Below are 59,048 nucleotides of genomic sequence, written 5' to 3'. Positions count from 1 at the left end.
TTTAGATGACAGAATCCAAACTGCGTTATATAAGAGCGAGCTGTGCTGAATATAGCAATGCACAGCTGACAGTGAGAGGACTGGGCAGTAGGCCTGGGGCTGGGGGGACTGACTGCATGCTTCTCCTGTTCTACACACACACACACACACACACACACACACACAAACTGTGTGGAGCCATGAGCTCACTGGGCTCTGCTACAGCCGGCCCCAGATGTTGGCCAGATGTGTGATTGCATGAGGGCAGTTTAATGTTCATCCCACTTCCCCTTGCCCAGTCTAGCAGTCTCTTCGCTGACTATTGCAGTGCCTTGTTTGCTTTGTTGGCAGAGCACTAGTTAAAACAGAACTTAGAAATCTGAGATAAAACGAAACATAAAACAAACAGTGATGTTGCGTGGGAGCACAGGTTCACCTCCCACTGTCTCTGAAGCAGTCACACACTTCCAAGCTGACTTTTGTGCTAGCAAGAAGCTGCACCAATGGTTGAGCTGTTAAGCAGTGTGTAATACAGGTGCAGAATGTGCTGTTGTGTCTGAGCTTCTATTTCCGATCCTTAGTTGTCATGGGAAGAGCTCTACAAGTATAAGCTGAATTTTATTTTTCTGAGGTATAATTTTGGAACAGTCCAAGGTTTCTGATCTCACCCACTGACTGATGATGACTTGATCAATCAATGACAAACACAGAAGCCAGATCTCTTCATTTGCTGATGGGAATTCCCAGAATCCATTGCTACCCGACTGAGAAACATTGTTAAAATGTTTTACACTTATAGACAGGAGGTTTTTTTGCTGCACTGACATAACCAGTGGGAGATCACCATAAAGAAGAAACTATCAGTGTCTGCTTTTGTGTGAAGGCTTTAAGAGTAGTAAAGAGGTGATGAAGAGCAGGTCCCCTGCCTCCCCGCCACACACACCTCCAGAGGCCTGGGGGGATCAGGTAGTCACATGGCTGAAGCCAAGCCCAGGGCCAGGGATGGACGGTGGACTGCCAATGGGAGAGTGTCGTCTAGTAAGTTGAGCCATAAATGTTAACAGACAGCCTGCTGGGTAGTGGTATTTAATGGCCATAAACAGCATTAAATGGACCGGAGGTAATGAACCTGCTGGGGTGGAAACGCATTGGTAATTTATTGCGGAGTGTCAGGGGCAGAGACAGGCAGCCTCCTCCACTCGGGGAGACCTTTGACACAAGCCCCCATGCCACTGAGAGAGACTAACTTGTCCCATATGTTCCTGCTTCATCTCCAGCTCCACATATACTCTCCCCTACAAAAAAAGAAAGAAAAAGCTATACATACCTGTATATATGCAGTATATCTATCTATCTATCTATCTATCTATCTATCTATCTATCTATCTATCTATCTATATATATATATATATAAATATAACATTTTAATAGAATTTGCTGTTAAACATTTTAACATTATCTCTCTCAGTGTGCTGTGTATAACTGCAATGCTGTGTTTGTGAATTGTTTCTGCGCTGTACAGTCATGTGAGGTTGAAGGCACTGGGCATGTCGATTAACACTGGCCACAGGCACAGACCCATGCGCCATGCTCACAGGTTAAGCATGAAAACAGCCTTAGTAGAATTTATACGAACAATACTGTTGGAGGAAGATGTTTTTTTAAGAGGTGGATTCCACTTAGTTTCCAGTCAATTCATTTCTTCATCCCTACCACCCAAGTAAGACCCTCTCCAGCCTGCTACGGATGAGTTCCAGCCAGGTACGGAGGGTGTGGCTTCAAAGCCAGCAAGTTGCAGTCCGTTTGAGTCCGTTGCGTCTCCAGTCTGTAATGATACTGTCTCTCAGTGAGTGCGCAAGGTTGCTGTTGGGACTGAATTGCGCGGCAAAGGATAAGTGCATGCTTTCATTGCCACGCCGAGATAGGTTAGCAAACATCTGTCAAGTAGATGAGATAATTCATATCTCCCCAAGCCTAAATATAATAATGACGCCTTCACTTGTAGACAGCCTGATTAGAAAAGACTGTGTGTGTGTACATGCGTGTGTGTGTGACCTGATTTCACTCTTCACCACCCCTCAAGCCAGCCACAAAACAATACAACATATATGTGTATATATAACGCCTTTACACTCAATTCCTTTACCGAAACGAGAAAGCCAACTCATTGAGGTAGGCCTCTGAGTAGGGATTTATAAAAAAATATATATGCAGGCTCTCTGTTGAGGTTTAGGTGGTGTTCCATCAACAGAGATGCTGTGAACGAGTGGTCAATATCTTTGCACCCTTTGTTCATGGCCAGTCTAAATTGAGGCTCAAACCCAGAAATATTCTTTGTCGTTTCCTATATACCTTTTCACTTTCTTTAAATCTTCTAGGTCAAGTCAATGTACTGTGTCAGAGGACAGACCCTTTTAGTGTGCGCTGCCGTAACTGTCAGGTGATACTCTTCCAGAACTTAACTAATGGAAGCAGCCACTGGATCTGCCATCAAGGCATTAGCTTCTAGTTTCAATTTGCCTGTTAGCTGAAAGCTGCATTAATGAACAGTACATGCGGACCACTCTGTTCTAATTAAACAGCTGCATGTACTATTATTGAAGGGGGCTTTTTGGCCAGTGATAGCTAACAATTAGCATTTAATGAGAATAGCACTGAAAAGGCCAAATTGAAGTATACACACACAGACATAAAAATAATGTTTGTTATTTATTGAATGTCGCTAATTGGTGTTAATTCAAATTAACCAAGCCTTTTGGAAGACATAGTTCGCTTTTAATTACAAGTTAATTGCAGCCGGTTCAGGACCCAAAGCGAGCCTCTTTTCATTTAAGCTCCCCGGACTGATCCGTTGCCTGTTCAGAAATAAATCCAGAAAAAGGAAACATTTTCTTTAATAAATCAAAGGACAACATTTTTTCACTCAATATATTCTAGATGTCTTCCAGTGCCTATCCATTGAACGTTGCATTTGGCTCACTGAACATCGTAGCTGGTTTTAGTCAAATCACTTCTTCGCTGCTGATGCTCCACACGTTTGTCTTGCGTCCATTTTTCATAATTAAGAGGAAGGGAAGTGGGGCCATGTTTTATTTCTTGCAAGCTTGACCTTGGGTGCCCCAGTGAGTGGCTGACCCAGTGTGTGCAGCCTACTGACTGAACAGTGGCATTCAAACAGTGAAACTTGTCTCCCTCGCCATCACATCCCCCCGCCCCACACACACAGACACAGACCCTCCACCAGCCCTCTGTCACAGAGCCACTTCCCCGCTCTGCTGTTTATTGTGGTCTGCTGTTGCCTAGCGATGGCGCTGATGTCACGGTGCGGGGCTGCAGTGGCAGAGAGGGCGGAGATGGAGGGGGGGTGGGCAGGTCTGCCGGCCAGAGCAGAAGGTAAACACACTGACACTGGAGAGAAAGACCAGACGTGCCGCCTGCCGTCCCCCGCCTGGAACATGACACACACAGGTGTCTCACCCCCTAGGAAACAGACAAGTTTGCCAGTTTAAAGAACTCAAAACGTACCTCTGTGGGGACCTTGACAGGAGCTGCATTTATAATTTCATCCCTAATAGAATTTAACAAAACAGGGAATTGAACACCTACCTGTTCTGTAGCTACTGTTTTAATTCTGTTGCTTGGTACTCAAGCTGATACTCTTTTGAAACAGATAATGACTTTCTTCCGGAAGGCAAACGGAGTCAATTATTTCCTGCTACAAATAGGTTAACTGACCATGGCTCTGCTTCAGGTTTCCCATCATGCTGCTGGTGAAGGTTTTTCAGACTCACAGCACACTGTGACCTGCTCAGCTGTGTATGACCTTTCCAACAAAGAGAGATCAGCCCCATTGACCACAACAGTGCAGCAAAGTACTGCCACTACCACATTATACCAATAATAATACTAAATATTAGTGGCCATTGACACTAATTTAAAGCTGGTTAAACTATGCATCTTCAAATTCAATGATCTCATGAAAAATATAGATATAGTGATGCTGAAAATAAATGAAATAATTAAATTAAATAAATATTTAAAAACATATATTGATGCCTAGCTTTGGCAGGGGATAGGGAATGTAAGCTGAAAAACATTTTCTTGCCAGACAGATAAGCCAATAATGGTAAATTCACTGACAGGATCAGACAAGTGTCTACAGACAACATCCAGACACTGTCTGCACAAACAGCAGTGTTTCTGATCAGCTCTATGCTGTCCCCTGGTGGGCATGAAAACACAAGTCGTGTGGGTAAAGGTGGCAGGAAAGCTGCACTAGTGAAAGTAGTTAGTTGAGCATTATTCGGTTATATCCAGTGTTGAAGTCATACATACACAGAATGTACACACTCCCTTGGGTGGCATAGGACTGTGAAATCACTTAATTTTAGCTGCACCGTAGTTACTCAATGTTACTTTTTCTGATTACAGCCTCCAAATGCCTCGAAATAAACCTAAATTATTTTTTATTTTCTGTGGGAGATCCCCCAGACTCCCATAGCAATAGGGAGATTCCATCTCACGCTCCCTCCCCATGCTTGACAGGCTCAGCTAAGTATTGGACCCACATTTTTTCACTATGTCTTGTTTACTACAAGGTTCACAAGAGGTATTTTCATTGTATATCAACTAAGTTAATGTATAAGAGAGTAACTTCAGAAAGATGTTAATATCCACAGTATCAGGAGGCCCTGCCTTGAAATGAAAGTAATACTCTCAGAAGAATTACCATATTATCCCCTTTAGATACATTGTTAGCATTTATGCCTGACAGAATTGGTTTACACAATTTTATGCATAATGGCGGAAGGGATTAATGGAAGCGTTGAATCTCTGCCCCGATGAACAGTGTCGGGCCTCTCGATCAGACCCACAGCAGCGGCGACACGATGACAAGAGAGACATGTTTAACTGACAGTGGCACGCTCCATCAGGATGAAATAATTGTCGTGTTCGTCTCTGCGCAGGCTGTGATCGTTGCGCTAGTTTACAAATTGGCTGTTTTGAAGGAATCTCAGGCCATCTGGCTCTCCTCGCATGGTAATTCGCTTATGAAGTTAGGGGCTAATCAAACTTTCAGGGCACGCAGCAGCTGGCAGCTGAAGGTGACACGGTCGTCGGAGACTCTCCTCTGCCCTGTGGGGATCTGCTTCTCTTCAGAGAGGGGCTGGTCATGTCTGCCACCTCTCTCTCTCTCTCTCTCTCTCTTTACTGCTTTCTTAACCCAATATTATAACTGACTATTTGGCCATATCTCTCTCTCAAAATATGATTGTTTCGTCACACAGCAGGTATGCCGTTCCTCCCAGGAACAGGCTTTCCTTGAACTCTTTGCAGCCTTGTACTGCAGTGTTCGAGAAGAGCTGGGCCTTATTGGCTACAGCAAAGCAGGACCAGAGAGAAACATCTTGTGTTATTATCTCAACAGATGCATTTCTCTAGAGCCCACCATGTCTGACCTGAAAACCAGGCTCCAAAGTGTTGCTTCTGTTTTATCGTGTCATTTGTCCGCTCGTCACAGTGCCCCCCCCACCCTCAAATACCCCCCCCCCCACTCATCTGAGCACACACTCACCCACCTGCTGCTGCACACTGTCTTCTCCACACTCCTACTCACCCCAACTGGTTGCTAGGAAACTAGACTTTCGGAGAGGGAGCGGGAGAGAGGGGGAGTGCAGTGGGCTTGCACTAATATTTATTTATTTATTTATCGATTTACTTATTTACCAATTCAATGCAAGTCTTCTCGAACGGATTTGCACTGGTCTTCCTTATATATCTGAACTATACAAGTTACGTTGGCAGCTCCCCGTGCTGACGTTCTGCTGCCCCTGTTCATCATCCAACGGAGCTGGGGGTCACCGGGGATCCTGAAGGCCTTACGTTCTCAGTATTACTGTGAAAGCTCAGGTGTAAATCCTCCTGTGGCAACACTTTGAGGGAATGCTTCTTAGTTTTAGACAGGGTTTGCCTGGTGGTGAAGCAGTAAGACGATATCTGCCTCAGGCGTCACAATTCAGGAGTCAGTCTGTCAATCGGTCTGCTCCTGGATGACGGCTGCTTCATCAAGGTTCCCACCGAGGGGAGTCACCAGCCTTAGCCAGATGGGTTGGTGAGTATACGGCACCAGATGAGGAATGTGCATTCTCAACCCTGTGAGGCAACAGACCTCATACATTCCTTAGTACCTTTCCCAAATTAATTTGAACAAAACAGGCAACAAACAGGATGTTATAACTTGAAATACCCGTAATTCCTCAAGAGGTAAAGCTTCCTGTATGTTTAGACCCAACATATATTGAGGGATCCAATCCAGAAGACTATACTTTTCTTCTATATATAGATTTCTATAGTCTACCAATAAATTACAGACTGTTGGTCATTTTTCCTCCTCTCACATTGTACTATTAATCACAGTCCTTTACCAGCCTTCATGTTTTTCATTGTTAATTGAATGTACATTTATTTGGGGAAAGGGACAAACTGAATTGCAATACACTATTGTTGTAAATATGTTTTACAATGGCAAGAAAAGACAGATAAAGGAAATTAAAAAATAACTGGACAGATCCCCCCCCCCACACACACACACACCTTACTACATTCTAACTACATCCATTCACTAGTTACCCTCTACTCTGCTGCTTTTATATCAGAATATATAAATTTTCATAATGTACCAGCCAAAACGTGGAGTGGGACCAAAACCAGGGAAGGTATGAAATTAAACTTTTTTTTCAAGTTTACACAATTCCATATACATATATAGTGGAAATTATTTAAATAATAAAAACAAAAACATTTAAATATAGAAAGTAAATTTAAAAAATGAAAAAACACATGGGCATGCACTTATCCACGAGGTTTGCGAGTGTTTCTGGGAGCTGTAGTTTTGACAGGCACTGCGGAGGGGCGGCGAGAGGGAGCCAGAAGGTGGCGCTGCCTTAGCGAATCGAAGCACTGGGTTCAGGCAGCAGCGGAGAAGGAGGCGGGGAAAGAAGGAGAGAAAGGCCGAGTCTGAGAGCCACATTCCCAGTCAATACAGTCGAGTTCGATGCCTTTAAGGTTCATTCATGGACTTTAAATAAACACACACGGGTATACGTTTGTACACGGATGTATTTCCGTCCCGAGCGGGTCATGTTGTCCTCGGAAAGGTAATGAGCCGCAGAGCCCTCGGGTCTCGGCTGAGCAGCGCCCACAACCTGCAGCGAAACTGGAACGATTGGCAGCCCAGGTTGGTATCGCGCCACGGGTCCGTCGCGCTAGGATAGAGCGGGGCTTTCCCGGGCCTACTCCGTTCCCCCCACATTTTGTGAAATAAGCAGTTATCCCCCAAAGTCGTAACCAACGGCGGGACGAGAAGCGTCTCCTGGTTAAATCGGTGTGTAAAATCGGCAGAGAGGGAAATAAAACTATCGGTTGCTGCCCTGGTACAGAAAAACGCTTGTAATGCTGGCGTTTAGAGGAAGCTGTTCAAGCTTTTGATCAAAATAGGAATAAATCATCAGGCTGCGTATTTGTAGGAGGTTTCTCGGACAGGGGACAGGCTGTGTTTTAAGACCTCGATGCCTGCCCGTGTCTTTCTGTCGTGGCATTTCTCAGGCAGTCCCACATCCCGCGTGTTTAAATGCATTGGGGTTTGTTTTGTTGAGCACAGCAGACGTGCATTTTTTTTTGGTCGGGCTGTACAGCAGTGATCCGTGTCTGTAGCCGACTTGTTCAGCAGTAGCCACCTTATTTGATTTAAATGCAATGCTATCAGCAGCGATTTAGCCCATTTGAAGCGGCAAACGCACTACAGCGCAAGTCACGGTTGTTGGGCACCCCACCAAACCTTTTTGTGTGTGTGCGCTTTAGATGTAGCCAGCCAGCCCTCGTATTGGAAACGAAGGCGGATATTTGACATCCCTGGCTATACGTACGATTGTGTTGTTACACCACATTTGTCCTGTGCAGTTTTATATTGTGAAATCCTTTGGGGTTTGTACTTTTTCCAAGTCCAAGACTGGCATTGTGTAGTGTGGGCTTTTGTATGCTTTATTTGAAGTTATGTGCGAAGCCACAGGACTGATTGGGATTTCTCTCCTGCAGTCCCGACGTCTTATATAATAATAATTACACATATTTGTCTCCTGGAGAAATCAACAGTGCAATGCTTAGATCAACGTATATCTTCCATGTCGTTAAATAACAAAGACATGGATATTACGTATGCATGCTTTTTTTAATTAATACCGAGCATCTATTAAAATTTAAAAAGGGTTTTTGTAATGCTATGCAGCGACGACTTGTGCAGGAAAGGTTGCTGTGGTTATTAGAAATGCACCCATGCTGCAAATCTTTAATAAAGCTGTTCTTCTGTTGAGAAATGTCTCCTTTAGTTGATATTGCTTTACTTGTGCTTGATGAAAAAGTTTACTTCTTGCACGAAAACAGCCCGAGCTATTAAGAGGCCTTAGTTATGGAACTGTGTGTATGTATATGTATATGTATATATATATATATATATATATATATATATATATAATTCTAGGATTTGAATGCAAACTTGTGCACAGAAGATATTTGAACGGAGTACCAGACAACGTACAGGCAAAACTGTAAAATCTGTTAAACTACAGGTGAATGTCTCCATTTCTAAGAGGAGCTGGTTCATAAAAGTTGAATGGATGATAATTGATGACTGATAGTGAGCTGTTTTGTTGCCTTTGACTCCTTGTAAGAGCCCAGGAACACAATTAAATCAGGTATGATGAGCACAGTACAGCCATCATTACAGAAACACCAGTGAAGGTGTTGAATTGCCTGCTGTGCTGAGGGAGATCTCAGGAGTGTTACGGTGGCATTTTGAAAACCTGGCTTTGAGGTAGTTAAGGCCAAGGATCCAAATGTGAATGTGTAGAAGGGTCTTATGTCACGCATTTGTCCTAATTGCAAAATCAGATATAGGAGGTGGGTTTAAAAATGGGTAATTGATGGTCTAATATAATGAATGCATGTTGCAGATTTGAAAGTACAGCTCTTCTCATGTCTAAGGATTAAAACTATCATTTATCTTAAAAATACAATCTGATTTGATTAAGGATTCATTGACTTAAAATGTGTTTAATGTTTCAAATTGCACCTTTTTGAGGAGATATCCTGGCTCTTATTATCCTGGCTGCTACCAAGACTTTTGTCTGCGGTTACCTGCACCTTGTATTCAAATACATACGGGAGATAGAAATCACTGTACTTTCCATCCCTGTCTTGGGTTTATTATAGTCCTCTATATTACAGCAGTTCTAGCACAGTTCTTCTTAAACAGTACATTCTGGTGAGTGTTGGGCGTTTTCCTCCTCTCCATTGAGTGTGGACTAGAAGCAGGATATCGGTAGGGGTGACAGAAGCCACCCTGTCATAAGACTGCTGTGGGTAGTGATGAAATGACAGAACGAAACTGAAGTGCAGTCCTCTGGTTTCGCTCACACTGTGACAATGTTGAATGACTTTATAAGGGGGGGATTCCTTGGTGCAAGGAGGAGGGAGCCCCCATCGCCTCTGGCACCAGCTCTGGCTCTGGCACTGACCGGCTCTGTGTTGTGCATTTCAGAGGCGACAGTGCGTCAGCTAGCCAAGACGGTGTGATCTGCAGTGCCTCCAGAGACCACGGCCCTGTGGTGCCCTTTGACCTGCTGCCCTCCGACCCACCTGGCACCCCTCCACAGCGCAATGAAGCCTTCTCAGCCTCCGATGGACTTGCAGAAGGAGGTGAGTGCTCCCTAACTAAAAATACAGTACCTGATTAGTGTAGGATTATACCTGTTGTGCAGGCAGTCAGACCTGTTTTGTTTATCTGTTTTTTTTAATCTTCTTTTGTAGTTACTAGAATTGTATAATTCGTTGTTGTAGTACAATACTTCAGTGATTTGTGTCTCTGTTTAAATCCAAAATTGTTCATGCTGCACTTTTGTGTTTATGCAGTAGAAATGTGTCTAGGCTTTTGCTTTCAGACTGTGCTTTACTGCTTTCTATCTCAAGAGTGAGAAATGTACCTTATAGTTTGAGCCCTGTGTTTTGCCATATCAATTATGTACTACTTTTAGTATATGGGTCTTGTATATGTTTACTGTAAGCAAGAAAACATTTCAAAGTTATATCAAATTCCCCAGCCTAGCTTTTCTGTATACGTTTTTTAATTGAAGTGTTCTGTAAGATTTGTTGTAGCCGGAATTAAAATGAAATCCACAGCAGTTTGGTCTAATGCAATATCTGAAGTCAGTGAAAGTGTCACTGCAGGTTGGTAATTAGTGGTGTACTTTCTGAATAACGTCCCTCATGGTTGCAGAGGTGTTCTGAAGAGAGTTGAGACTGTGTGAGATTGACTTTATCATACTTGTACTGCTGTAAGTCCCCATTGACGTGGTAGATTGCTTTTCAAATTTAACACCGAGGCATTTCGCACAGTCTGTGCCTGCTGTCAATTAATGCTGTGATGATTTAAAATGTGCCAGTTCTACTCCAATGTGACTAAGAAGGTGCTACAATCATTTCAATTCGTATTGTATTTTTTCAAACATCCAAACAAGACTTCTGTTTCAGCAATAGTAGGGACTTCACAGCAGCATCAGTATAGTTATACCACCAGTAAATATCAATGGCTGTCCCTTAAACAAATATAAATAAATTTGATGGGAACATTAATCCGGTCTTTAATACTCGGTCCTGTTTATGTATATGCTTTAAAGCACGTGCAGTTTGTGCACATTTTCAGCATAATTGCAGAACCTGTTTTAGCAATAAATGTTTCTGTTTTGTGGCTGTAATAGTTAATTCACTAGAATAGTGCTCCCTTAATTAACTGCCATGAATTATGCAAGGCTGTTGCTAGGAAGCCCTCCACTCAGGCTAGAATAATCCCGAAAAGAAGCGGCAGGCTGCAACAAAATAAAAACAATTAAAAATAGCTATTTATTTTAAGGGATAATTGAGTGTTTGTGTGCATTTGCATGCATGAGTGCCTGTATCATCACAGCAAGCAGTTCCGTGTGCATCCTTTTAGCCAGCGAGAAATAGGACATGAAATAAGAAATTCCTCTGTCTCGATTGGAGGGGAACCCAGCATCAAGGGAATTTCTCTAGCACAAGAAAAGGCATTTGTGAAGACTGACTTTTGGTGCTGACTGCAGGGTTCTCCTATATTTAATGGAGTTCGGAAGGAGAGGGATGTCAGCTTGCTGTGCCCCATTGACCCTTGTTGTAGTCCAGGCCTGCAGTCTCTAAACTGATGCACATCTCGAAGGAGGTGTGTGTGTGTTTTGTGCCAGGCTGCTGAGTTGAAGAGCAATGTGATTTTACCACATGAAAATTAACTGCAGGTTGTACATGATAATAAAACATAACAAATAGAAATTGTAATCATAAATAACGACTATTGTTTGCTTATTTTGTATTTCATGAATCTTAAAAAGGAAAGACGGAAGAGAGAACCTCTTTTAATTTTTTTTTTTTTGGTGTGTTCTTACATTCACCTTTACCAATTACAGAAAGAGGGAAGGCATTAGTATCAGTCCTGGTACCTGTGGGCTACAGTTTTTCCCCCCACCATTGTGCCATTTCTTTGAATGTGTTTCTGCCATGGCACGTTGCTGATGCAGGGTTTGTTTCCGGGGAATGGCAGTCCTAATGGCAGTCTCTCCTGTTCTTGGCAGGTGGGTATGAAGTTGATGGAGGTCTCGATGAAAATGCTTTTGGTCGGAAGTCGCTGGGGCAAGAGCTGAGAGTCAACGATGTGACGACGGATTTAATCAGTTTTCAGCATGGAAACCGTGCTTTAACCACAAAGGACATGAGGAAATCACAGGGTGGGTGCCCGTTTGTCCAGTATTAGATCTAGGTAGCTCGTTATAGTTGGTAATTGTGACAAAAAAAAAAAGTATGCTCAGGATAGTTATATTTATGTTAATCTGTAATAAACTACCCTTAATTTCTGTCTGGTAAGCAAGAACTGCTAGGAAAAAATCTATCCGCTGTACCTGCAACAAAACACCTGGTCTATCGATGACATGGATTTTTTCTTTTTAAACGCTGTGTAATGTATTCTACATTTTTTATTTTTTCTGTCCACAGACCGATCGTTGCCTTACTCTGATGAGTCTCGGCTGGCCAACCTTCTGCGGAGGGTGTCCCGAGAAGACGATAGGGACCGCAGACTGGCCACCATGAAGCAGCTGAAAGAACTTGTTCAGCACTCTGAAAACAAAGTGGTGAGTCTGGAAGTTTGGACCGCAGAAATATGAACGCCTGAGTTTTCAGTTATTACTTTCCTGCAGGTTTGCATGTGTGCTGCAATTTCTTTTGTGATCCTTCTGTCAGGTGAATCTCACTATGCCAGTTACACCTAGGGTTTAACAAGTCAATAGAAGTGTTCTCATTGGACCTTAAAGTAGTGTTTAATTGTCTATTAAAGATGTAAGTATGGATCAAATCTCTAAAAGGGGTAACTTGTAAATACTGAGAAATGACAAACCTTTTTCAGTCTTATTCAGAACACTTGTTCCAATGCTGCCCTGCATGCACTGAATTTGCATTTGAATTTTATGATGTTTTAAGTGGAATATTAGCATGTATGTAAGCTCTGATTAGGTGAGCAGTAATTAGCTCAGTGAGGCTTTTTGAGTATCTGTGCGATGCAAGATTTTTGTTTGACCAAGATATGTTCGTAATTAGATGTTTTATCATATTTGTTTTGTCTCCGTAGGTCCTTGTGAAGCAGTTGGATAGTATCCTGACTGCTCTAAATGATGTTTTAAATGAAAGGTATGTTCAAGAGTAAACCAATGGCAGGAATCTTTCTATGTGAAGCCGGTTGGCAGAAGAGCAGCGGCAGTAGTGTTTGGTGTGAAATACATGTTGCTTCTCAAGCCCCGAGTTGGTGTGTTAAAGGGGGTCCCCCTTGTCTTCTGCTTCCTGCAGCAGTAAGCTTCTCCAGGAGCTGAGGCAGGAGGCAGCTTTTTGCCTTGGCTTGCTCTGCGCCTCCCTCAGCTATGAGGCAGAGAGGATCTTTAAGTGGATGTTTGTGAAGTTCAGCTCGTCCACCAAGGATGAAGTGAAGCTGCTGTACCTGGTGGCTGCTTACAAGGCTCTGGAGATGGTTGGAGAGAAGAAGGCATTTTCCCCAGTGATGCAGGTAAACGCATGGAATCCCTACTATTAATGAGTTCTCTGCCTTGTCTATATTAATATCTGTCCAAGACAAACTCCTGTATTTTTGCACCTCGATCCACAGCCCACCGAGTCAGAGTTGGGGGACTGATGTGTAAAATGTTATCCCATTAAAATCCAGAAAAGTGATGGTGGCGTCTAAGTGTCAGTTATTTTTCAACAGCTGGTCATGAGCAACTTGCAGTCAATCCTGGAGAACCTGGACACCCCCGAACTGCTTTGTCACAGTGTGAAGTGCATCCTGCTGGTTGCACGCTGCTACCCCCACATCTTCAGCACCAACTTCAGAGTAAGCTGCCACATCACGATTCTGGCTCTTTATTTATTTATTTATTTATTTATTTATTTAGATGTTAAATAAGCGTGCCTGCTTGCAAACCGCTTACTGATTCTCCTTGTAGGACACTGTGGATATCTTGGTGGGGTGGCACATCGATCACACACAGAAGCCATCACTGACTCTGCAAGTGTCTGGTAAGGGGAGAGAGAGAAATCCTTTTCAGTGCTAAGAGACGTGTGCTGGTGAAAATGTATTGACTTTGTACGTCTGTCTTGTTGGGAACTGTAGGCTGGCTGCAGAGCCTGGAGCAGTTCTGGGTGGCAGATCTCACGTTCTCCACTACCTTGCTTGGGCAGTTTCTTGAAGACATGGAGGCCTACGCGGAGGTAATATCGCCAGCGTTTACATTCCACTGTCCCTAGTCTCCTGTTGTGTTGTAATCCCTCAGATATGAGGGTCTGTGGTTTTTTAGCTGTGTAGAGGAATCTGAAAGCAGCGGCATGGCATGTATGGTGGACTTTTACGGGCACAACACTAATGCATCCCGTTAGTTAGCCAAGGTAGAGCCCACGATTTAATTTTGAGCTAGTTATTTTTGTCATGATTGCTGATCTGTTTTTGCGTGTCTGTAGGACCTGAGCCATGTGGCGTCGGGAGAGTCTGTGGACGAGGACATCCCCCCGCCCTCGGTGTCGCTGCCGAAGCTGGCCGCCCTTCTGCGTGTTTTCAGCACGGTGGTGCGCAGCATTGGGGAGAGGTTCAGCCCCATCCGCGGTCCCCCCATCACAGAGGTGTATGTGACCGATGTAAGCAGGATTTTTCTTCATTTTCTTTATTCAGTTAACTTTTCATTACATCTGTACTTTTCATGACACACTTGTTATTGTGTGTAAGATGACAAGTTAGAGCAGCAATATCTCCACAGTAAGGTGTATAAGAACCGTACTGCTATTTTAGTTGTGTAATCTACTTTAAGATGTTTACAGTTGCAGGCAGATCTCAGCTGTTTACATGCTGTTCTAGGTGCTCAACCGGGTGTTGGCCTGCGTCACCACAGCCAAGCAGGTGTTCTTCTCAGAGGTGGTCCTGACTGCGGCCAATGAGTGCGTGTGTGTGTTGCTGGTGAGCATGGACTCGTGTGCAAACCAGCTGACGGAAGCAGTGATCGCATACGGTTTCAACCAGCTGGAGAGCTGCCAGGCCTGCGGACCCGAGTACTGCATCGCCGTGCTCAACCTGCTGACACTGGTAAGAGTGGGGACGCCGAGATGGGACCTCCGATAGCTGGAATGGGAGTCTGACCACAGAGGCCAAGTGAAGGTCTGCGGCAGAGACGCGTTGTCTGCTGAGGACTGAATATCTGTTATCCATTCATGTTACCTAGAACCTGCAAGGGGCACTTTCTCAGCCACTGGTTATCATAGACTGATTCAGAGCTAGCTATTGCCTCAAATTTAGTTTGTTACAGAAAGAATTCTTTACTTTAACTTTGTTATTAGTGTTAAGGTGTAAATTATGGTGTGTATAATCTATATTGTTTTGTTTGTTTGTTTTTTGTTCCAAATTAAAACCAAAAACGCCCCTGTGGTTTGTCTTGCAGATTGTTGATCAGATTAACACCAAACTGCCTGCGTCATTCGTAGAGAGGCTGCTGGCACCAGAGTCCCAGCTGTTAGAGCTGCGCTTCCACCGGGAGAGAGAGGTACGCGCCACTGTCATAACAAGCCGCCCCCCGACACCGAAAGTGTCATGTTGATGAGTGTTCACTTCCGACAGATCAGTCTTCCTAAGCAGCAGTACCCTGCACTGAAATAAGCCCTCATTTTGAAATGTGCTGTTTCTCGGACAGGTGATCTCGGCAGCACACGGCGTGTACCAGGCGGTCCTGAGCCTGAAGAACATCCCCATCCTGGAGGCCGCCTACAAACTGGTGCTGGGGGAGATGGTGTGCGCCCTGAACAGCCTGCTCCAGCCCCTCGGCCTGCCCCCCACCTGCCCCCACATTCAGCACAGCGTCTTCGCCCTCACAAAGCTGAAGCCCGAGAGGGCCGAGTTCATCCTCATCTTCAACCTGAGCGCGCTCACCACCATCGGCAACACCAAGAATTCCCTCATCGGGGTGAGGCCCTGTCTGGCTCTTCATGACACTGATTATATTTATAAAATGGGATGCTTCTTTTAATTCACTGTGGATGATGGGATTTTAAAGGCTCTCAAAATTCATGAGAAGGCGATTAAATAATGTCCAGCTAAGAGAACCTTGGCTTATCTCCGCCAATTCAAGTTTACTGCAAAATGAGTTAGAATTGATTGAGCTGAATCATTTGCTGTCACTGGGGTTTTTCATCGAATTGCTGCAGATCAGAAACCGTGTTTTTATTGGCTGAAATCGCAGGGTATCGCTGGTTATTTTTGGATGGCTTTTTAATTCTTGTCTGTCTTTGTCAGATGTGGGCCCTGTCCCCCACTGTGTTCGCACTGCTCAGTCAGAACCTGATTGAGGTGCACGCCGAGCTGGCCGTGCATCACCCGGCTGTTCAGTACGCTGTGCTCTACACCCTCTACTCACACTGCACCAGGTAAGGGGCACGGCTACCAACTGGGTCTGTCTGGCCAGGTTTAATATCCCTTTTTGTATGATGTCAGGCAAACTTTTAAGTTCATCCTCTACACTACGACTGGCTCTGGGCGGTATTTTATACCGAAGTGTTCGTAGCAGGTAAATCTTTTCATTTTAGCTTGCTCTGTCAATGTGAGGGTTAGTTTCTGTCATGCTCTGTCAGTCTCTTTTCAGTGGGTAATGCAGTGGTCTGACGTATAGTTCCCCCATGCTGTTTCTGCAGACACGATCACTTCATCTCCAGCAGCCTGAGCTCATCTTCTCCCTCCCTGTTTGATGGTGCCGTCATCAGCACCGTCACTACGGCCACCAAGAAACACTTCAGCACCCTCCTCGGCCTGTTGGGGATGCTGTTGAGCAAGGAGCACCTCTACCCGGAGGCCAGGTACAGTTCCCGTTCATGGATTGCATGAATTCCTCATAACTTACATCCCAATACATTCATAATGTGTCTTAGTTGTTCTACAAGATGACACTGGCTAAAGATTGTGTTTCAACCCCCCCCACATAGGAAGCTGCTGCTGACCTGGGCTCTGGAGGTGTCTCTGGTGATGAAGAAGTCTGAGACCTACTCTCCTCTCTTTGCCCTCCCCTCGTTCCATAAGTTCTGTAAAGGCCTATTGGCAAATGGTGAGGACTGGTTATGTCTTTCATTCCAGCAAGAATAAAATGAAAAAGGAAATCGAAAAGCTTACAAATATTTCAGTTTGAGCATTACTAATTGTATAAGTATCAGAAAGTAAGGAACCTCTCGCTGTCTTTTTACAAAGCCGTAAATAGTGTTCTTCGCTAGATGGTGTTATATTACACACAGTGCTATGAACTGAAAAGGAAGTATAAAGGAATGGGTGTATTTCTTATTTCCTGCATCGGGTATAATTGATTTGGGTTTTGATCTTTTGTTTTCCAGCCCTTAATGAAGACCCTTCTGTCTGTCTTCAGACCTGCAGCAGTCTCCAAGTGCTGTCGTCATCCCTGTCTCCAGAGCTGCTGCATAGGTAACACACACACACACACACACACACACACACACAATTCAGCTTGTTTTATAGCACTTTTACATTGTTTCATCTAGATCTCGACATAACTGTGTAACCAATGCTTTTCGAGATCTCTCTCTCCCCGGTGTCATTTCGATCTTGTGCGTTCCCTGTTTGCAGGTGTGTGGGTGTGTGTCGGGTTCAGCTGGTCCACTCCACTGTGCGAGTCCGGCAGGCCTTCGGGAAGCTGCTGAAGACAATCCCTCTCGATGTTGCCCTGAGGTAAGGAACACTATACTCTCCTTCAACCTGTACTCTACTGTGTCTGCTGCAGTAGGATTGTATCGTCATGGTTAATGGTAAGAGTCTGCTACTAATGCGTGTCAGGACGTACCCTGACCTGCTTTGTGTTCCTCACTTTTCATAAGGTGTTAAAGCACAGGCCTGTTGTCTGATCCTGCTGTCGTCATTTCGCTCCAAAGCAGTTTAGTCTAGTTGGTGTATAAGTCATCCCCTATTCTCTGGGAGACAGTTTGGATAAACTATTTTAAGTTTAAAAGTTTTAAAGCTGGTATATTTATCTGAAGGTTTATTTTACATTCATGATTTAGTTCTCTTCTCGTGCACGTTTTGCTACACCATTGCTGTCTGGGCCCTTCCCCTGTCAAAAGATATTGACTGGTTGCTGTTGTTCACAGTAACCGTGGACATGCAGAGATCCAGGAGATATCACTGGCCATCCGCGGACACATGAACAAAGCCCCCAGCAACACCTTCCACCCCCAGGACTTCTCTGACCTCATCAGCTTCATCCTGTATGGGACGGTGCATCGTGGGGGGTGAGTAGGAGGTTGCAAGGCAGGACAATTTCAGGCCATTGTTATTGTCAAAGGTCCATTCATTATGTGATAATCGCACTTGCCCTAAGTTGAGCTTTGCTAAATCTATAATGGTAATACCTCTTGATTTTTATCTAGGTAGCCTAAAACAAACGTCATTGTTGCATGATTCAATAGGTAATTAAATCTTGAAATTAAATCGAGCCAGGAAGATCAACAAATAAGTTGGCACCCAGGATGAGCAAAGAGTTTTTCACCCCAAATGGCGTCCTGTTTTATTTAATGGTTCTAATCCTAGGCTGAACTGTATTTGATTTAAATGTTCCTTAAATGCATAGCAGCTGGCCTGAGTGGTCCCTTTGTGCCTGCAGGAAGGAGCCGTGGCTGGAGCGGCTGTTCCACAGTTGCCAGCGATTGGAGAAGCGCGATGTGGCGCCCGTGCCACGCACCCTGCTGAAGACTGAGGCTGTGCTGTGGCAGTGGGCTGTGTGGGAGGCGGCACAGTTCACCGTCCTGTCCAAACTGCGCACCCCGCTGGGCCGCGCACAGGACACCTTCCAGACCATCGAGGGTGAGGCCTGTAGACTCTGGGGGGGGGCGCTCATGGTTTCTGCTATATTTGTTCTGCACCTGAAATAAGGGGTGAATCCTGGATTTAACTCGTCGTGTGTTTTCTCCTCAGGGATGATCCGCAGCCTGGCCGCTCACAGCCTGAACCCAGAGCAGGAGCTGAGCCACTGGAGCGGCGGAGAGAGCGACGAGGGCCACTTCACCAACCAGCTGCGCCTGGGCCTGCTGTTGCAGTTCCTGGAGAACCTGGAGAAGCTCATGTACAACGCCTACGAAGGCTGTGCCAACGCGCTCACCGCACCGCCCAAGGTCAGTCTTCCTAGCAAAGATAAGGAGCTCTATAGCATATCTTGGAGTTTCTTGCATATTGGTTTGTCTGCTTCTTTAAATTAGATTCAGTGGGTGATGCATCACTGTTAAAACCCACCAATGAAGACCCATTCTTTAAATAGCTAGGTGTGCGCACTGGTTGTATTAAGGCACTATAGGTGACTTTCCTGTCTGAGATGTTCTTGCCTGTCTTCCACAGGGCATCCGGACATTTTTCTACACCAACCGGCAGACGTGCCAGGACTGGCTGACCCGCATCCGAATGGCATTGATGCGCGTGGGGCTGCTGTCGGGCCAGCCGGCGGTCACTGTGCGGCACGGGTTCGACCTGCTCACCGAGATGAGGAACACCAGTGCCCAGGTCAGGCGGATCATTAGTTTCTCTCTGGTTATCTATGGGGAGAACAGCCATTCACAAAACATGATCTTAGAGCACTAAATCAGTAGCATAATTGTGGTGATTTCATTTTTAGTATTAAATAATCAGTAAATTAATGCGCTGGCTATGTGGTATATCTGAGCAGAAGCAAGAAGAAAATTAACAAATCAGATATTTAAAAAGAACCCCCCAAAAAAAAGCATAAAAACATACACCTAGTCCAGCCACTGTTGTACTGTTTAGCTGGTGATTCTTACCGAGGGGCAGGCTACCCCGAGCCCTTTCCCAATGTACCCTATGGCCCCCTATGAATCGGCTGTGTGGATCGCCCATGCTCCGCTGCTTCTTTCGGCTTCAGCTCATAGACTTCTAACTCTGGTTCCCTTCAGGGCCCTGATATGGAGGTGCCCATCATGATGCTGGTGGAGGCTCTGTGTGAGCTGCGCTGCCCAGAGGCTATCCAGGGGCTGTCAGCCTGGAGCTCTGCCAACGCGGGCAAGAGTCTTGGCTGGGTCAGCTCTGTGGCGCTGCAGGCCGAGGGGAGGTGAGAGACACCCTTTCTGTAATACCGTTCATAGACTCATTATTAACGACTGGAATTGTTGTTCATTTTGTCCATACCTGCAATTAACCGTACCAGAGGCATACGGTAAACTGTGTTGCTGTTTCCTCTGCCCTGTGCCGTGCAGGTTTGAGAAAGCTGCTGTGGAGTACCAGGAGCAACTGTGCGCCATCACTGGAGTGGACTGCTCCATTAAAGGCTTCGACAGGGCCCTGCTCAAAGTAGCCAATACAAACAGTGGCAGCGCTGCCAGCCCAAAGCACACAAACTCAGGCAGTGGTTAGTACCAGATCTTTTCCAGTCTCGAGAATCTGTGTATGTAAATGGCAGCGTGAACCCTTTTGTCTTAGTTGCTGAGAAAGTTTTAATGTGTCACCTGGTTTTGTTTTCCAGGGGACAGCAGGAAGACTGTGCTGTTGAAGCCCAGCGACTGCTCTCCCGAGGTGCTCAACTTCCTGGCCAACAAGGCCTGCGAGTGCTACGTGGCTCTCTGCGACTGGGCGTCCGTGCAGGAGTGGCAGAGCAGCGTGCTGAACCTGAAGAAGACTGCTAGTGGATCGGCCATCCATCTGAAGACGGACTTCAACTATATCAGGTCAGCAGAGCTCGGACCTGTTCAAGACTAGTGTCGTTGTGAAATGTGGTCCAGTCTATCTACATTCACGACAAGCCGCTCGTCCGTCACACTGACTTGCTGTTCTCTATACCAGGGCTCTGAGCAGCTTTGAGGCCGAAGATTTCACTGAGTGTCGCGAGCAGCTGGAGCTCCTGCCCGGAGAGGACATAGGGCTGCTCAACTCCTCCTCCCGGGACAAGCTAGGTACGCCAGGATGGGTCAGCTCCCCAGCTCATACATGCATAATTAAAACCCCTAGCTCATATGTGATAAAGTGAACATGTGGAAATTTGCATAATCTTCTGCAATTTGGAAAACCCTGTGACCATTTGTCCCTCCCCCCAACAGATCTGAAGAGGCTGCTCCCGGGCGTGCTCAGTCCAGACCCCATGGAGCTGCAGAAGGCCATTGAGGTCCAGCTGCTGAGGAGTTCGGTGGGCATGGTCACAGCTGCCAACCACAATGAGCAGGACCAGAAAAGCACCCCCATCTCAGAGTGAGTATCAGCCCAGCCTGGCTTATCTGGCAGAGAATGTCGAATTTAGATTGTCTGAAAAACAGCTGAAAGAAATCGGCCTGAACAGAATGGTTTTTAATTTCAGAAACTTGGTGAAGTACCTGAAGCAGACGAGCCGTATCTCTCTGGGGCCGCTGCGTTTGTCCACCATGATGCTTTCTGGTGCTCTTCCCACAGTGAGCACCCTTCAGCTGCACTGTGCCACCTCCCTGGAAAGCACCCTCGCCAGCCAGCAGGCTTCTGAGGTACAGTGTCTGCCCTGTTTTACTATTGGCTACACACACTAAAACTACAGCTGGCATGAAACTTATGTTTTGTGTTGATCTCTGCCCCACAGGAATGCCTGATCCCTCTGTACAGCCAGGCCCTGTACTCCTGTAAGCAGCAGGATGTCCAGCCTTGGCTGCAAGCCCTCAGATACACGGTCTTCCAAAGGCAGCTTGCTGTGAAGCTCAAAGGTGGGCAAGCAATCTTTGTGTCTATGGCAAAGCTCCCAGTCTTTCTCTTTAGTATTAACACAATCAACTCTATATTTGAAGCATTCTCTAATGTCTTTCTTTCTCCCTCAGGCTCCTCTGTTCCCATCGACTCCCACCAGATGGAGCTGTGTCTGACTGCCGTGAAGTTTGCCAGGAAACAGGGCAACATCGCTCTGGCCACGAGGCTGCTGGCACAGTGCAGCGAGGCCCCCATCAGGGCTAATGCCAGTGGACAAGATCTGGTGAATATCTTCACACGCCTTTCCCTGCAGGGCACTTTGGGAGAGCAGTGGGGCCCCGAGCTGGAAATTGAGAAGGCAAAGGTGCTCTACACTGCAGGTGAGGGGCAGGGCAGTGCCAGGGGCTAGGGTTGCTTTGCATTTGTCAAAGCAACATTTGCCAATTTCTATGAAAAAACGCCTTACACCTCAGTGACATTACATCATAGGATCTGTTTTTCTTGTTTTTTTTTTTTAACTTTTTTTCCCCACTCTCCTGTCCCCTCTCCCCTCCCGCATCCAGGCCAGTCTGGCTCTGCGATGGAGATGCTCAGCTCGTGCGCGCTGTCGTACTGCCGCTCTGGCAAGTGTGAGAGAGCCGCGTGCCGCTCCGTGCTCACGCTCTGCAAGTGGCTGCTGGCCGAGTGGAAGGACCTGACAGTGCAGCTGAAGCAGGTGGTGAAGAAGCCCCCCAGCTCCCCGGGCCTGCCCCCTCTCGTCAAGAACATCGCCGCCCTACTGGAGCTGCCCGTGGAAGACCAGGGCGTGCCATGCATCAGCGCCGAGGCCACAGGTAGCGAGACCACCGGTTGCATTAATTATCCGCTGTATTGGAGTAAACAAAGGGACAACCATAATGCTTGGCATAGTCTTGTTTCTTCGTAGCATCACTGAAGTATATTTGTCTTCTCGTTGCCTGCCTATTACTAATAAAACTGTAGACGCCTTGATTCCGGTTTTCTTTCCTAAATCCTATTTTTGTTCTCCCTGACAGTGAGCGTAGGCGTCGGGGAGCCAGACTTCGTCCTAGGGCAGCTCTATCAGTTGTCTGCTGCTCAGGCTCCTGAAGTGGCCAAGGCCTGGGCCGCCCTGGCCAGCTGGGCATATAGATGGGGCAGAAAGGTGGTAGATAATGCCAGGTTGGTATCGTGTCACTTAAGGCATTTGTGCTTCAGTGTCTTGTGGCAAATGCACATAAGAAAATCTTATGTCACAGATTTGTTTTAGGGTAGTATTCCCGAGTTGTGAAAATATATTTTTTGATATTCTGAAACCCTTCATGGTTTGTCTCCTGTCCGGTTTCCTCAGTCAAGGGGAGGGAGTGCCTCTGCTGCCTGGGGAGAAGCAGGAAGTGGAGGAGTTGCTCCCAGCATGCACCTCTGAGGATGATAAGGAGACCATCTACAGCATCCTGGGCCAGGCCATGTGTCGACCAGCAGGAATCCAGGTCAGTTAAGCCGAGGAGTTGGATGGTGATTCTCTTTACGAGATGTTGACCTAAAGTTGGAGAAATGGAGTCCTAACAGTATGAAATCTGGGGGGTGCTGGTTTTGTTTCAGTGGGATTTATTTAAAACGTGTTTAATATCAGTTATTAAATGAGTTTGAAGGTTTGTCTTATTTCTGCTCTTCATCAGGGAGGTAAAACAGTGAAGTAAATGGTCTAGTGGTCTGATTTGGTGCTTCCCACGTCAAAGTGTTTGAGTATATATTTCTGGGTTTGGAAATGGCAATGTGCTGAACGTGTCTATGAATGTTTCGTGAGCAGGATGAAGACATGGCCCTGCAGAACGAGGAGGGCGATGAGGACGACATGGTGGACGTGATCTGGAGGCAGCTGCTGAGCTCATGCCCCTGGCTGTCCGAGGTGGAGGAGAGCGTGACCGAGGGGCTCATCCGGGTGTGGCGCAGGGTGGTCGACCGGATCTTCAGCCTGTACAGGGTCTCCTGTCGAGCCTACTTCACCTTCCTCAAGCTCAACGCCGGCCAGGTCAGCGCTGGTGCCCCACATTGGCTGTGTGTGTGTGTTGACATCCTGTTGTCCGAGAGCTCCGTGTTTAAGCCCACCCCTTGTTCATGCAGGTGCCGATCAACGAGGACGACCCGAAGCTGCTCCTGAACAACGACAGCAGCAAGCAGAGCAATGATGATGTGATCGTCATGGCCACTCTGCGGCTGCTCCGCCTGCTGGTCAAGCACGCTGGGGAGCTGAGAGAGGGTCTGGAGCTGGGCCTGGCCTCCACTCCGACTGCACCCTGGAGAGGTATGCCGGCACAGGGGCAGGACTCGGACGTGCTATAAATGCCCATCGTATATAAACATCTGTATATCTTTTGTTATTAGCCCTTTTATTTATTCATTCCCACAATCAAATCCTGTAAACAACAGTGGTGCTGTCTTTGTGTTTCTTCAGGTATCATCCCCCAGCTGTTCTCCAGGCTCAACCACCCGGAGGTCTATATCCGGCAGAGCATCTGCAGCCTGCTGTGTCGAGTGGCGCAGGACTCCCCCCACCTCATCCTGTACCCCGCCATCGTGGGCTCCATCTCCTTGGGAGGGGAGGCCCAGTCTGCAGGTAGGAGGCCCTGCATGCCGGGAAACAGATGTGTAGGATCAGGAGAGAGGAGCACAGCTTAGCCTTTCAGTTCAGCAAGTGTTTGTCTGGAAGGATTGTATGCATCTCATCTGTACTACAAATAATAGTAATAATAATAATTATCATCGTGCATTTATCTGTGGCTAAATGTTCCACGGTTTCCTATCTGCTAGGTAACCTTATAACCTTTTTTTTCTATAATAGTATATTCACATTATATAATTATAGCAATTTGTTTTTAAGTGGTATTGAGGTGCGTAGTGTGCATTTATGCACCATGGGAATTGTGCAGCGCTGTTTGACAGCAGGACTCGCTGGCTTTGCAGGAAACAAGTTGCCGTCTGCCCTGCCCACCTTTCTGAGCAACATCCAGGGGGAGGCGCTGTGTGGCACAGAGAGCGAGGGGGGCAGTGCTCCAGCGTCCCAAGAGAGCAACAAGGGGGAGGAGCTGGTGCTGTGCTCCAGCGAGGACCAGGCCATGATGCAGGACTGCTACAGCAAGATTGTAGACAAGTTGTCCTTGGCGAACCCCACCATGGTGCTGCAGGTACTGTGAGCTCCCTGGGGCTTGCGGGCTCGACTTTTGTACTAATTGTGTCCTAGTATTGTGTAATTGGTTTCCATACGACTTATTTTATTAGTTACTCTTAAATCCAGTAATCTTAGCTCTCATGTTATAGTCATAACTGTGGAGTGATCCTCTGTGTGTCTACCTGCCCTGCTCACGGTCTGGTTTGGCTGCAGGTCCAGATGCTGGTTGGCGAGCTGCGCAGAGTCACCCTCCTGTGGGACGAGCTGTGGCTGGGCGTCCTGCAGCAGCAGCACATGCACGTCCTGCGCAGGATCCAGCAGCTGGAAGACGAGGTCAAGAGGGTGCAGAATAACAACACGCTGAGAAAGTGAGCTACTTCACATATACATGGCAAATGGCAAAAGGGTGACATCTGTCAGTCGTAATTGTGAAGTACAAACCAAACTTTACCCAAGACTTACTAATATTAAGACTTTAAACCTCTAACTAAAGCACTCTTTAAATGATTAATTCTGAGGCGATGCCGTTTTTCAGGGAGGAGAAGATCGCGATCATGAGAGAGAAGCACTCTGCCCTGATGAGGCCGATGGTCTTCGCACTGGAGCACGTGCGCAGCATCACCACGGCCCCCGCCGAGACGCCCCACGAGACCTGGTTCCAGGACAGTTTTGGAGACGCCATTGACAACGCACTGGAGAGACTGCGCAACCCCACAAACCCAGCCAACCCTGCTAGCAGCTGGGTACCCTTCAAACAGGTCTGTACCCCAGGGATGCTGTGCACAGACAGTGTGTTTATATTGTGAACTGTCAATTTTAACTCTCCTTGAAGAAAAGGAATTCAATAGCATTTTATTTATTCAGTCCTGCTTAGGAAAGGGGGGACATACTATTAATCTCTTAGTGTAGTGGGAGGTGCATTTAAATTTATAGAGAACATACAATTTCAGTTGATCAATCGTGATCAACAAAATGGGGTTAGAGAAACAACTTGAATGCGTGTAGTGCCCATTCTAACCTTGCGGTCACGTCTCAGATCATGCTGAGTCTGCAGCAGCGGGCCCAGAAGCGCGCCAGTTACCTGCTGCGGCTAGACGAGATCAGCCCCCGCCTGGCGGCCATGGAGAGCACCGAGATCGCCCTGCCTGGGGAAGTCTCCGCCACCGACGCGGTCACCATCCAGAGTGTGGGCAACACCATCACCATCCTGCCCACCAAAACCAAGCCCAAGAAACTCTACTTCTTGGGCTCTGATGGCAGGAACTACCCTTACCTCTTTAAAGGTAAGACCGCTAATTTCGTTTTGTCACCTTCTTTGATTTGTCCCTGCTTTTTTCTAGTTTTTTTTAATTCAAATTAGAATAATTCAATACTTTTACTAAAAAGGAACCATTGACTACTCTCTCTAATTCACTATGCCATCCCCCACTCCCCCAGGCCTAGAGGATTTACACCTGGATGAGAGGATCATGCAGTTCTTGTCGATTGTCAACACCATGTTCACAAAAGTCAACCAGCAGGAGAGCCCCCATTTCCACGCCCGGCACTACTCTGTCACACCGCTGGGTACGCGCTCCGGGCTGATCCAGTGGGTGGATGGAGCCACGCCTCTCTTTGGGCTGTACAAGCGCTGGCAGCAGCGGGAGGCTGTCCTGCAGGCACAGAAGGTAAGAGAAGACTGGCTTTGTAATGCCTGTACTGCCTCAAGTGAATGGAAGTAGCACAGATCTTTACCAGCATGATTCAGTGCATTGCTAGTCCACATAGGCTTAATGTATATATGTCAAAACATATGGATCACTGTCTTTAAAAAGGGAAAATATGCTAAGGTCCAACTGTGAGGACAGAGATGCATCTTGTCCTTGGTTTTCCTAGGCTCAGGATTCGTTCCAACAGCCCCAGAATCCACCTCTGGTGCCCCGGCCGAGCGAGCTCTACTACAGCAAGATCGGCCCCGCGCTGAAGTCCGTGGGGCTCAGCCTGGACGTCTCACGCCGGGACTGGCCGCTCAGTGTGATGAGGGATGTCCTGAGGGAGCTGATGGAGGCCACACCTCCCAACCTGCTGGCCAAGGAGCTTTGGTGTTCCTGCACCACCCCCAGCGAGTGGTGGAGAGTCACTCAGGTGAAGCCCCCCGCTTGAAATGACAGAGGAAGTTCATTCTGTAGCTGAAACGCATACCTTTTCAATGCTTTGTTTGTTCTCCCCCAGCACACTTGGGAGATTTGTATTGACTCCGTAGAGTTCTGAAAGACATCTTGACGAGGAATCGTGGGATAATTTGTGTGACTTAACTTTTTCTGTGTGTCGTGCCGTCTTCCTGCCTTGCAGTCATATGCCAGGTCTACCGCAGTGATGTCCATGGTGGGATACATCATCGGGCTGGGAGACCGGCACCTGGACAACGTGCTGATCGACATGACCACAGGCGAGGTGGTACACATTGACTACAACGTGTGCTTTGAGAAAGGTAAGGGCGGGACCCCGGGCTGCAGGGGAAGCATGGTTTATACTTTGTCTCAGCCGCAGGAACACTCACACTGTGCTGTATTGCAGGGAAGAGCCTGAGGGTGCCGGAGAAGGTGCCTTTCCGCATGACGCACAACATCGAGACTGCGCTTGGAGTCACCGGAGTCGAGGGCATATTCAGACTGTCCTGTGAACAGGTGAGCCACCATGCGGTCTTATGCCAATCCAGCCTACGTGGCAGTATTTCAAAGCGTTCCAATGTTTATGAGCGACCGGTAGTAATCTGAGCACCGGTGAGGATCGCTGTGACGTGGCTTCTGCTCTCGCTTCTCAGGTGATCCAGATGATGCGTCGAGGGCGGGAGACCCTGCTGACCCTGCTGGAGGCGTTTGTGTACGACCCGCTGGTGGACTGGACGGCCGGGGGCGAGGTGGGCTTCGCCGGGGCTGTGTACGGAGGGGGAGGACAACAGGCCGAGAGCAAGCAGAGCAAGAGGGAGATGGAGAGGGACATCACCCGCAGCCTCTTCTCCTCCCGCGTGGCTGAGATCAAGGTGACCGCACACTGCTTTTGTTGATGCACAAAAATAACCTTCTATAACTTCAGCAGTCTTTCATTTTCTTAAAGTTTGAGAGAGCGTGGAAGGTTTTAAAGGCATGGTTTGTAAACGAACAATGTACTTACCGTTCTGCCTGCAGGTGAACTGGTTTAAGAACCGGGATGAGATGCTGGCAGTGCTGCCCCAGGTGGACAGCGGGGTGGAGGAGTACCTGAACCTGCAGGAGACGCTCACTGAGGTGGAGAAGCAGCAGAGCAAACTGCTGGAGGAGATCGAGTTCCTGGATGGGGCAGACAGCAGGACAGACCATCCTATCCATTCGCTGGAGCAGAGGTGCGCCATCAAACGTTGATCGCAACAAAAGTTCAAATATAAACCTGATTTCCACAAGCAGGTCAAAATTGAAAGTGTCGTCGGATGTTGTTGATGCAATGCCGGTGGTGGTCAGGGGGATGAGCTGCTCACCCTGTTCTCCCTGCCCAGGTACTCGGAGCACACCCAGCTGCAGTCTCGGGAACGCACCGTGCAGGAGGCCATCCAGGTGAAGCTGTCGGACTTTGAGCAGTGGCTGTCCCAGTACCAGGCCGCCTTCGCCAGTCTTGAAGCCACTCAGCTTGCCAGCCTCCTGCAGGAGATCAGCAGTCCTATCGACCTGGGTAAGAGACTGGCTTTAAAAACTAGGCATGACACAGGAGTGTACCCTAATCAATGTATGTGCATTTTAAAAACTGTGCATTCAGGCTGCAGATATAACCCTGTGCATGCTGTGACATCCTGTTGGCTGTCCCTCTAGGCCCGCCCAGCTACGTGCCTGCCACAGCCTTCCTGCAGAACGCGGGCCAGGCGCACCTGATCAGCCAGTGTGAGGCGCTGGAGGGGGAGGTGGGTGCTCTGTTCCAGCAGAGGCGCTCTCTGCTGCGGGGCTGCCTGGAGCACCTACATAGCTATGCCACCGTGGCCCTGATCTACCCCCGAGCGGTCTTCCACCGGCACCGTGCACATGCCTGGAAACAGTGGATGGAGGAACTCATCTGTGACATGACCGTGGAGCACTGCCAGGCTATCTATCGCAAGTATGTGTCACAGATCGGGAGGTTTCAGGAGCAGGGTTTGATAATGGTAGAATGTTTGCTTATTTTAGTTTTGAAGTATAACTGAAATCTGATGAGAAGCACAACTCCAGACACCAATAGTTGGTCAATTGTGGAAAAAGCTCTTTCAAAGTCCTGTTAAAAATCAGTATTCCAGAGTAAGTCCTCCCTTGAATAGAGTTGCCTTCTGCACTGTTAGCAGATAGCGGTTAGGAGAACGTATGAAGTCCTAGACCAGCAAGCTCATCTGAAGTGACCTCGACAGGTACGAGATGCAGTTTGCGCCCCAGCCCCCTGCGACCACCTGCCAGTTCCTGTCCAGCACGGAGATGACGCTGCAGCACAACGCTGCCAACACCAACTCGCTGCTGCTGCAGCAGGCGGAGCGGCTGAAGGCTGAGGGCGCCAGCGTGCCAGTGTGTGAGGAGCAGCTGCAGGAGATTGAGCGCTGCATCACCGTCTTCCTGCACGAGAACGGCGAGCTGGGCTCCTTCAGCCTGGCCGGGATCATCGTCTCGGCGCTCTGTAACCTCACCAGGTCAGTCTTGTCGGCCTCAACTCCCAAACCATCCTACTACGGGGCACAGCTCGGCCTGTGTTAAGAAAAGAAACCCAAGAGGGACAAGAGCTACCTTCTCTTTTCTGTTCTTGAGTTTTTATTTTTATTATAGAGTTTCAGAATCAAACACAAGTAAAGCTGCACCTGGATACACATGCTTATAGACAACCGCACTCGTGCACTGATTGAGCTGTAGCTGAATCTAGTTTCGCTCCGTGTCTCTGGCAGGCGTAACCTGGTGATGGAGGGGGCGGCGGCCAGTGCTGGGGAGCAGCTGGTGGAGCTGAAGTCCCGGGACGGCGCCTGGTTCCTGGAGGAGCTGTGCAGCATGAGTGGCAATGTGGCCTGCCTGGTCCAGCTGCTGCAGCAATGCCAGCTCCTGCCACATGACCTGGACATCCCCAGTCCCGCAGAAATGGCGCAGACCGTCTACCTGGCCAATGGAGTCTACACCTGTCTGCAGGTACACGCACAACGAACGTGCATGAGTACTTCCCAGTGTGGCGGATTTAAACTCTCTTCTTATCATCTTCTTATCTCTCTTTGTAATATTTAAACTGGCCTCCTCTCCCCACTTCATGTAGGAGCTGAACACCAATTTCCGTCAGATTATCTTCCCGGAAGCGCTGCGCTGCATGCTGAAGGGAGAAAGCACGCTGGAGGCCATGCTATCCGAGCTGGATGCCCTGATCGAGCAGTGTGCTGACGGGGTGTCCCTGCAGGGGCTGGGCGACGTGCTGCAGGCACACCTCCGCAATGCCGCCATGGGCCTGGAGGAGGAGGCCGACACCCACTATCTCGATGTCACCAGGTAACCGTGGTCTAATAGTTGGCTGATCAAGGGAGAGAGATGCAGTGTTGCAGACTGAGCTGCTGTAGAAGGTTCTGTGGGCCGGTCTAACAGCCAGTGGACACTGAGAATACATAATGGACAGCAGCGAATGTCTCTTGCAGGATGCTGAGAGCCCAGTACTCGGAGCTCATCCAGCCTCGCAGCCTGGAGGGCTCTGTGCAGGATACCCCGAAGATGAGTGCTGGACAGATGTTGCTTGTGGCCTTTGATGGCATGTTCGCTCAGCTGGAGACTGCTTTTGGACTTCTGATAGAAAAGGTAACAGGCTTGCATTGGTAACTTATGGCATCGTTCTTCTCCCATGACTCACATTCCACATCTGATGAAATGAGTGTAAAAAAAATATTTTATTTTTGAACAGTAGTTTCTTGTTATATCTTACCTCCCGCTGACCTGCTCCCCCTTTCGCCCAGCTCCACAAGATGGAGGTGCCCGCGGCGTGGCGCAAGATCGATGTGATCCGGGAGGCGCGGGCGGCGCAGGTGAACTTCTTTGACAGCATGCAGCACCGGCAGGTCCTGGAAGAGATCTTCTTCCTCAAGAGGCTGCAGACCATCCGTGATTTCTTCAGGCTCTGTTGCTCCTTTGCCCAGACTCTTTCTGGTAAGAGCCACCAGTGTACTCTGTCCACAGCCTTTTCAGAGCACCGGCTTCCATACCAGGTTCTACTATCTGTGAGGTCTACTCATTATTAGTGGCATCACTATCATCATTGATAATATGCTGTATATTTCTGATGAGTAAGAAGTTTATGCTCCACCAGGGTTTGAAGTATGAGACCGGAGTGTCGTAGGGTTTCATCCTTGCCTGTTTCCTCCATAGGGAATTGCCCCATTGCCTCTGATGAGCCAGGCCCCACCAATGGCCCTGTCCCCCTGGTCGCGGTGAAGCCAATGTACCGGGGCACCACGGTCATGAGCGAGGACCAGATGGCAAGACCCATCAAGGCCTTCACGGCAGACTTTGTGAGACAGATGCTGATGGGGCTGCCCACGCAGGTGCTGGGCCTGGCCTTGTGCAGTGCCCTGAGTGCCCTGGGAATGGACCTCATCGCGCAGGTGGAGGCCAAGGACTTCGGGGCTGAGGGCAAGGTCTCCCTGGACGACCTGTGCAAGAAGGCGGTGGAGCAGGGGGTGCAGGCCGGACGGCTGTCGCAGCTCCTCCTCAACAGAGCCACCGTGCTGGCCAGCTCCTACGACACGGCCTGGAAAAAGCTGGACCTGGTGCGACGCCTAGAGACCAGCATCGAGGCCTGCAAGGTCAGCCTGCAGAGGGCCCAGCTGCACATCGCCATGTTCCAGGTGAGCCCCCCACAGCGCCCCAGCAGGAAGATGCTGCTACTGCCAGGAAGACGGAAAGGGCTGCGATTATTACACAGTGACACTCTATTCTGCCTTTTCAACTCCAGCTCCCCCCACCCACTTTTTCAAACCACAATTTGAATTATGAGTGTTTGCTTATATAGAGGTGTATGATGCAAACCTCTACTTTTGAATGAGAGTTCATTGTTTACACTGATGTATTAAAGCAAATACCTGGCTGATCGTATAGGGTTTTAAAGCTCATCTTAAATGCAACCAGAACGTTCTTAAAAGCCAAAATATGGGTGAATTCCATTTCACTGTACTTGAATATGAGGTTCTCGACCTCTGGACTAACCCTTTGTCGTGGTCTGCAGTGGCAGCACGAGGATGTGCTGGGGACACGAAACCAGACGATGACCGTCAGCCCCCCACCGCGATCTGTCATCCTCGGCAACATGAAGAAGAAGCTGTACAAGCTGAGTCAGGATGAGGCCACCATTGCCAGTGTGCAGGTGAGTCTCGTGCCTGACCTTAATCCCAGCTGAAGCATCCTGTGGTTGAGTACCTCTACTTTAGACTTATTTCTCTTACACTATGAAGCCCTCAGCCTTTTTTTTCTATTAGCAATGAAGGCAGTGTTAACTTAAGTATTGTTAGGTCTGTTTTTAGAGTATAGAAACCCTGCAGTAATGACCAAACTCTTCTGCAGTAAGAAACCAATCTGTGCTGTTTTAACAGGAGAAGCTGGCTTCGCTAGAGGGCAGTATTGAGCAGCGTCTGAAGTGGGCGGGTGGCGCTAACCCAGCCTTGGCGCCGGTGCTGCAGGACTTTGAGGCGACGATCGGGGAGCGGCGCGCCCTGGTGATGAAGGAGGGGCAGCGCACCAGCCAGGTCACCTTCCTCTGCAGCACCATCCTGAACTTCGAGGGCCTGCGGACTCGCACCCCCGAGGCGCTGAGCATGGATGCCGCGCTGTTTGAGCTGGTGAAGCGCTGCCAGGCCACCTGCACCTATGCCGCCCAGTTCAGCAGCTCCGTCTCGCCACTCGAGCTGCACCTCCTGCACCGGCTGGTGAGTCTGATGGCCCCTGCTGATGCCAGGACGGAGAAGTCCCCAAAATGTGGACACAGGAGGTAACTAATGTCGTTTTCTTGCAGAGTCCCGGGCTGGAGCTGTCCATCAGCAGTCCTGAATGGCTGGTGTGCGCACAGAAGCACCTGACTCAGGAGATGTCGAGCCAACGGGCCATGCAGGCTGAGCGAGAGCAGCAGCTGGACAACGTCTCGGAGACCCTGCAGGGGCTGGTGGATACCATCAAGGGCATCCTGTCCAGCCACAACCGCCAGCTGGCAGACGTTAAGCACTTGCTGCGGGCCATGGCCAAGGTAAGTGTCCCACCAGATCCTTATTTAGGTCAGTTTGATTTAACGGTTGTGATTTTTGTGGGGTTGATTTGTATTGTTCCTCCTGCGCCCTCAGGATGAGGAGAATGCCATGGTGGAGGGCGAGGACGTGCCGTACGAGGGTAGCGTGCGTCAGTTCCTGTCGGAGTACAAGGCGTGGCAGGACAACATGCAGATAGTGCTGTTCACTGTGGTGCAGGCCACAGGGCAGCCCCGCAGTCAGGAGCAGGTGGAGCTGCTGCAGGAGATCCCGTCCACACTGAAGGAGCTCAAAGCACAGAGCCAGAGGTTGGTATCAATACAGAAACGTCAAATAAAAACATGAACGTAATGCATACCAGTAGGGGGTGATCTCAGAATTGATCTTGCCTTTCTTTGAAGGACCCCAGAGCATTAACATGACTAAGTAGATTGTTCCATTTCCTGTGTTTCTATTAATAAAGTGGTCTGTGTTGTATTGTTGAGCTTCCTGTTGTCCTTTGGGTTGATTTTACTTCCTATAATACTTCTGGGGGTTTTGCCAGATCCACTTCCTGTAACCTGCTGTGCATGACTTTGAGAATCATCCACCAGACATTGCTCCTCTTGCCTGAATTTTCATATTGTGACTGGATGACTCTGCTCCATGACTGAATGTACTTTCCAATCTGCAGCATCTACAATGGATTGGTGGGCTTTGCCTCCCCCCTGGTGACAGAGAGAGCAGGTGACTGCGCGAGCCCCACGTCCTCAAACTTGCAGACGAGCTTTGCTGCAGGTATGACATCGGTTTGAATAATGTTTTTTGGTCATTTGCAGTTAAAAAGTTCTGGTTTGGGTTAGTTCTGTTTTATAGTGTCTGGAGATGAGTGTGTGTCCTCACCCGGCTCTTGCCTTTGGTCTCCAGCAGTGCGATGTAGTGGGCCCAAGACCCAGCCAGACAGCATGTCTCAGAACGCTCGAAAGCCCCTGCCTCGGAACCTGGGCACCTCGGCTGACACTCCGCCCAGCTCCCTGCTGCTCAACAACAAAGGAATGGCCCCCAGCCCCAAGAGGGCGGTGCGGGACCCGAAAACAGGAAGAGGTGTGTAGCTTCCCTTTGTGCTTTAGTTCCTGGACGGTAGCTCAATAGAAAATGTTTTTTTTCATGAGTCCTTTAGCACTCAACTAAACAAATCCTCCTTTTTTAATGTTTTGATGCATCATCATTGGACACCATTTAGATATTTTTCTTTTCACAAAAATAAAGAAAGGGGGGATGAAGAGAAGCTGTATTTAACAAATAGTGTTGTTGTTTTAAGCTGTGTTTTAATATTCCTGCTGGATGTTCTGGTTGTGCTCAGCTGTCCAGGAGCGGAATTCATATGCGGTGAGTGTGTGGAAGCGGGTGAAGGCCAAGCTGGAGGGGAGAGATGTGGACCCCAACAGGAGGATGAGTGTGACTGAGCAGGTGAGACTCACTCACAGAGAGGCTCCGTAAACCAGACAGAGGCCGTGTAACTGCAAGGTCAAAGTGCCACCAAGTATCTTTTACACAGAGTGATGTCACAGATTACTAGTGCATTGGAATTGGTAATGAATTCAAAAGCCACATTGTGTCTAGTCGCATTCTGTGCATGTATTTAGAAGCTCTCTCTATACTTAAATAAGATTTAAATCGTGTAGGACCTTGTGTTGATTTAACAGCACCAACAAATGTCTAATCAAATTAAGTACTCTTCTTGATCCGGGTTAATTTGTTACAAAGCTCTGTACTCTTCTAAACAAATTTCCTTCTCTGTTTTTTATTTCTAAGTCTCTGTGGCGAGGGGATAAGTCTAGAAGCTACTGATTTGACACTGAATGATCTGGGAGTTAACTCTTTAATACTCTGAAAGGAAAGGAAGTGTGTTCATGCAGGAACTCTCCCCTTTTCAAATTCTGCTTTGTCTCGCAGGTGGATTATGTGATTAAAGAAGCGACGAACCTCGATAACCTGGCCCAGTTGTATGAAGGTTGGACAGCCTGGGTGTGAACGAGAAGTCGACAGATCTCTCTGGTCCAGCAAGGGCAGAAATCCAGCAGAATCCACTGGGTCTGGGGCGAACGAGCCGCAGAGCACCGTGGGGGGGATGGGGGGGCTAGCGATCCTCCCTGGGGCCCACACCGGATCCCCGTAGCACAGCTGCACCCGGCGATCCAGCTTACACAACGAATGGGTCTGCACCCTTCTCCTTAGGGTGTGTGTTGGGGGGGGGGTGACAGGGATGGGAGGGGGGGGAATGATAGGCAGCCCGCCTGAACTATCTCCCCTCCCCGTAATAAAACCAATCCAAAATAAAACCAATAAAATCACCTCTCCTCCTGAACTCCCAAGAACATGCAGAAAAGGTTTCACTGAGGGGACTTTATGGGAGACAGGATTGCGTGACACCCTGGGTAATTTTCCTCCCACCCTTCATGCAGAGATGGGTACCTGAACCCACCGGACCTTGTGCACGCTTCTGGGAAACATTTCAACGGAGAGGGGAGAAATGGAAAACTTATCTTAAGAGCTTTTTTTTTTAATTTTTTTTTTTTTTTTTTTTCTTGTCCTTGTGATGGTCCAGCAACAAAGCTGATTTACTGACAGGTAGAGAGGACTGAGTACAAGGAGAAAGGGAGGCTCAGTGGACTCTATTCACAGCCTGTCGGTTAAAAGCAGACCACGGGGGACGGTCAGAAACGGTCATCGGAAGATTTTTTTCTTTTCTTTTCAAACATTTTATTGCAAACGAAGAAACCCTTGTTTTAAACACCACTCTAAATAGACATGACATTTATCCTCACAAAGGGTTATTTCACATCTTATTCAACTTAGAAGTAAACATTTGCTAAAGCAGAAAAGGTATTGAAAAGAGCAAATCACGGTCATCTGCATTTGAATGTTTCAGGCACTCTGTATAATGTGCTTCTATTCCTGAAACCTGCTGTCTGTTTAGAGAAGATGTTTTCCAATTTGGTTTATGGATGAAAGAAAGGAAGGCATATGTTTTCAGACGACAGTGAAGATTTTGTCAAGACGCTTTCAGACTTAAAAAAATAATAATCATAAAGTGCAGAGACAAGTTCATGATTTCTACTACTTTTCCTTGATTTGCGTCTCTCTTGTGTATTGTAGACACTTGTTTTTCTCCCAGATTTTCCCTTTTTTTGTTTTTTTTTGAAAGCCCGTTTAAAATACTGGACATAATCCGTTTTTTTTTTTTTTTTTCTTGCCGGTGAAAAGATGTGCCATTCATGTTACACATTAATCCCCTTTAGCTTGAGTTTTTACTAATCTAGTGCCCTTCAAATTTTACATTATTTGTGGGAGAAAAAAAACATAAATAAAGTGATGTTTTGGTGACGGTGCAAATTGTTGTTTCTTAAAGATTTTATTCAGTTTTGTTTGATGCACAAATAAATCAACCGGTTTTAAAATGTCTTTTTCCCATTTCTTTTAAACATTTTTTTTTTTATCATTTGTGGAGTGGGTGTATACTTATGTATGTTCATTTGAAAATCATCTGTATGAACTTGTAGCTAAAATGTTTTTTGTTTGGTTGTTTCTCACAGCTCTATAGGCTTTAGTCTGGGTCCCTAGGCTGTTCTTCTCTATTGCATCTGTATGAAATGCAGTTAAACTACATACAGGAAGCAATGTTCCACTGCATTTGGTCAAGTCTTCCCACTTAATCGCCAGTGTCCCTCAGGCTTTTTCACTTTTATTTCTTTTTAAAAACCGAAGACTTTCTCAAGATTAACCAAATATTTACATCTCTCTGTGATTCACAATAAAAGCCAGTGTTATCCTTGTCCTTGTGATGTATAAGGTTAAACCTTGCAACGGGTAACAATTTTGGAGGATGTCTATTGCTACATGTGTCTGCATGCTGCCAGCGTGGTCTGTGCTGGAGTTTGCAGTGGGATCTCTAGCACACGGCAGACCACTGAAACCCAGCAGTGTCCTGCTGCCTGTATGGGACATCCCATTATTTGACTTCTGTATCTTCCAATTAATGCAAAAAATGAAACCTGCTTCTCAAAATAATCTTTGCATGTGTTTGTAGGAATCGCACTGGTCATTTGTGTTCAGTAATGACGGACAATTCCAAAGATGGGGACATAAAATGGAGGAATCGTTTGTTGATTTCACTATTTTTAAATTTCCGTGGGAGGTGGTACTGCCAGAAATCCATCCACACTATGAACTCCAGTGCTTTCAGGGTCAGCAGGAGGTAAATGTGAACTGTCCTTTTAGGATGAAGGAGAAAGTGCCGACAGCCAGTCTTTTCTGAGCTCCTTGGCTGGCTGTACCGACGGTGCAGAATTGCAGTCAGGCCTGTGTGTTTTCTGTACCCTTGCCAAATTATCCATTTCGCATACAACAGATGATTGTGTGGGATCGCTGCAGGCAGCTGGGGCTCCATAACATGATGTACCCTGAGTGTTACATCATTAATCAACATCACTCATCTCTGGACTAACAGGAAATATTGGAATTATACTGAAGGTGGGATGAGGATGTTAACATCTGAATTAGGCCAGTTAGGTCTCCGTTATCCATTGGCTGTCAGTACACTGCTGAGCTCTATTGTACAGCCATTGAAACGGGTGTTTGCTGTTGTACACTTCTTAATCATTCTGCTGAAATGATGTATGATGCTTCGATTTTCATGACGTGGTTTGTGCAGTGAATGTTCTTTGGATCAGATTTGTCTAAATGATCCTAATGACTGATAAACAACGCAACATTAAAAACAAAAAAAATGCCAGACACTCCCTGTTAAATATAAATTCCTTGTTGCAGGTTGTTAATATTCAAATAACTAATCCCACCCCCGCCTTCTTCTTATTGGCTGGAAGGGTGTTGTTTTTAATTGAGTTAACCAATCGCCCATCGTGTATATTTTTTTAACCATCGGTTTGCTATCTACGAGTATCGATAATATGTTTCCACTATAATGAATGACAACCGAGAATGTAATACATTGGACAATCGACAACTGCGGCATTTGATTTCGAAATATCAAATACAATAAATTATAAAACAGCTGCGGTACGCACTGTGAAACGCGGAAGCATGGGAATTGTATTTCCCCGCCGCAAGCTGCGCGCTGGATCCAAACGTAACCTCGACGGAAAAAGAACTACAAATCCCAGAGCACACCGCGGCGGAGGCGAGGACGTGCTTCCTGCAGATTGGTGTGGATCGATCACTTTGTGAGCTGCGGGAGAGGAGGGCGAGCGGAGAGGTAGTTCTCGACACGCCGTGTGAAAACCCCTCCAGAAACATTTAATCTCAAGCCCTTAACCAGGTCTGGCAATGGCTGACGTCGACAACAAAAGCTCCAATCTGCTGGTGAGTGATGACATGTTTTTTTGTGTGCAGAAATTCATGCTATATTTAGATCAGCCTTTCGTGTTGTCTTTCCAGTTCCGCACATGTATGTGGATGGCATGTCGGTTTCCAGTTAGCTTGTGTGCGTGTGTAAGTATTTGGCTTCAAAATTCCTTCAAAATCACGTTAAGGAAAATGCTTGCGACTGTACGAAACACACAAGGTCAGGAGATGTCTGGTAGCATTTGTATTTCCATTTGCGAAACCAAACCAATCCCAGACCACACAGTTGTCCAGTATAGTCCGCGATATTAAAAGCTGTTAACGTGGGTGGATAATCACTGTCGAGATGCTTGTGTCTCCTGTGCAGTAATGATGTGCTAACCTCCTTCTGCCATCTTTAAATGGATCAACCTACTTCCCAAAAAGAAAAATCAAGGAAGGCGGTGTGTCGTAGTTTATATTGTCAATCCAGGCCTCTGCATGTAAATAATCTGTATTTAATCATCTAGAAAGACGTTATCTTGCGTAGGATAGTTGCCACAACGTGTCCTATCTACGTTTTCGGTTGCAGTTTTGTATTTTCGTAATTGTCAGCTATAGTGGGGTGTTTGTTCTGCGCGCAGTGATGCATATTAAATAGCCTTGCTTTTGTGCTGAATTGAGGATTAGATGTGCTCCCTTGCTGCTGGTATCAGTGACAGACGCTCCGCTCGATGCACATTTCTGCTTTTTCGTGACATTTCCTAGTGCATGGCGATCTTCCTGTGGCTTTAGACTGACGCTTGCACAAGCCAGTGACGCATTTCCCCCAGTGCTCAACACACTGCAGTGAAGGTGCAACATTGTAGGCCTTTCCGATTATTGCCAGTGTCATTGCTGTGGAAATGGCTTAATGTTTGAACAGTGTTGCTGCTATGACACAGATATACGTGCTTGTGTCCCACTGTTCTCTATGAAACCATTGTACATGTTTACAAAAGTGCATTTTACTCCATGGTCACATAGTGGACAAATCCTGCTTTGTTTCATTCGGAATCCATTAGCTTCAACAAATGAACATAGTTCTGCTGTTGTTCACTAGGCTGATGTATTATTATAGCTCCCCGTTGGCACTTGTCTGAACAACAAAACGGTGCCCAATATTGTATTTAAAGAGCTGCCATTTAGTTGAATGTTGCGGTTCAGGCCTAGCCTTTATCGAGCCCAGAGAGTTAAGAAGGGAGAGAGGGAAATAATAATAATAAAAAAAAAAAATGCTTTTACCTGTGTCTTGCATTTTGTTGAACATACTGTGCAGGGAGTGGCTAACTGTAGATGGCTATGAATGCACTATTCACACATTCTTAAAAACTAGAAAGGCATCTTTTAGTTGGGAGTGACCCTGTCCTGACAAGCCACTGTGCTGAAGGGTTATGACACAAGCACATGTTTGTGCGCAAACCCTCTCAGGGGAAAAGGTTGAAAACCAATTAAGAGAATCTTATCCTTGCATTTAATCCACTACAGCTTGTTGCCTTTCTCCAGTCACCTTCAAACAGTGTTGTCTCCACCAACCTGTTTACACTACAATATTGAATTATTCTTTTTAATTGTATGTAAAAATGTCAAAGGTTAAGTATTTAGTGTTACTACTCCCAGTGAAGTAGGACTGAATGTTTTTTTTTTTTTTTTTTTTTTTTGGACACTGTGGTGCTGCCCTATACTTGACTTCGTTTGCAGTTCTAAATTCCCCTTCTTCAGCAGTCACTGACCCCTCTCAATAGCCACATGTGACCCATCAAGCATGTGACATCAGAAAAGCATCGTCTGGGGTAGCCCGAGTTGAATTGAGGAGAGAGGAAGCTCATGGACTGTTGTGTGAACCAGACATAATCAGTGTCATGCTTCCTGATATTGGGGAATTCTCAGTGTTAACAGGTTTTATAAAATGTCTGTCCCGTCCCCATTCACCCCCCTCCCTAAGGCAACAGAGACTGCCCAGCTGGAAGAGCAGCTGCAGGCTTGGGGAGAGGTGATCCTGGCTGGTGACCAAGTCCTACGCTGGCAGAAGCCCTGGTTCCCTGCTGCCCTCATGGGTGCCACCACCCTCCTCTTCCTGTGAGTACAGCTGATGTCACTTTCTTTCAACACAAAGTAATTTATCCAAACCTAGTTGGGTTTACTGGAAGTTCCCATTCTAAGGGTAAATGGTAAGATTCCTCACAACATTGATCAAAGACTGCCTTCCATGTGATGCTTCTCATCACCTGCTAATTCTGAAGTGAATCAGAGTAAACCCCCGCCCCCCCCCTCTAACTAAACCAACAATCCTACTGTAATAGACAAATGAGGTGCAGACAACACCAGGGTGCATTATCTGGGGGGAGCTGACGATAGACTTCATTGTGCAATAGGGCCAGGAAATCTGCTTTATCTGTTTGTGCTGATTATGCAACTTTTTATGTTATCCTTCAGAGTTCTGTGTGTGTGTTAAATAACCACACATTGCCTGTAAAGTTCTGTGACAGTTGATAATCAGATGCTGAAATCAATCTTTGTCATAGATCTGTATTAATCTGGAGCTTCAGCCAACCCACCATTTTAAACTCCAAACACTCCATTGAGTAGATTCAAGAATCCTCTGGCAAGTCGGGTCAACAGAGTGGCATGTCAGAATACAATTTGTTATAGTTGTGTGGGTCTAAATTGCAATTAAATCTGGGAAAGTCTATTAATATTTAATCAGTCATTACATTATTTCAATCCTGAGAATATGCATTGTTCAAATAGACCTTTGCCCCATATTATGTTCAGAATATTCACTCATCTGAATAAATGCGCCTTCTGAGTTCCCACGCTTTTTTTGTTGTTGTAGCTCCTCTCCAGAGTGCATCTTGGAGTGAAATTAGGGCAGGTACAGAAATGGAATTGAAGGTGACATTGAAGCCGATTCACAAGAGCAGTAAGAGTCTCTGTCACACCCAGTAGCAAGGGTGGGGCTCAATTCTGGACAAATAAGTCACACATTTTAAACCAATGGACTCATTCATGGGGAGGTGGATACCTGATGTTCTTGGATTTAAGAACCGATTGAGCGTTATCAGTTCCTGTCCCTGCTAATGATCCTTTGGGAAAGTGTATCTCTCCAGTTCTGAAAATTAGTCAAGAGGTTTTATCTGAGGGCTGTTTTCCTATAGGGTTTTGATGCACCTATCAATTAGCAGCTGTTTAGTTCCTGGAAATTACAGGTTTGACTTGATATCCAAATTAGTTCACTTAAGTAATTCAGATCTGGAGTGGAATAAAAACTAGAGGTTTCCCATTCCTTGTGTACACTTAAAAAAAAAAAAAAAAAAGGGAAGGGGCATTTTCATAATTTAAATTAGTTTGTACGATGAACCGAACCCACTGGGAGTCTGACTCTGGTTGTTCCCCTCCAGGATGATCTACTACCTGGACCCCTCTGTGCTGACCGGGGTGTCCTGCATGGTGATGGTCCTGTGTCTGGCGGACTACCTGGTGCCCACCCTCGCTCCCAGAATCTTCGGTTCCAACAAGTGGTGAGTGGCAGTGTTAGAGCTGGGTAGCACTTCATTCACGGGAGACTGTTCCTGTGAATGACATGCAATGGAGATCCTTTTGTGTGTGTCTGTTGTAGGAAGTAAACCTGTACAGGTTTGGGGTTTGACTTGCAGGAAAGAAGTTCAGGGGGTCAGTTCACAAAACATTCCCCCCTCCCCCCAAACCTGTTTCAGTTTGCTTTTTACAGAGCAGCAGAAGCAACTAAGTTACTAAATGCATATTTAAGCTTTGACCTGGAGAGGAAGGGAAAGTGCAGTTAAAGGCAGTGTGAATAGTTTAGTTAAGTGTGGTTAAGAACTGTTGGACAAAGTTATTTAATGTGTGGGACCGTCCAGCCTCTGTGGTCACGGACTCGGTTCATGTTATTTTATCCAAAGCTCTTTAACTAGGATTAACGGCCAGATTCTCCTTTGCAGTGCAGCTTTAACTAAGCTTTTTTTTTTTTTTTTTTTAAATGAGCTGCACAGTGGACAGTTGTCGTCTTTGGCCTGGACCACTCCTGCTGCCTGCTGAAAAAACGAAACGGCGGCTCAGCTGTCCCTGTGGTTTCTGCTGGGTTTCTCAGGACAGGCAGAATTGTGTTCAGTGTCTCTTGACGTTTTTCTCCTTACACATGAAAGCTTTTGATGCACTTTTGAGTGGGTTGTGGGGAAGCATTGCAGGTTTAATCAAGTACACCTTGATTCTGACCCATTGGCTGCTTTAGCTTTTGTTTATGATGAAAGAAGCCACCAGTGCATTATGTTGTGCTGAGTCTCTGTCCCACTGCATGCTGACATTTCGAGGTGGCCTTGAAAAGGGTAATCTGATCGAATGGCTGTGCTGAGTCGTTTCTCTGGTCATCTCTTTGCCTGTTCACCTTGTGAGCTTTAAATCCCAAAGGGATCATGTGACACCAGACAGTTGCTGTGCAGAGTATCCTGTGTCTGTGTCGGTCACACTCTGACTCAGCAGCTGTCGGCCCCCAGGGCCCTGGATTAATTATTCACTGGGCCTCCGTGGCTGTGTGAGTGTTTGGCAGCGGGATACGAGCTGAATCTCACTTTGTGCAGACATGGGAGTAATTTATTTTGTGTGTGTTGTTTACAGATGTTGTCACTTGATGGTTAAACAAAGGGACTGTCCAAAGTGCCTGTAAATATACTGCTGGATGAACTTAAGTGTGTTCACCAAAAACAACCATACTTTGAGTTGTTTGAAGTTCCAGTCAGCTGATGAACACATACCCTTGTCTCCTCGGGGGGGGCAGGAGGGGGATGATCTTGTTTGAGATCAGAATTTGGCCAAGGCTGGATCATTTGAGGGCATGGCCTCTAACAAAGACTAGCTATGACCATCTGTAAGAATGTTTACCCTTTATCGTAGGAGTCACAATACATTTTGATGGTCTGAATGATCAGAGTTGCAGAAGGGATTTGGCCATTCTTGTTAATGCAAGATTTAGATTCCTGCTGAGATTGACTCCTCCCAGCTGTTACTACCGATTCGTCAAAGTGTTATGGCCTGTGCTCTTGGATGGGTGTCTGTCGGTGTTGTGTGTTGGCCCTGGTCCAACGGCTCTTCATTCTCACCCTCAGGACCACTGAACAGCAGCAGCGCTTCCATGAGATCTGTGGCAACCTGGTGAAGACCCAGCGCCGTGTAGTGGGCTGGTGGAAACGCATCTTCGCTTTGAAAGAGGAGAAGCCGAAGATGGTACGTGGGGCTGGGGAATGGACAGGTGGTGGGGGAGAGGGCAGGGTGACACCAGAACACGGTGCAGTAGAGCAGCTACTGAAGAACGAGAGAACCCAGCATCTCAGCGTTTTGTAGTTGAAAGTATAACTATCTGGCTGCCGCTTCTTAACTCTGTTCAATCGAAGGGAGCTTTGCGGTTTTCTGTAGGCTAAATCACAAACTGAATATTTAATTTATCAATAAAGACATGTATTTTAACAGCTATTAATCTCAGTGAGGCGGAGACCAAAGGGCCTTACTGATGTGGCCTTCAACCATTAGACTTTAGTCTAGTTTTGCCATGAGTCACCTGTGTTAACGTGTGTGGTTGGTACGTTTGATAACTTTGACTTTCCCATCCCTTCTTAGTACTTCATGTCTGTGATCATCACTCTGGTGGTGGTGGCCTGGATTGGACAGCAGGTTCACAACCTGTTCCTGACCTACCTTATTGGTAAGTAGAGCTGGATCTGGATTTGCACTGTATTAATCTGAACCTTTTGGGGTGATCCAAGAGCCTTCATTCTTTTAACTTCCCTTTGTGGATTAAAATTGAGTTTGAAAATGTCTGGTTAACGTCTGTATTTTAAACGCTAAAGTAAGTCCAGTAATACATTTTGAGTTTAAGTTTTGCAGCTTGTCACATCTATAGGATTCCACTTTAAAAAAAAAAAACAACACTAGTTGTAGTAGATAGTGGTGTATACACAGGAAAACCAAAACTCTAGCCTTAACTTCTTGTTAGTCTTTCATATTTCACACCTCGCTCTTAACTGTTTGAAATATATATTTAAAGTGAAGATGCATCTTAAAGAAATGTGGCTTTTTTCTATGGTGCAGAAAAGGACCCACAGTTTTAATAATTTACCTAAACTGCATGTATTTGTCCAGCCAGCTACAGTATTAGAACAGGGGATTTTTTGAAATACTGTTAGTGTGCTCTAAATAACTACATTTGTGAAGAGCATTAAACTAAATTTATGCTTTCATTTGACTGGTCATTCATCAGTAACATGCTACTTTGAGGGCAGTATTTGACCTTTACATTTTCAGTTTCCTATTCTGAGGAACATAAACTGTCAGAACTATACGCAACAACAATGACAAAAGAAAAATGGAATCAAATCCTCATCCATGCAGTTTATAGTTTTGTTGTAGTGGTATTTGTGCATCTTGTGTGTGTCCCTCTGACACTGAAAACCTTATGCCGTAGCTGAGGGTGGTAGATTTCTGATTCTCTTCCGGTCTCTCTTCTCAGTGAGCTTCCTGCTGCTGCTCCCCGGGCTGAACCAGCACGGCTTCATCAGCAAGTACGCCGCCATGGCCAAGAGAGAGATCAACAAACTGCTCAAGCAGAAGGAGAAGAAGAATGAGTAAAATGAAAGCCACTGAGGAGAAAAGGGCACCCCACTTCCCTGTTCAGAACGAGGCCAATGAAATCAGCCTACAGACTCTCCTCGTCCCTCGATCACCAAGCGGATGCCTTCCTTCTGGAGAGGGCTGGGCTGGGGGTGCAGCAAGTCGATGCATCTATACACAAGCAACCCCCCCAAATGCAATGCTAAGTTATTTGTTTTGCCTGCTGTTTTCATTTGACTAATGAGCTTTTTGTTGTGTTTTTTTAAACCAACTTCTTTGTTCCCAAGATTCATCACAGTATTGAAAAATCCTCCCACCCCCACTCATATGTACATCCTCCCCTCATTATTCTGCAGCTCATTAGAGAGAGTGTCAGCCTCAATCCATTCTTGGCTGCAAACCCGACTGGAGTGGAGAAAGCCAGGCTTGTTCATAATTTATAATGATAAAACGAACGAGTCCTCATTAATAACCTAAACTTGTGCTGTAATCCTTTCTTTTAATGTGGAAACAAATAGGTTAACACACCTAGTGGATATATGATTTCCTGTACAGATCTTTGTGAGGGATATTGCTTCTGCCAAGTGGATTGTTTGATTGAAATTGATGTTTTTTTGTATGGCTGGGAATTGCAAAGCAAGCTTCCTTGCAATTGGATTTCTGCTCTATTGTTTTGTTTTCTTGTTTTTAACGTTGCACTGACATTTGTATAAGGAAACTGGACATCAATATTCGAAAGAAAAGACTGTCCTCTGGTACACTGATCCAGGGTACAAAGTGTTAAAACTTACTGCTGTATTTACCAGAACATCTGCGTTCTGCCCGATCCAGCTCCACTAGCTGACCTCGCCCGTTCTCCGGTCCAGTGCCACTGCCTGGACACTTTCCTCGCCTGTAAATACATCTGTCCTTTCTGCTTCTCTGGTGTTGTCTGTATATTTGTTGTAGGTAGGCTAATCCTTTGAGTTTGGCCTTTTTACTTCTCCCTTCATTTTACCTGTTACTTTCTGAATTATGTATTCAAGAAATAAGAACTGATAATAAATTAAAAGAAGGAATGAATGGATGGTCTGTGTTTCAGTATTCTACACACACACTATAACGTGCATTTCTATATTATAAATGGATGGGATTGTCGATCAGACTGGTTTGTTAGGTTCAGGATCTGCTTTCCAGTCCTTTTCCAGTCATCGGTGGTCTTTCAAGTGTATTCCAATCGGCCTGATGACTCCTTTACAGTGTTGACAGGTCGTGATGTTAAATGTTAAGCCACGTTTTATAATGAGTACAATTAAGGTGTAAGGTGACTTTTACTTTTACACCGTATGAGTGCATGGACAAAATGTATTCTACATGGTTTCAATATGTGTGCATATTGTATGGGTATTAAATATTACATCAATATTTCCCTGTATGATGTATATTAATGTTTAATAAAGGGGGGGTTTACAAGTATGGAGCAATCCTCTTCTTTTAAAACAAGCAAGTCCTAGCTCCACCATTCTGCTGCATTTGCTGGGTGGTTGTGGCGGTGTAAGTCTTCAGTAGAGCCGTAAGCTGCAGCAGTCACTCTCCCAGCGCCTGGCTGTCCACAGCACACGGTCACCTGCTCGTTTGCCATAGCCACGTGGGGCTCCCGAGCTCCTCTCTTCCCCTGAACATGAAGACACACTGGGCTTTTTTCACCATCTCACACTGCAAACGATTAACACAATTGCGGGGGAAGATTGTATTAAAAGAATTGAGTCATTCAAAACTACAGGCCATATGTAGCCTACAGAGTTGCAGAAGACGTTAGTCCTTTGGTTAACTAGTATATTTATTTGTAATACATCAAAAGCATAGCTATGAATGTGGGTTTGTAGGCATGGGAAATGTTATGCCAAACATCAGAGGTTGAACCATCTTGGTAAGGAAGAACACTGTGATAACCAGGGACAACCAGTGAGTACAGCTGATCGTGAGGAATAGGCTAAAACCAAAAGTGAAAGAAATGTGGTTGCAAGATCGGTTTATGTGATTCCGAAACAAGAACAAGCCAGTATCCACTCTGCAGCTTTTCAAGCAGGACGGTCTGGATACTGGTCATCTAATCTCAGTGACCAACAGCAAGAACAGAATGGCTGTGCCAGGTTGAGCCCACAGACCTCAGTGTGCCTGCAGTACGGTGTCCAGGTGTGTCTCACCTGTGATGATGTTGTAATTGTGCCAGTCTGTGGGCAGCCCTCTGCAGCTGGTAGAGGCTGAAGGCAGGGTTTCACTGCAGTGCTCTGTCCTGTACGTGCTTCTGTAGTCTTTCTGCTCGCCCGAAGGGTTGGTGATTTCTCTCATGGCCAGGCTGTGCTGATTGTGATGCCGATTCTTCACGCCAGACTCGTGCAGAATATAGTGCTGTAACAGAGAGCATTGTACTCACTGCACCAACACTGAGCTGAGCTTCACAGTGGGATAAAGAGCCCTGAACACAGTAGTGATTCTATATCTTCCCCTCGGAAACAAACATTGTTAAAAGATTGCAATTGTTTTAAGTGGGTGTGTTCTACAATAGCAAATACTGCGGAATAAAGTCAATCATGAATAAAATCCTAAAATATAGGGCTAACAAATGGTGCCACCTAGTGTTGGAACTTTACAGAAAGAAGAATCCAGAGGTTATGGGTTAGATCATTCTGAGAGCGTGGACTGTGCTCTCTGCAGGTTATAATATTGTAATGGAACTCGGCTGAAGAACCCTTTTCCTGCGTCTGGCTGCATACCGGTGTGATCTCTTTGGGCCCGAAGGTGTCCCGGCTGTGTGGCTGGCAGTGCTCCAGGGTCAGGGTGCCGAGGTCCAGTCTGCCATGGTGCTGAGATGGGTACTGTGGCACTCGGGGCACACCTCGCAACAACTGCCCATGGCTGCCTCTGCCTGAAAAGTACTGAAGCCAAGGAGAGACTATATAGCATAAGTATGGCAGGATAATGGGGCACTAGGCCAAATCAGTAACAGGCCTATCAATACATTATTTCTGTATCCTATTGTGCACTCAGTACTGCTAAACTGAGGCCACTAAATTAGCTAGTTAACTAGTCCAGATAAATAGCACGTAGCTGAGTGACACTGCCAACAGACCAAAGTTGTACTTCAGTGAAGCAGCCATATGGGTCTGAGAGGACAGGGGTATCTCACATGTGCCTGTGTGGTGGTGTAGCTGGTCTCCGAGGGCCTGCCCCCCAGTCTAAGGGTGCTCTGGTGCATGGGCCGCCCGCCTCGGTAGCTCACTGGCGTGGGTTTGTGGGCAAAGCGCTGGGAATGCGGGAGATCCCGGATGTGTGTCATCTCCTGTCCGATGGCAGTGCGCACGCTGTCCACCCGGGCACCCTGCCCCAAGCCCGCAGCCACCGCTGCCACCCGTTTCTCCTCCGACATGGCGCTGTCTGCTGGACCAGATCACACCAGAGCTGTGGAAGATCAGGCCGAGACCGTTTCACAGTGCTGTTATATAGGGAAGCAGTTCGCTAAGTACAGTTGAACAAAATTGAGGCCAACTAAATGAGAGTTAAACTGTAAATTACAACCTGGCATTTTTTTAAAGAATTCTGAAACACTGAGTACAAACTATGAGCAAACAGATATCATTTGTATCTGTATTATAAACAGTATTACAATAAATGTTACTCTTCATTCTTTTTGTTACAATGTGTTGTGTCCTAAAAACATTTATCAGCCTTCGTTATTATTGACTAATTGTTTTAAACTCTGCAAAAATAAATCTTGCATTGACGTTCTGTATGATAATATCTGCAGGTTAGCGCAGTTATACGTACCCAAGCTCCGCGCAGTTATTTCAGCAGCAACTAAAACAGTGAAAGTGTCTTCATTGCTATGGTTACGGTCGAACGAAATCACGTAACGTCACCGTCGTTCGAACACGCAACGTGCCCTAGTCCGTTGAAGCCACCCGGCAGCCATGTTTCTAAAGGAATCACAGCACGAAACTAATCGTGCTCAAGTATTTATCAGTCATTTAGTCTCTTAACTGTTGTGTAAAATGTCGTGCAATCTTTTAAATAAATAAATAAATAAATAGATTATAATCACATTATTTCCATGAAAATAAATTAACTCGCAATTCGAGCATCGCTCAAACTAACTGCAAGTGCGTTATTAATCAATAATATTAAAACATATTTATTTAATGAAAAATGTTGTCATGCAGCTTTCAAGAATACAGACAATTCGCACTTCAACTTCACACATTTAAACACGGTTTATATTCGCTTATTCTGCATTTATCATTGCAGCAACCAGGATAACTGTAATATTCATGTAAAATCTGAACTAATAATACATAAATCAATACATAAATCAATAAATGTGGTTTTACAACATCTTCAGGTATTGCTCAGACGTGTTCGAGAAGAGCACCCTCAACCCGCCACTGTTTACTCGTATTCTCGGCCCATCCTGTGACGTCAGCACGTTCCTCGCGAGACTTCGGCGCTCAAGCCGCGCGAGATTACCTTTTTCCCAAAGCGCACCGCGAGCCCTTTCTCCTTCCTCTTTCCGCCATATTGCAGAACTGGTAAGGCTGGCAAAAATCCTTATCCCATCTCTATCCCTCTGATATCGCAGACATCCTAGCCTTTACCAGACTGCTGCTCGCCTCAAATTAAAGCTAGGAGAATGGGGTCTCCGAGAGTCTGGCCCTGGAGTCGTCAGGATGTCTCTTTCCCCACAAATTGTGTCCTGAAGCTGGAGGTCCTCTCCCCCAGTAGTTCGCCTTGGGTCCCGTGTATAGATCTAGCGTGGAAGGGCTCTGCCACACCGGGTAGTAAGACCCCGCTTTGACACGGCACAAGAAATGTGTCGATGGTGGCTGATGGCCGGTTAGAAAAGCGGGCGGTTGTTCTTCAGAGACGTGTTTTAACGTGGCTGGCGGGGTTGTAATGTTCCCCGGGAGATGAGAGCTGTGGGGCGGGCAGAGCTCATTTTGGCCGGCACTTGGGTGTTTTGTCTTATTTAAGAATGAGCTGAAAATCAGCTGTGTGTTGCGATGTTTGCCTTGTTGTGTGCAATGTCTCCACTATTTACAGTTCTCTAAAGGCAATGAATACATATTATTTAAACCTGACATGTCATGTTAAATGCTGGGCAGTTTCGCGTTTTTAATTTCGGTGCGGATTTAACGTGTTTCGGTGCAGGATGTGAAGTAGGCCAAGTGTGCAGCCTCTGCACCTCCGAGGAGATGGTGTCTGCTCTCAGTTGTTTGCCTGGCATCTTCCTTTGAAGAAATCTTGCTTTATACCTTTTTGTCTTGTTTTCATTGAACCTAATCAGCTCTAATTTGTTATAATGAAGGGATCTAGCTGCAGGGAAGACTAGGCTTTAATCAAAATGGTCAAATTAACTAATTTTCAGGGCCAGTCTTGTGCTTTTAGCAATGGTGTATGTTCAGTGTGCTGTAAATGCATAATTCAATGTGGCACTTGCTTTTTGTAACTTAATTCTGGTTTTCAGTTCAGGTGTGAGATTAATGATGTAAATATGCCTGTACAGGTTGTCTTTAATCAGACATGAAGTGTACATTAGCAGCATTCAGCCTTATTAAAAAAAAAAAAAAGCAGTCATCTTGCTACTCTACAAATGTTGTTGCCACCGCTTTAGTGGCTTTCAGAGTTTCCTGCGTTGGGGCTTCAGTGTCTGCTTTTGCTAACCTGGATGTGTTGAATCTCCACAGGCATCATGGTGCGCATGAATGTTCTCGCCGATGCGCTCAAAAGCATCAACAATGCAGAGAAACGTGGGAAACGCCAGGTTCTGATCCGGCCCTGCTCCAAGGTCATCGTGCGCTTCCTCACCGTCATGATGAAGCACGGTGAGTCCAGAACAGGCTTGTCCGCCTCATTTGTAGCATTGAACCCCGGCCTACCTACGGCAGTGTTCTGGGACTGAATTTGATGCTGTACAGCTTTTGAAGGCTTCCTGGTTTCTCAGACCATTTATAATTGTACAGAACAGTCTCTTCTAAGATATTAATTTCCACAGTTTCCTATATTCCAGATACCTGGCCATTGAACCAACAAGTAGTTCTGAAATCTAGCACTTGGCATAGAGTATGTATTGATTTCTAACACTTTCCAGTGTTTTATTAGATGTAAAGATTTGAGCTGATAAGTTTGAGTAGTTGATGCAATTTAGTAAACTTTAGCAGGACTACACAATCCGGTTTTAATTCTCACAGTTGGAAACTGGTCATATTGATTTAACACCACAGGTGGAATAATTCAGAAGTGTTTGGCACTCCTGAAGTGAGGATCAATATGCTGGAATAAATATATCCAAAAGTCTGCTCCTTTGTGGGTGATCAGCAGGCACAGTCTGTGAGGATGGAGTTGTCGTCTCCTTGGCGGTTATTTTCTCAGTGTGGTTGTTTCATTGCTGTCTATCCTGTGCTCCGCAGGCTACATTGGCGAGTTCGAGATTATCGACGATCACAGAGCTGGGAAAATAGTTGTTAATCTCACAGGCAGGCTGAACAAGGTAATGCTTTCTGGAGTTTTTGTGAAGATGGTGTACTCTCCAAGCTGTCTGTTTTCATCTCCCCCCCCCCCCCCCCCCTTTGGATTTGTGTCTGGTTGGGTGCTTCTGCTCACAAACTGCTTTTTGTCTTTAGTCCAGAAAATCATACACTAACATTACAAAACAATGTCATAGTGAAGCAAATGTAGGCATGTGGTCCATATGAAAAGGCTTTTCATTCCTTGTAATGTGGGCTGTCTAATGGTTGTCCCTTGTCATTGCCAGTGTGGTGTCATCAGCCCCCGATTTGATGTGCAGCTTAAGGATTTGGAGAAGTGGCAGAACAACCTGCTGCCCTCTCGACAGTTTGGGTAAGTCTCTCTGCTTTAGTGTCCACTGGTGACAGGTCACATCAGTTTTGATGCCAGAATGCATTGTGTGGGAGCTCTAGTGAACCCCATTAGTTCACATTTTTCATTGTACATGGTTAGAATTATTTCATAAGAATTGTGCTGCTTTCTAGCAGAGTTCACTATTAAAAAACATGGCCATTTAACATGATGAAAATGAGCATCTTTATCATGTGCTTAATGTTCAATGCTGCATTTTTCCATCCACTTGAATGTGAATGCTAAAATACATGTATCTTGCAATGCAGTGCACTGTATGCAAGAAATAGTTTAAGTTTTATATAAGGCAAGCAAACATGTACAGCAGGGTTGCTTTCTGCAGGATCATGCACAGCTCACAAGGGTAGAGCAATGTACAGCCGCTAAACTCTGCAGAACTCCATACAACCATTTAAATGGTTATAAATCTTTTAAAATTATATCTACAGTAATATGAAAGAAACCGCAATGTTGAGCTTTTGTCATTTGTAAACATTAAGTGATGAGATGAAAATGCTCTTGCTATAGCCTACTTTAATTTTATTTATATAATTCTTGCTTGTCCTTGTACTCTTAATGTTTCATGAGTGCTTCAAGTTTAAGTTTTTTTTTATTCTATACTGCAGTACATACATTATTAGTCTGTAAGGTGTTGGTAATTGTGGAATTTAAGCAGTGATTATGAAGTAATGTACTTTTGTTTTGTCACATGTACTTATACCCATCTCAGCATGAGGAACTTAATGTTTGTGCTGCTGTTTACAATCGAGTCACCTGAGCGCCATGAGCATTTAAAATTGCTTTCCTGCTTTTGAGCCTTCTGGTCAGATCCTACCAGAGATTAAAATGATCAGCAGAATACTGTGATGCAGGTCTGTCGTGCTGACGTATAGCCCCTCTCTGTTTGCAGGTACATCGTCTTGACCACCTCGGCTGGCATCATGGACCATGAAGAAGCCAGACGAAAACACACAGGAGGCAAAATCCTGGGATTCTTTTTCTAAAACATGTAAAGGCACCTGCAAATAAAACAGTTTCCACTGGACTTGGATGAGTCGTGTGCTAATTTGTTATTTGGCTATGAATTGAGCAGCTGGTTCCATTTTCTTGTTCAGTGTAAATTTGAGTTTTGCAGCTTCCTGGCTGTGTGTGGGGTTACAGCTTGTATCTTTGTTGCGATTCCTGCTTTGTTTGTGTTGGTCAATTTCCTGAACTGATGCTTGACAGGCAAATTCCCAGTCGGTTTGAAACCTTCCTTTGTCTCCTTGGTTCTAGTTGCTGAACATGCCTAGTTCCCCAGAAGCCTTTTCCAGCACTCTGTAATGTGATTTAATGTACATTTTTATATTTTATATTCTTAATAGACTACATTTGCTCACAGAATAATTTTGTAGAAGCACTTTTCTCCTTGTCCACGTGTGGGCAGAAGTCTTCCATTTAAACATTTCAGTCATCCTGGTTTTGCCAGGTTCCATAAAAAGCTTTATTCATAAAATATGAACATTCCAGTTGGGGAGACTATTTATGAAATTCATTTTCTAGGTTTTAGTATTCTGAAGGTAGTTCTTGAATTTTTACTGTTGTGGCAAACCCTTGAATTTCAGTGGTTGTCCTGTAACCCTTTATTTGGGGTTAATTCTGTGAGCTTCATTGTGACCCCTTATTGGGACATGGATTCATATCAAATTTTTTAGAGTAGGGGTCTAGTGACATGTCACTCCCCATCCAGCAGTCGTCTCTATTGTATAGTAATTCAGTTGTTCTCAAGCACCAGCTCAGAGAAAGGTAGCCTTGGTTCGTGTTTTCCACAGGCAGTTAGAGCTGGTTTCCTGGTTGACTTTTTAGAGCTGAGGGTTGAGTGGCCAGCTGGCAAATTTTAGATTGAAGCATCTTTTGTAATGAATAATTTAATTTTAATTTAGGCTGTTAAAATATAAATATCAAAGCATTTAAAATTAATGAATAAAAAAGAAATCTGGTTCTAAAAGCGTCTGCGTTCGCCCAGAGCGCTGTAATAATTGAGTGCTGGGAACTGGCAGGGAATGTCTTGTGTTGTGGAGCTGTTCTGTAATTAAAATTAGAGGCGCTGGAAAATGTACGCATTCAATCAAAAAAGATGACAAAACACTGCTCTGTAATTAGGGTCGTTCTTGGGATGGCAACGCAGAAACTGGGGGGGAGTTGCTTTTCGGTACTCCGGTATTTGAAAAGTTGTACCTTTAACGAAGTGCATGCTGAGAGAGTGCGCTGTGGTGGAGCTGTAAGGCAACAGCTGCTGAGTGGAGTTACCTTGGAGCTCCATGGAAAGTGTTTGAGGTGAGATGCTGTGAGCACCTCAGTCTTTGGGCTTTTCTTTGCATTTAACACGCTTCTGAGGGTAGGAGGTTTATGCTTTTGTATTTGTTCTGCAGTATTTCCCCATCCCCTTCTCAACATATACTTTTTGGGAGATTGTATTTATTTCCTCCCTTGCTTCATTTAAACATAATGATGAAAAACAGCCTTTCAAATTATTCCTACATGTGAATTCCAACTGTAATTTCTGTATCCCATTATCCTTCATTATCCTATCCCACAGTCGCCCATATCTTGCAATCTTCCCGACTCACTGAATTACATCTTGGCACAGCCGCCAATGTTGCTCTGATGTCGGTTTTATATTTGAAATGAGCGGTGAGGGGTAGAAGGGCCAAGTCGTGCGATGTAATTCAGATAATTTCCTCCCAGTTCAGGGTGAGTAACACCGCAGTCTTCTGAAGATGCTCACCTGTCATCATCGTTGTGACGAGAGACTCCCAGTCTCTTCCTGGCTTGGCTTTCAAGTCTTGTCCTTTCACTAGTCTTCCTGTTTCCTGGCAGGATGAGCGGACAGACGGCGCTGTCTGGATCTCTCGCCATATGCAAGTTCTAAATGTATCATGTAAAGATTTGTTTTTCTTCCCCAGTTAACTGGTTCACAAAAAGGTCATTGTTCAGAAGTGAAAAGATTTGTGATTAATCTTACAACCATGGTTTTCCAATCCCCCTTCCACAAAGTTTCTTGTCTTTATCCCTTTTACTCAAGTTTCTTCTTAGTTGTGTTTTGCATCATCAATGCTCCCTTTATAGGCACATATATCCACTTCTATAATCCTAGTTTTTCATCTGCTACTATTCTCTCGTGGCACCTTTGTTTCTGAGAGCCATTGATGTAATTAGGGTTGGTGGGGTCAAGAGATGGATATCCATTGGAATGGAGAGAGATCTGTTGTGGTCACAGTAATGTTATCGGTGATCGCACTGCACGCTCCTAACGGTATGAATGGTATCTTGTTTGCAAATGCCTGTACATTTGTTTTCATGTTCTGTCTGCTATAAGACGACGCTGCATGGTGTCTTGTACATGTTAAGAGTTTCTATCAATATCCCATTAATGCACGCTGTGTCTTGCACATGTACAAAACCTCAAACAGTTTTTTAGACTTTCCATTAAAGAAACCAACCAATGGTAAATCAAATCCTTATGTCTTTATCATTTTTGTTCCCTCATCAATTTTTATGAACCCCAAGGTCAAATATCATCCTTGCTTGGAGTGCAGGAGAGTACAAGTGTGTAGTAATTGAAGCAGACAGTGCCACCAGCTCATGGGACTGTTGCAGTGAAGGAACCGGCCGCATAAACATGAAGTGATTACTGTATTAACGTTTATGACGGGCATTAATTCTGCTTTTAATTAAAGCAGTAATTGCCTGTCACCCCCATCCTCTACCAAGCCATGGTTGCTGAGCGAGAATGGATTGGAGTGTCAGAGGATTGAGGATGAGATGGATTGTAATGCCACTGGAGTGAGCAGGGAGTGAAGCCCAATCCATTGCTTTGAGATGTTTGCATTGGCACTTACGAAGGCTAATATGAGCCTTCTGTGTGTATGTTGCATTTTTAGTGTGGATTATAGTCTCTTTAATATTAGATTTGTACTTATTTGTCCTATTTTCTTTCATACTAAATTATTCTCATTGGAATATGATAGTGTGTATGTTTGTATGTAGTAAAGCACAGCATTACAACTTGTGTGAATGTGTATATACACTCAACTAAAGGATTATTAGGAACACCTGTTCAATTTCTCATTAATGCAATTATCTAACCAACCAATCACATGGCAGTTGCTTCAATGCATTTAGGGGTGTGGTCCTGGTCAAGACGATCTCCTGAACTCCAAACTGAATGTCTGAATGGGAAAGAAAGGTGATTTAAGCAATTTTGAGCGTGGCATGGTTGTTGGTGCCAGACGGGCCGGTCTGAGTATTTCACAATCTGCTCAGTTACTGGGATTTTCACGCACAACCATTTCTAGGGTTTACAAAGAATGGTGTGAAAAGGGAAAAACATCCAGTATGCGGCAGTCCTGTGGGCGAAAATGCCTTGTTGATGCTAGAGGTCAGAGGAGAATGGGCCGACTGATTCAAGCTGATAGAAGAGCAACTTTGACTGAAATAAGCACTCGTTACAACCGAGGTATGCAGCAAAGCATTTGTGAAGCCACAACACGTACAACCTTGAGGCGGATGGGCTACAACAGCAGAAGACCCCACCGGGTACCACTCATCTCCACTACAAATAGGAAAAAGAGGCTACAATTTGCACAAGCTCACCAAAATTGGACAGTTGAAGACTGGAAAAATGTTGCCTGGTCTGATGAGTCTCGATTTCTGTTGAGACATTCAGATGGTAGAGTCAGAATTTGGCGTAAACAGAATGAGAACATGGATCCATCATGCCTTGTTACCACTGTGCAGGCTGGTGGTGGTGGTGTAATGGTGTGGGGGATGTTTTCTTGGCACACTTTAGGCCCCTTAGTGCCAATTGGGCATCGTTTAAATGCCACGGCCTACCTGAGCATTGTTTCTGACCATGTCCATCCCTTTATGACCACCATGTACCCATCCTCTGATGGCTACTTCCAGCAGGATAATGCACCATGTCACAAAGGTGGAATCATTTCAAATTGGTTTCTTGAACATGACAATGAGTTCACTGTACTAAACTGGCCCCCACAGTCACCAGATCTCAACCCAATAGAGCATCTTTGGGATGTGGTGGAATGGGAGCTTCGTGCCCTGGATGTGCATCCCACAAATCTCCATCAACTGCAAGATGCTATCCTATCAATGTGGGCCAACATTTCTAAAGAATGCTTTCAGCACCTTGTTGAATCAATGCCACGTAGAATTAAGGCAGTTCTGAAGGCGAAAGGGGGTCAAACACAGTATTAGTATGGTGTTCCTAATAATCCTTTAGGTGAGTGTATATGTATACATATATGGTTGCTTTTGTTTTTTTGTATGTGTGGCGCTGACAGGTGAGCCTACTTTGTGTATGTGTTTGTGGGGGGGTGTCGGTGTGGAGCCCCAGCGAGGATGGGCAGGTAGTGACCTTGCTGTGGCCAGCACCCCGGTGGCCTTGAGATGCCAGAAGCCGTAAAGTCGAAATCTGCCCACTTAACAGATGGGGCCTCGTAAAAACCCAATTAGACATAAAAGTCCACACGCACGTACGCAGCCATTTCCACACCCAGCTGTCAGTGTGCTGCGTGCTGGGAAATAAATCAGAAGCAGAAGTTGCTGCGCAGTGCTGGGCTCAGGAGCTCTGAGGGACAGGCTGGACTGGGGCACTTTATCTGTTATGATTATTAATATTAGCAGCAGTGCTGCAAGTTTTAACTTGGTTGTTTTGATTGAACTATTACTCTTGTTGAAATGTTTTGGTATCTATATATTTTACTAACACAGAGAGAGTGTGAGAGGAATGAGAATGGTCTGTGCTATAGCTGTCTATATATATATTAAGTGCATTGCATAATATATTATGCAATGCACTTAATTACATTGAGAGAGCTACAGCCATAATAGAGGGGGAAGGGGGTTGTTTGATTGTGTTTATTGATAGTCTGAGGTTTTTGCCTAAAACCAGGTCTGTTGCCTTTGCATGAAAGAGTGATCTGCCAGGCTGTGATCTCCCAGGCTTTGATCTCCAGCTAGACAAGGTCCTGGGAAATGCACCACCCATCGTTGGAGTTATTACACACTGCAGAGGGCAATGCAGAGCTCTGATCCATCGCATCCTTCAGCCAAACAGGATTCACACACACAAACACACTCTCCAAGAGCAAAGAGGTTCCTCACTTGGGGCTGATCTGAACAGTGCTGCTAGCATCGTGTGGCTCCACAGACACATACATATATGGTATATAGGACAAGTGCCCAGAGGCCTCTTGCCTCCCACGCTGCAGCACAGCATCGGAGCCGGCTCCCGAAGCCCGGCTCCTTCACCGCCGCTCTCCCTGTCCTTGAACGCTCGCGCAGTGTTACCAGATGCCCTCTCTGAGCCCAGTGCAGTGGAGAAGGACTGTATGGATGAGATGGAGTGTGTGCTGTATTTCACACAGCTGTGCCGGTCTGGTTTGTCCCTGAGCTGAGTGCCCCCGCCTCCGCCCTGCCTCCTTATGTAGTAGGCCAGTCAGAGAAGGGCAGGGGGACAAATGATTGTGCAGGCAGGTTAGCAGTGGGCATCCTTGGGGAGCAGGTGGCAGGGGGGGGGGCATAGCCTTCTCCATATGTCAGTTGAAAAAGCCAGTCCCCACAGCACAATACCTCGCCCCCCCTTCTGCCTGGCACTAAAAAGGACCTTCTGTTTACAAATAAACTGTATAAATTAATACTGAATCAATAATGCAGCCAGTCACCCTTGGAAGGCCTATAAAAACTTGTTTATTTAGGATTGCCTCCCCTCCTGCACAAGGTCACAGGGACATGTCTGGGTAGCTGGCCATGTTTCCAAATGCACCAGGGGGCGCTGCTTCCCAGGAGAAGAAGGCAAATTCACACCCTGCCTGGGATGTGAGTGAGATGTCCTTTATTGCTGTCCCTGGTCCTACTCCGCTCTGACTGCTCCTCGCAATCCGCTCCGTGTAGCAATCCTGCTGCAGCCTGGCTCTCTCGTTCATCGGGAGGCAAACGAGGAAACGCACGCTCCAGTCAGCTGCCAGCGGTGCCAGAGCAGTGATGGTGTATTGTCTTTTTTTTGCAGAATGTACAAAGCAGGGGCTGCTCTTTGATGTGCTGCTGTTTTCTGTTAGATCTGCACCGCATGCAGACTGTGCTGGGTCTGTCTCAGGAGAAGACAGGGAGCGCTGTAGCAACAACAGCATGACGGGACGCAAACCCAGCTACAGAGAATGCGATGCACACTAATTGGAAGAGATTAAATGCAATTATGATTAAAATTCCATTAACATACAATTATTTTCTGTTTTATTGGTTTAATTTCTTTTCTTTAAACATAATCTTTATTGGGTAATGAAATACAGCAACTATTGAGAGCTGTGATCCCACCCCCACACCCTGATTTTCTTCACACTGTCATTCAGTCCTCGGCATTGACAGTCAATGTTTCAACTCTTACGTGTCATTGACTTAATTCAGATCTGATCGCCATG

General features: G+C 46.0%; 4 protein-coding genes across 5 annotated transcripts; 3 read left to right on the top strand and 1 right to left on the bottom strand.

Annotated features, from left to right (window-relative positions):
• Window positions 1-6,953: 6,953 nt before the first annotated feature.
• Window positions 6,954-36,143, top strand: smg1 (SMG1 nonsense mediated mRNA decay associated PI3K related kinase). The gene is made up of 62 exons (XM_066690159.1): window positions 6,954-7,216; window positions 9,575-9,732; window positions 11,673-11,825; window positions 12,091-12,227; window positions 12,722-12,780; window positions 12,937-13,150; window positions 13,349-13,474; window positions 13,587-13,659; window positions 13,754-13,851; window positions 14,098-14,271; window positions 14,489-14,713; window positions 15,066-15,167; window positions 15,315-15,584; window positions 15,914-16,044; window positions 16,309-16,470; window positions 16,597-16,715; window positions 16,996-17,083; window positions 17,246-17,347; window positions 17,764-17,904; window positions 18,276-18,475; window positions 18,587-18,783; window positions 19,004-19,165; window positions 19,573-19,727; window positions 19,873-20,024; window positions 20,139-20,340; window positions 20,456-20,565; window positions 20,710-20,857; window positions 20,964-21,123; window positions 21,216-21,336; window positions 21,448-21,696; window positions 21,880-22,149; window positions 22,351-22,495; window positions 22,665-22,803; window positions 23,124-23,345; window positions 23,438-23,618; window positions 23,769-23,930; window positions 24,278-24,498; window positions 24,696-24,850; window positions 25,018-25,240; window positions 25,519-25,765; window positions 25,920-26,149; window positions 26,358-26,606; window positions 26,814-26,952; window positions 27,039-27,148; window positions 27,286-27,504; window positions 27,650-27,843; window positions 27,994-28,166; window positions 28,304-28,583; window positions 28,867-29,139; window positions 29,389-29,623; window positions 29,745-29,971; window positions 30,115-30,271; window positions 30,427-30,616; window positions 30,836-31,314; window positions 31,692-31,829; window positions 32,056-32,388; window positions 32,475-32,702; window positions 32,797-33,008; window positions 33,374-33,477; window positions 33,607-33,783; window positions 34,043-34,149; window positions 34,636-36,143. The coding sequence occupies exons 1-62, from the start codon at window positions 7,140-7,142 to the stop codon at window positions 34,711-34,713; spliced, it is 10,962 nt and encodes a 3,653-aa protein (XP_066546256.1). The 5' UTR covers window positions 6,954-7,139; the 3' UTR covers window positions 34,714-36,143.
• Window positions 36,144-37,902: 1,759 nt separating this feature from the next.
• arl6ip1 (ARL6 interacting reticulophagy regulator 1) lies at window positions 37,903-45,741 on the top strand. The gene is made up of 6 exons (XM_066690162.1): window positions 37,903-38,061; window positions 40,007-40,140; window positions 41,463-41,582; window positions 43,182-43,299; window positions 43,690-43,774; window positions 44,579-45,741. Exons 1-6 carry the CDS (start codon window positions 38,026-38,028, stop codon window positions 44,695-44,697), a joined length of 612 nt encoding a protein of 203 aa, XP_066546259.1. The 5' UTR covers window positions 37,903-38,025; the 3' UTR covers window positions 44,698-45,741.
• A 350-nt stretch (window positions 45,742-46,091) lies between these two features.
• LOC136713155 (uncharacterized) lies at window positions 46,092-49,118 on the bottom strand. 2 transcript variants are annotated; one of them, XM_066690161.1, is made up of 5 exons: window positions 48,487-49,118; window positions 47,849-48,120; window positions 47,436-47,597; window positions 46,866-47,070; window positions 46,092-46,374 (listed from the first exon to the last, which is right to left on the bottom strand). In XM_066690161.1, the coding sequence occupies exons 2-5, from the start codon at window positions 48,086-48,088 to the stop codon at window positions 46,370-46,372; spliced, it is 612 nt and encodes a 203-aa protein (XP_066546258.1). In that variant the 5' UTR covers window positions 48,089-48,120; window positions 48,487-49,118; the 3' UTR covers window positions 46,092-46,369. The 2 variants fall into 2 exon arrangements, with proteins under 2 accessions (XP_066546258.1, XP_066546257.1); XM_066690160.1 differs by having other exon boundaries at window positions 46,092-46,333; window positions 48,487-49,117.
• A 48-nt stretch (window positions 49,119-49,166) lies between these two features.
• rps15a (ribosomal protein S15a) lies at window positions 49,167-52,615 on the top strand. Its single transcript, XM_066690163.1, has 5 exons — window positions 49,167-49,244; window positions 50,400-50,537; window positions 51,123-51,202; window positions 51,467-51,552; window positions 52,481-52,615. The coding sequence occupies exons 2-5, from the start codon at window positions 50,405-50,407 to the stop codon at window positions 52,572-52,574; spliced, it is 393 nt and encodes a 130-aa protein (XP_066546260.1). The 5' UTR covers window positions 49,167-49,244; window positions 50,400-50,404; the 3' UTR covers window positions 52,575-52,615.
• Window positions 52,616-59,048: the final 6,433 nt, after the last annotated feature.

The sequence above is a fragment of the Amia ocellicauda genome, chromosome 17 (assembly GCF_036373705.1).
Source record: "Amia ocellicauda isolate fAmiCal2 chromosome 17, fAmiCal2.hap1, whole genome shotgun sequence".
Taxonomy (NCBI): domain Eukaryota; kingdom Metazoa; phylum Chordata; class Actinopteri; order Amiiformes; family Amiidae; genus Amia; species Amia ocellicauda.
This window is presented reverse-complemented; position numbering and strand designations above follow the sequence as displayed.

Bases quoted from the DNA above. Each gene is read 5' to 3' on its own strand.
- arl6ip1 (XM_066690162.1), top strand. From the start codon at position 38,026: ATGGCTGACGTCGACAACAAAAGCTCCAATCTGCTG. The intron at 41,583-43,181 runs GTGAGTGGCAGT...TCTCACCCTCAG, and splicing joins ATCTTCGGTTCCAACAAGTG to GACCACTGAACAGCAGCAGC. The intron at 43,300-43,689 runs GTACGTGGGGCT...ATCCCTTCTTAG, and splicing joins AAGAGGAGAAGCCGAAGATG to TACTTCATGTCTGTGATCAT.
- rps15a (XM_066690163.1), top strand. From the start codon at position 50,405: ATGGTGCGCATGAATGTTCTCGCCGATGCGCTCAAAAGCATCAACAAT. The intron at 50,538-51,122 runs GTGAGTCCAGAA...TGTGCTCCGCAG, and splicing joins CACCGTCATGATGAAGCACG to GCTACATTGGCGAGTTCGAG. The intron at 51,203-51,466 runs GTAATGCTTTCT...TGTCATTGCCAG, and splicing joins TCACAGGCAGGCTGAACAAG to TGTGGTGTCATCAGCCCCCG.
- smg1 (XM_066690159.1), top strand. From the start codon at position 7,140: ATGAGCCGCAGAGCCCTCGGGTCTCGGCTGAGCAGCGCCCACAACCTG. The intron at 17,084-17,245 runs GTAACACACACA...CCCTGTTTGCAG, and splicing joins TCTCCAGAGCTGCTGCATAG to GTGTGTGGGTGTGTGTCGGG. The intron at 33,784-34,042 runs GTGTGTAGCTTC...GGTTGTGCTCAG, and splicing joins GGACCCGAAAACAGGAAGAG to CTGTCCAGGAGCGGAATTCA.
- LOC136713155 (XM_066690160.1), bottom strand. From the start codon at position 48,088: ATGTCGGAGGAGAAACGGGTGGCAGCGGTGGCTGCGGGCTTGGGGCAG. The intron at 47,598-47,848 runs GTGAGATACCCC...CCTTGGCTTCAG, and splicing joins ACACCACCACACAGGCACAT to TACTTTTCAGGCAGAGGCAG. The intron at 47,071-47,435 runs GTATGCAGCCAG...TCTCTGTTACAG, and splicing joins GGCCCAAAGAGATCACACCG to CACTATATTCTGCACGAGTC.